This window comes from Castor canadensis, chromosome 2, assembly GCF_047511655.1.
Source record: "Castor canadensis chromosome 2, mCasCan1.hap1v2, whole genome shotgun sequence".
Taxonomy (NCBI): domain Eukaryota; kingdom Metazoa; phylum Chordata; class Mammalia; order Rodentia; family Castoridae; genus Castor; species Castor canadensis.
The window spans coordinates 2,818,532-2,889,654 of NC_133387.1; the positions used below are offsets into that span (position 1 = coordinate 2,818,532).

General features: G+C 48.7%; 1 protein-coding gene and 1 non-coding gene across 2 annotated transcripts; both read left to right on the top strand.

Moving 5' to 3' along the window:
* The first annotated feature begins 11,215 nt into the window (after window positions 1-11,215).
* Cnpy1 (canopy FGF signaling regulator 1) lies at window positions 11,216-46,210 on the top strand. Its single transcript, XM_020187484.2, has 5 exons — window positions 11,216-11,314; window positions 38,108-38,311; window positions 40,084-40,180; window positions 43,895-43,980; window positions 45,832-46,210. The coding sequence occupies exons 1-4, from the start codon at window positions 11,216-11,218 to the stop codon at window positions 43,930-43,932; spliced, it is 438 nt and encodes a 145-aa protein (XP_020043073.2). The 3' UTR covers window positions 43,933-43,980; window positions 45,832-46,210.
* LOC141421047 (U6 spliceosomal RNA) lies at window positions 31,793-31,898 on the top strand. Its single transcript, XR_012445748.1, has one exon. It is a non-coding gene; the product is annotated as a U6 spliceosomal RNA (small nuclear RNA).
* Window positions 46,211-71,123: the final 24,913 nt, after the last annotated feature.

The following is a 71,123-nucleotide window of genomic DNA, read 5'->3' on the forward strand; positions in this document are numbered from 1 at the left end:
CGAACTCACCCTCATTGATCTAGAGGACGTAAAGTCACGTGATGTCTCTCTGCATACATGTGTGGTGTGCTGGCTTCCAAATCTGAGAAACAAAGCCGGAAGACACACCACCATGTGCCTCTAGTCCGACCCGCAGGGGTCAAATCCTCCCTGACTTGGCTGTGTGATTCAAGAGTGACCTTTCAAATGTGACCAGTGAATGTCCACGAGATTACGGGAGTTGATGAGACGATTGCATAAGCCAGGCCCCTTCTGACCTGTTTTCCTGTGCCCTTCCACCTTTTCACACACTCTTGATTTCTTCTTCAACACTGTGCCACTCAGCCATTGCTCATGACAAAACCTCAGGGGTACTCTTCTCCCGAGTCTGTCAGCTGACTGGGGGTCAGTGTCTAGGCTGGGCTCAGCAGCACAGCTCTAAGCTGTCCCTCCTGCAACTTGTCCCTTTGTGAGCCACAGCCCAGAGGGGCATGGTCTTCTCCCAGCCATAGCAGAGGTGCAAGAGGGCAAGTGGAGATCAGGAACACCCCACGAAGCCTGGCCCAGAGCTGGCACATTGTCACTTCCACCACACAGTTGTCCCTGGATATCCACAGGGGGTTTGGATCCAGAATTCTCCATCTTGGATTCTAAAGTCTGCTCAAGTTCCTTCTGTAAATGGCATAGGATTTGCACATAAGCTACACGCACTTTCATATAAGTGTATCTGATATATATTTTTTATTTCCTCATGTAAGTGGATATATGAAATGTATATTTCAGCATTTAAGATTACTTATGATACCATGTAGATGCTGTGTAGATAGTTGTTACTCTCCACTGCTGAAGGAAGGTGACAGGGAAAAACTATTTGACAAGTCCAGATGCAATTTTCCTCAAATACTTTCAGTCTGCTGTTGGCTGAATCTGAGAATATGGAGCCCGTGGGTACGAGGCCCCACGGCGTCAAGTCATAGGACTGAGCCAATGTCAAGCACAAGGCTGGGGCATTCTGCAAACGTACATGGCAAGGGGCCGGAGACAGAGAGGTGAAAAACTGGGGAAAACGGGCTGACAACACGATACGCTGTACCGCTCACCCTCTTTGGTTTGAAATATCCTTCCTGCCTGGGTTGGAATCTCGTCTCTGCTGCAACTCTTGGTCGTCTTCACCTGACAGTTAAACCAGGACCTCTCCAAAAGAGATGGTGTTCTTCCTGCTGTCCCTTCCTCCACACTGCCCTCTCCTGGGAACCCAAGCTTGGTCACTATCTACGTAAAGCCGGGCACAGTGTCTGCAGAGGTCACACCCCTCCAGGGTTAAGGCCAGGGTGGTGTTTGTGTTCTCAAGGTCATCATCAACGGTGCAAACTCAAGCATACCAGTGGTAGTGATTGTGAGGGTCTCCTCTGAGCTCCTGCATGCGATTTTAAAAAGCTAGCCATACAGAAAAGGGCTGCTTTCAAATATTTTTTCTCAGTTCAAATGTTTACTCGGAAGCGTAAATCCGGCCTTTTAGAAATGGTTCAGAAGAATCCCTCCCACGTGACTTTGGCATTGGTGAGGGGCTAGCTCCTAAGGCTGGGGACCTAAGTGGAGTGTTCTGGGAGGGCTGACTTGGGCAGTGCAGCCACAGTGCTGTCCCCACACCCTTCACTCTGCAGTCATCCCCGCTTCCTTCTCTCAGTTGGCCACATTTTCCCAACTGGTCAAGCAAGTCTAGGGGCTGTCCTGGGTTTGGCTTCTACTGTGGCTTTTGGCCAGAAATGCATCTTTTGGTCAAACTCTATGGCCATGGTCTAGGGGTTCTGAACCTCTTCAGCAAGGTCCAGGCGGGAACTGGCCTGGAAGTTATGCAATTCGTCTGAACAGGTAGCAGGCACTTGCTGGTCTTTCTTGCCTGTGTGACTCCAGCAGGACACACTGGATCACAAAGCCCTTGTTAGAGAGCTGGCTGGCCAGGGTGGACAATAGCTTTGGGGCAGTGATGGGTCACCTCCCCTATCCTTTGACAGAGGTTTCTGTCCACAGAGGAAGTCAAGCCATCCTTCTGGAAGGCACTCACATCACTGTTGTGACAATGCTCCCTCTGAGCGAGCCAGCAGTAACTTGCTACCTCACTTCAGATGGGGTTAGGTGATGACACACTGGACCCAGCTCCTCAGCCAAGGGCTCCCCTTTGGGCAGGGAGCCAGGGTCTTGGTTGGAACTGGCTTTGACATCTACTGACACAGTTGGGACCTCTTTTCCTCCTGGGCAGGGCAGGTGTCAGAGCCCACTGGAGCAGGTCAGTCCTTGGATGGGACTGAGGGGCCCAATAATGGTGGAGTCCATTGATGGACACAGGAGGCAAAGCACCTGGATGGTCTCTTCATTAGTTTATCAGAACTCCCACAAGTTGCACATGGTAGAGTCTTGCTACAACCAAACTTTCATTGATGGAAATTATGGACCTGGTGTGTGTTTACAGAACCCAGCATAGGAAGATCTGGCTTTAGGAACATGCTTTCACCTTGTGCTTGGAAGAGACTTCACCCGCCAGCAATCTCCTCACCAGTGGTCTGCTCAAAGCCTGTCTACATAGAAGGGATTGGGGAAGAAAATGGCCATGTTCTGGAGATAGACCAGCTTTTAAATTTTGGGTTCCAGAATATTCTTTTGATTCAACACAAGCACACACTTGGAATGCTGGTAGTGTCTGTGCAGGGTGCATCTGCACCTGCCGTTGCCTCATGTGTCCTTCCAGGTCCCCGGGGTGCACTGGGTAGTACCTATCCAGGTGCCTTGTAATGGCTGCGTTGAACTGACAAGGACCCATGGGACAAGGGCCAACTCTAAAATAGCCCTGCCCCATGCCTTGTGATCAACAACCTGTTTTGTGCTTTTTCCAGATCTTTCTTAATGTTATAAATAGTTCACAGAAGAGAAGTTTAGGACTCCAGAAACTTGGAATCAAAACTTTTATAGCGTCAACAAAGAAGAATTACCTAAATAAAAAGGAGTTAAGAGTGAGCTTTAAATGGTGCATCTGGGCTGACTGGATCTCGGGTTACCTGAAGGCTAACCAGGGACCACCTTTTTTTTTTTAATTAGTCCCAAAAATCTTTCCATATTGATCTGTCCACATTTCTATCAGAGCAAACATTTTCTTGTCATAATTATCCCTCCCCTTAGCAACACAAAGCTGTTATCCTGAACATCAAAGATGACTGTGAGAAACCAGCCGACTCCCTGAAAAACAAACACACCACCAAATTCCAGTGTCGCTCCTCTTTCCTAGAAGAATGTAGGCAACATGTCAACAGACATTCAACGACAACATGTCTGTTGTCTGTGCTCTGGGTAGCCAGGGTTTACCTATTCAACTTTAAAATAGTATTTGTGAGCATTTTTCCTTTTGTCATCCTGGCCTCACAGCCAGGGCATCTTAAAGTTGTGAAAATGAGTTTTTCTTTGCACAGCGACTCCGATTTTAGCCCTGGAAGACATAATTTGGGTTAAAACTCAGTGGGGAGCCCCTCCCTCGCACGGGTTGCCGTGGTGATAGGATGGGGATGCGTGGCCCTGCAGGCGCCTCGGGCTCTGGTTTTGTCCACACCAGCTGGCGGAGCCTCCTCTCTGCAGCCCCCCCACCCCCACCTGCTGCCTCCCTGAATCTCTGCCCAGTGCTCTGACTCCCACCAAGTAAGGCAGGCATGTCCTTGCTTGCAGAGTCCTGATTTGGTTCAGCTAATGAGTGGGCAAGTACTGCCCAGGTCCTTCCTGGCTCTGGAGATGGGTCATGACTGGACTCAAACATCATGACTGTGTCTCTATGCCTGTGGCCGGGTGGGGCCAGGCCACAGGACAGCTCTGGCCAGGACAGGCACCTGGGAACATTTTCCTTATAAATGGAAGCCGACAGCTGAGGAAAGACTGGTTCACATCCCCAGAGGTAGGCACCTAAGGATGACAGCCTGTGGCATGCAGGGAGATCCGTGAGTGTCTGGAAAGCATAGAGCCAGGTTGCTGAGGGGCTGAGGTAAGCAGCGTGTGGACTGATTGTGGACATAAATTTGCCCTCTTATTGCTTCTAATGATCAAACAGCCCCCCCTCCCCACCAAATTCATATGCTAACCCCCTAACCTGTGTCGCATTCAAGTAAATGAGGCTCACTATGGCTGGTGTCCCGATACAGAGAGGAGGTCAGGACACAGACACACACAGCATGATGACCACGTGAGGCCAAAAGAGGCCTTAGGAGGAGCCTGCCCTGCCAGGCTCAGACCGCAGCCTCCAGACCTGTGAGAAAGAAATTGGTCACGTCGCTGGTCCTTGTTAGGACACCCCTAGGAGGACTAATACACTGCTGAAGCCAATCCCACAATCCCTGGTCAAAATGGCTTCAACCCTGGGAGAAAATGGGTTCAACAAATGTATGAAATCAGGAAGTGAAACAGCCTGTGGTAGCTCAGTGACGCCATCAATGCTCCAGCTTCTTCCATCTCCCAACCCTGCTCGCTCGTGAATCTTTGACTACTTCGTGGTTCCAGGATGGCTGTCACACTTGGAGTGAGTCCAGAGGTGTTGAGAGGATCTCTCGTGTCTCTGTTTGGTAAAAGAGAGAAAGCTGTCTGGAAGTCTGCTGATAGCCCTTTCCTCTCATCCATCACCAGGACTCTGATGCCCCCCCATCCCAAACCATCAGTTGGTGAGATGTGAGGAGCTGCTGCTGTGTCTGGGTTGAATTGGGAAGAGACCAGTTTCTCTGACACACTTGGTTACCAGTAACTGCGTATGAGCAGTGCTTTATTGATAGGAGAGAAGAAGGTGGGGCAGCAATGGCGGATGGGGGAATCAGTGGCACGTCCAATCCACACAAATCCACTTGATTTTACTTCCCAAGGAGCTCTTCAGTTGATGACTTCTCTGCATCTCCTCCACCACACCACAACCCAAGCCACAGTGGTCTTTTGCCTGGACCTTTGCAGTAGCCCATCAGCCAGCTTATGTGCACACACCCTGGTCTTCTCTTGTCTGCTGTCCTAAAAGATCTTTGAAAAATGTAAATCCCCTCAGGTTTCACCTTACTTGAAATACTGTAGTGACTTAGACTAAAGGCACACTTCCTTACTTGTCTTGGAGGCTTTCCAAACCTCCCCCCAGCTCCCTGCAGCCTTAGCATGCAATGCTCTTCTTTCTGGGGGCTCTGCACTTCTGTCTTCTTGTCCCTCCGACTCACCTTGCACTTTTCCACTATGGTTCTCCCCACTCTTTACCTGACAGTTCTGAGTCATCCCTCGGGTCTCACCTGTTGCTTCCTTAGGGACCTCTCCTGTTCCCAACAAGGTCCAGCCCACCTCTCCCGTGTAACCTAGACTCAGAGACATCAGGCACCAGCTGACTCCCTCCGTCTGGGATGGGCTGTGTGGGTCTCACCTACGCTCATGCATGCAGCACAGTTGTGGGGTGGCTCACCTGGGCTAGAAGGTCCAAGGCGGCCCGTGCATGGCCAGGGTCTTGGCACTGGCCCTTGCTGACCTCCATTTGCACATGGCCTCTCTCTCTGTAGTTGTCTGGTCTTCCTCCTTGTTTAGCCTTCCAGGAGGGCCACAGTGGAGGACTGGGACTCTGACCCTGCACCTTGCCCACCATAACTCCATCACATGCATCAGTGCAGGTTGCAGGTACAGCCAGACCCAGGACTGGCTGAAGAGTGGCACGTGCTTCCGTCCTGTTTTCTAATCTGCACACCATTCCTGGTGTTCTCAAAGCATGAGAACTGCTCCCTCCTGGAACTCTATGGCTGTTCTCGCTGACCACTGCGTGTCCCTGTATGGAGAAGCCAGCACAAGTGAGATACAGCTATGCCCCAGGTGAACCCCGAAAGGTAGCTATGTTGCGATGCAAATTATGTATCTTTTAAACATCTGAGCCAAACTAGCACGCACATACAGAAGCGCTAAGGAAATCGCAGTATAGCTACCTGATGGGATATTATGCAACAGTTTTTAAAACGTGCCAATTCTACACAATCTGAGAAAGTGCTTATGATAGAAAAGTGAAAATGATACAAAGAGGAGACATGTGGTTTTCTAACAGCGACTTTCCATGGACACCGCCTCCCACCGGCTCACACTGCTTGTCCTGGAAATAGGTCTCTTTCTGCTGCTGGTCCTCAGTTTCAGTTCAGATGTCACCCCTCAGGGAGGCCTTCTCACTCCTGTCACCTCCATTCCTCTTGGTAACACTCGGCTCCCTAGGCTCGTTTGTGTTCTACCAGCTGGACTGAGAACCTGTGAGGGCGGCCGGCTGGTAGTCTTGACATTTCTGTGCCTCTACACCCAGCCCAGTGTGGGCTCAAGCTGAGGAGAGTGGATTAGTGTTCTGTGGCTGCTGAAACAGGTCACCTTACAGAGCCTGGCTTAGAGCAACAGAAACTTATTCTCAGAGTCTGGAAGCCAGAAGTCTATGATGAAGGTGTGAGCCGGGCAGTGCTCCTCGCTCGTTCCTTCCAGCTCTGTGCTGTTGCCAGTCCTCGCTTGCAGAGCACCACTCTGTAGTCACATGGGGTCCTCCCCGTGACTCTCACTTTGCTTCCCTCACCTGTGTCTGCAGCTCTTTTCTTCTTGTAAGGTAACCTGGCATTAAATTGGGGTCACCCTAATCCACTGTGACCTCATCTTATCTCATTTACATTTGCCAAGTTCTTATTTCCAGATAAGGCCATGTTCCCAGACTCTGGGTTTGGGACATTAGCACATCTTGGGGACCTGGGAGGGAGACTGCTCCCCTGGTGATTGTGAGGCCAGGACCAGACTCCAGAAAGGAGGAGTCTGCCTTCACTGAGCCCTGGCAAACCACTGAGTATCCATGGTGGGGGATGGAGGGTCCTGATTTCCATACTGGAAACTCGGGATGCTTCTGGGCAACTGTCCTCAGAGGACTGGGTTCTGCAAGTGGCCAGAGTCAGGCCACTGCTCTCCATTCCCTCCCCCTGTGTGAGGCCACCATCCAGAGCTTCAAAAACACTCTGGCATCAGCCATGCCACACATTTAGCCATTCCTAAAGGAGGGTCCACTGGCAGAGTGGGCATGGGGTTGCCCACGCAGGAGACATATGTGGCTGGCTTTCTGCCTCACTGTGGAGTCAGGGCTTTCTCTGTTTTCCCACAAAGGAGCTCAGGCACGGCCAAGCAGATGGTGAGAATTACACGGGCACTTGAATTGCTATCTCTGTAGTGTTAGGACCTGTCTGGCTCACAGAACACGATTTAGTCTAGAAGTAAACCATGTTCTCCGAGGTGCCAGGGAAAGAGGCCCCTTGTCCTCTCTCCCTATTCAGTGGTGTCTTCTCCAGACAAGTGCACAGAAGGGGACAGGCAGCGCTGCCATCACTAGCTCAGGGCAGAACACTCCCGTGATCTTGGAGCAAACCGAACTCATTGTAGACTGATCCCAGGCCCAGCTCAGACACCAGACTCAGTCTCCAGGTCTGGCACCTGGGGTCTGTATTTTTAGCAGCTCCCTTCCTCTTGGTTCTGTCAGCTAGGCTATGCCCAAAGGGCTGTAGGGAACTCCACAGGGCCTGTGCACTGAATGACCCAGGTATCTTCAATCACCAGCCGGTTAGAGGTGACAGGAACCTAAACATCCTGCAAGGTGACCTTGGCTGCCTTTTGCCACATGGTTCCTCTTCCAGGGGTGAGTTTGCTGATCTCTTCCATGACTTCTTTGCACCTTACTCAGAGCCGTGAAAGCAGCTGGTGTTCAAGCATTGCTGATACCTTATAACGTCTAGCAAGATTCAGCCACGCAGAGCACATGCAGGTGGCCAGCGGGGTTTGCAGGAGCACAGTCTGGTCTACAGTGTTTGCCTATTTCTGTTGTGTAAATACTTCCACCATGCTGGTTTCAGGCTACTTGCATGATGCACCGGCCTCGGGAAGTGACACACACGGTCTGCTCATGCCAGCAGTGAGATATGGCCCATTGCCAGGGTTCAACCAAATCTCCCATCGTTTCTTCCACAGTTCCAAATCTTCCTGTGAGATAAAAAGAGAGGAGGGGAGGGAGAGAGAAGGGGGCTGCGGGATGGAAGAGGTTGGTGGGGCCCAGCTGGGTGGGGGCTTGCCCTCTGGCAGGCAACGTGACCCGCCAGTGCCCCCATGAGGCTCCATTCCTGCTGCTTGCTCTAATAAACTCTAAACTCCAGTGATTTAAGTGAAGATTTCAGATTAACATTTAAATTAATGCCGGACTAGAAATCTGGAGCCCAGGTCGCTGATGTGACTCTCTGTTAACATGTTCTGTGACCTGGGGCAGAAATTTAAAATGATCTTTTCTCTTAGAGCCACCCCTCCATGGGGAGGTCAGGGAGGGCAGGGCTGGAGCCCCTCCATCCTGTCCCAAAGCCCAGTGTCTTCACGAGCGATGGGGCCTCCTTGACCCAAGAAACTCTGCTTGACCCGGGTGCTCAGATTCCAGGCAGCTGGCTCCAAGGACAAAAGAAGTACAGGTGCCGTGGCTATACTTCAGAAGCCCATCACTGCCCCTGCCAGTTTGGGCTTTGTGACTCAGGCCTTGTTGCAGGCCAAATCCCAGAAGGGATCCTGAGAGCCTGAGATAAGCTAGTGAGCAGGACATGCACTAGGAATTGTCTCTGGTCGGTCGGTACCTGTGAAGGGAAGGGGAAGGAGAAAAATCATCCAGGAGATGGACACAGGTCCAGTGACCACCCTGTGGACCTCACAATGACCCACCAGAGTGGTCCCTATAGGCCTGGTTGGGGACTGTTCTGTCCTGTCCTGCCGGCCTAGTCACTAGGTGGGCTGCCCTGAGATGGGTGATCATGAACTTGAGGCCTGTCTGCTGGAAGGATTTCTGAGCACTGGGATAAGTCCTTGAGCAGCATGGCGTGCCAGTCTTTCTCCTGCTTCTTCTTGCTTCCTGTGGACACTGTCCCCTGTTCTCCCATGGGGATGGTGTTCTGGTCCTGCCACCTCTACCCTGACCACTCAGCACATGTGGAGACAGTCAGTGACACAGTAGCAACTTGCAGGAGCACTGTCTTTCCATGCCTGTCCTGGTGCTTCTGAAATGGGGGCTGAGAGGAAGGGAGGTATTAAGTATGAGCCCAGATGGCCCCGGGGCCGTACCTGCCCAGTGGGCTCCTCAACTTTGGCAGGGGAGCCTCAAGAGCCAGGAACACTGGAATTCACCACCACAGGGCAAAAACAGATGCCAAGGGATAGGTGGCCAGGTCACTGCAGGTGTACTGTGCAGATGCAGACAGCAGAGGAATGCCAGGGACAGGGTCAGGCTCGTCATTAGGCCCCACTCAGGGATTCCAAGCAGAGCCCCGAGGGCATGGCAGGGGACAGCAGTGACTGAGTAGCTGTGTGGAGAGGCTCTTAGAGACCCATGCATCCTCACCTACGGAGCAAGAACTCACAGTAACACAGGCTAGATGGAGCCACTCCAGCCCCCAGCAGGATCTAAAGACCGGGGCGGTTGTGTGCTTTCTATTGCACAGGAGGGGACACAGAATATCCCTGGAAGGTCCTGGTCCCCAGGTTCTCCATCCAGCATCTCTCAGTGTGCCCTGCTTTGGGCAGCCCAGGTAGGACTCCAGCCAACATCCTCTTTTCAGGAGTAGTACAGAGAAGGAGCCAAGGGCGAGCTGGCTCTTCAGGAAGGTTCCCAGAACACACAGTTATAGAACCAAATTTCAGGGCCTCACCTAGCTAGAGGGGGCTGGGAAGGCTCTCTGTGGCCTGAGGAACATGGGAACGGCCACACTCAGCCTCTCAGCCTCTGCACGCCACAGTTAGCACTGACAGTGAGCACTGATGGAATCACAGCCTTCTAGGCCTCTGACCGTGGGCTGAGCAGATCTTCCTTCCATCTCCATGGGCCTCAACCTTGAGGCAGAATGCTCTGCCAGAGGCCTCAGGCCCCAGAAGAACTGAGTGCCATGCACCAAATTTACCATTCAGTAACAATCAGTGATCAGTGGCAGCTCACACTGACTGGCAGGGGACAGGGGGGTACCTGGCTATCAGCTGCAGGCTCAGAATAGCAGCCTGGGCTTGTATAACATGGGGTCCTGAGCTCCCAGTCTGTGTGTGGAGTGTGACCTTGGAGCCACTGACCTGGATGTGCACTGGGCAGCAGACACCTGAGGAAGTTGCTGGATCCCTCCCAACCAGGTCTGTGAGGTGGGCAGCCCCACTGTGCCATCCCAGGGCTGAGGAGCACACACCTCTGTAGAGCTGTGGAGGGCACCAGCAGGCACATGACCAGAAGCAGCAAGCACTCTGGCACTGGCTATCCCCAAGACCATGCTCGACCTTTGTCCCCGTCAGTGCAGGCCCTGCCACCTGTGGCCGTGTTCTGGTGCACATCACAGAGTGCCAAATGTAGACTGGATCAACAGTGCCAAAGGCAAATGCCAGACATGCAAGGTTATGCTGCTCCAACAAAGAGACTCCAAGATACAGTGCTTGAGTAAGATAGGAACTGTGTGTCACTCACCATCCAGGCTGATGGCAGCTGTAGCTTCATAGCCATTTGGGACATGGATTCACCCACTGAATTTCTCCAGCATCCCCTCACCCCCACACTGGCTCTATTGTGCTGGCGTCTCATCCACAGGCAAAGACAGGAAAGCCAGTGTGTTTCCAGAACTGCAAATGAAACTTGTATGGAAGCACCATGTGATCCTCTTCACGTGTGAGAACTTGGCCCCATAGCCGCACTTCAGCCGTCTCAAGTTAGCTGGCTGGCTGAGTGCCCGTGAGGAAGGGAAGGGAGCAAATGCAGCCATATAGCCTCTAAAAATGAGGTTCCCTGAGACTTTAAATGCAGCAGAAACCAGACTTTGGGTGCAGTTTTGGACAAGCCTATGATGCCAATGGCACCTGGATCAAACCAAAGGGAACAGAGGGGCTGTGGGATGTCAGGCTCGGAACATGAGCGTCTTCATTCTTTAAAAACAGCATCCTCTATTTGCAAAATGAAACCTGTGGCTTTTCCCAAACACAAGGAGTACAAGAGGGAATATGGTCCAGTTATCTTTGGAAGCTGTGGAGCGTGGTGGTCCTCCCCAGTTCCCAGCGCAGGTCTGCATTGCCATTTCCCTAGCTGGGTGTGTGCGGTGGACATGCCGCCCCCCCCCCCACGCGCCCCGTCCACTCGCTCGGCTCTCCTCTCCTGACCACGCTGTCTGTGTCTTGTTCAGCATGCAGGGCACTGATGGACGAGGTGGAATATGATGTCACCAGGGCTCGGCAGAAGAAGACCAAGGTGGGCTCCTTCCGAATCAAGCCTGACGGGACACAGGAGAGGAGAAAGGTAGCGGAAAGAAATTAAGTGCTGGTGTATAATTGCGGATATGGGCAATTACCAACCATTTAGCCAAACAGCAGTTGGTCTTAATCTTCTAACCTTGCTCTTGTTCGGGGTATCAGCTCTAAATTGCTTCTGAGTCCCCGGGGGACTCAAAGTAATCTTTAAGCTTGAAATTGAAGTATCTCTCTCAGCACCTAAATGTTGTGTCTTGTCAAGTTGGAAGACATTTTGGCACTGTTGTTCATCAGAATGAAAAATAGCGCTTCCGTGGCTCTTGGGCGAGGCCAGCAGGAGGCCCAGCCAGGCGAAGGGGCAGTCGCTCCAGGGCCATGGCCCCACTCTTGAACACTGCACCCCTCCTTGCACTGTGATCTGCAGATTTCCACTGGGGGATGGGATGCAGGATGCAAGACCCACCACTGGGGACAGACTCAGACATGTGGCCCAGGGGAGAGAATAAATGTTCCCACATGAGGACAGCTCACACCAAGAATCTGGTGCGGTGGGGGGCTGCAAGGGAGAAGCCAGGAAGAGACTATAGGTATGGGTCCTGCTGCCTGCACGGTGGGCTCTGGTCTCCTCCATATTTTAGGAGACATCTGCCCTCCAAGCACAGGTGACGCGTATTAGAGCCCACAGGCCATTTCAAAATCATTCTAGGAGAGGTAGTGCTAAAAAAGTTGTTCCTTGATGTCATCCGGTGTTGCAAAGCAGGACAGATGCTGGATTTGGATTTCTTGCTCTTGTGTTCTGTTCTCCCCCACTGCACCCTGTGTTAGGGCAAATGCAGAAAGGTAGCAGACAGCTACTGGTCATTTCTACCTTTCTGGAATGATGTTCCATTCAGAGGGGATGGGAGGATGATGGAGAGATTCTAGGGCCTGCCATGGAGTGCTGAATTGTGTGGAAGGAGCATCTTGTGTTTAAGTTTCCCGAGTTATGAAGGAGGGAGGAATTTTCACCCACAAGTCAGTACCTCCCATGGAGACAGCAGGGTGCAGGCTCTCTCTGCCCATTGACTCCCCCAAAGACACATGCAAAGAGGCATGTCTCTGATGATTTCATCAGAAACCCTGGGGAAGCTGATTCTACTGTTGAGTGGGGCCAGGAAAGGGGTGTGGGGGTGTGTGTGTGTGCACGCACATGCATGCATGCGTGCAATTGTGTGCGCTGGCCAGTAGTGCTTTAAAAATAGACAGTGTCTTTATTTTTGTAATGAGAGTTATTGCATCCATTGTTAGTGTACTTGGACCAGAAGAAAGGAAAAGTGTCTTTTTCAGAAGAGTAAAAGGGCAAAAGGACACCCAAAGACGGTGGCATGGAAGGGACAGGGGAAGGCACAGAGTGTGTGGGGGTGGGTGGGGGTGGGGGTGGGTGTGAAGGGACACCAGGAGGAAAGGGGGAATTCTTTTGGGAGGTTACTGTACACAACCCTTAAAGGATTTCTAATCCTGACAACAACCCTGCAGAATGAATCTTACTCTATGTTCCTGGTGAGAGTGAGGAGCTCTGGTGCAGCGAAGGCCATTGGAGGATTTGGATGGGGCCAGCTGAGCTTTCCCTCCTCCTCACTCTCACCCATCATCCTTCCATGATTTAACCCAGAGCTCTAGGTCTAGGAGTTCTGAGCCTTCCCGAGATGTTTAATCCCAAAAAGGATTGAAATTCACCTGCAGAAATAGGCTACTTTCCCCTACTTGCTGTTGTCGCCAGGATACGTCAGTTTGACACGATTCGGTTGAAATAACTTCCCTGATTTTCCATAAACACTTGGTCTGCAAAATAACCTGAACTCAAGCAAAGCAGGCGTCTGCCGCATGCATCCTGCGACTGGGGCAGTCTCAACGTCACAGTCCCCAGAGCTGGGTGATCCTTCTGTCTGGCCTGCTGCCCTGAGGATGTAGCCTTGCCCAGCTCTGCACAGGCCTCCCCCCTGCTGGGCGCCATGCACCCTGTGGGCATGCAGGTGGTGGCTGTGGCTGCGTTGCAGGGGACGGGTTTGAAGCCCCATCACCTTTCCTGCCTCTGGCTTGCTCACAGCAGAGTGATCCCATCTCTTGGTGCTTTGAAGAACTCCATTGTCTTCCTCAGAAAACGATTGGAAGTTTTTATATTCTCCCTCTCAGCTAATGTCTCCTCCTTGCTGTGATTCAGATTCTGCCATGCTGTTTTCTTCAGCCAGAAGCCACTTGGCCAAACCTGAACTGCGTGGGCCCCTGTGGCGTGAAGCCGGCAGTTAGTGCAGCTCTGCTACCCGCCCCGCTTGGATAGGGGCCAGGCAGCACTGCTGTGCCTATGGCGCCAATGCAGAGGCATCTCTGTCCTTCTGCCCAGCAGCTCAGCCTGGTGCTCAGGAAAGAACAAAAGCAGGCGGATAGTCCTAGGGTTGGGCAGTTTCCCTGCCTAGACCCAGGGCACAGCTGGCCACAGGGCCACCAGGCATGGCTCATGCACTTTTCTTCTTCTCTGAGGATGGAAGGAAACCCTGACCTGTGCTGTCCTAAGGGTGGAGGAAGCAGGAACCCAGGGTCCTTGGAGAGCCTGCTTCTGCCCTGGAGAGGTGAGCAGAGCCCCTGGGTGCCAGAGTTCTTGAGGGGACCCACCAATGCTGTGCAGTGAGCTGGCCTCTTAAGCATGGTGTGGACAATAAACACACAAAATGGCCTGGTATCCATGCAGGGCCACCCACTCCTGTCTGCCCGGTGCTGGGCTGCTCTGGTGAGGAGGGACAGGACTGATGCAGGTGCCAGCTGCCACTTCATTACAAGGGTCAACAGAGATGGTGCTGCCTGCTTGACCTCCAGGGGGCGAAGGAAGGTTGTGCAGGGCCACGGTGGACTGCTCAACAGTCCCAGACGGGGGGCGAGCAGCTGTGCCCATGAGGACCAGAGTGTCCTCTACACTGTGGCCAGCTTGGCTGTCTCACCACTGGAGTCTGGGGTATCCACTCACACGCCTTGCTCACCGGCAGGGACTAGAAGGGTTTCCCCGCCCCTCTCTCACACATCCCTCTCAGCTCCGGCCTCCCTCCACCACACACACCATGTATTTTGCCATGGGCTGCATTTGGGAAATCAGTTTTAAATTGTGACTGTTCCTGACTCTTCCAGGGTCCTGCTAGTGATCCCCAGCAGTGGGTCAGGAAGCCTGGGTGGGCCACAGAGGCTATCAGGGCCATATCCAGGGTGACAAGAATCAGGACCTCTAGATCTTCTCCAATCTCCTGTCCCCATCTTCCTGGACTTTGCATCTGGCCCTCGGCCTTTTGCTCAGATACTCCATTTTCCTCTTTTGGTCTGGGCTGGCTACTTTCAGCCCTTCCTGGTCTTTCTTCCCTGGGGTCCACATGTGCCGAGCATGGCGGTCTCACTGGCTGGAGGGGGCTGCTGAGCACCTGAGGGAGGCAGCCGGCCCTGGGAGCATGCAGCAGGGCTCGAACAGCTCCCTTTCCAGAGCTCCAGTGGCTTCCAGCGCTCAGACCAGACTCTCGTGCCTGCTAGCTTCTCCCACGTAGCAGGAAGGGACACACTCCCTCTGCAGAGCCCCGGGGATGGGTTTTAGGGACAGTTCAGCAGCGACACCTCTGATGCATGTCTTGCATCTGCTTCTAGGGTGCCCCTAGTGGGATTAGCCTCAGTCATCCCAGGAAGCAGCAGCATTAAAGTGCAGCCTCCCCTCCAGCTTTCTAGAACTGTCCACAAGAACATCTCACCCAGGGCAGTGCTAAAAGGTCTCTCAGACTCATGGCCCCTCTGTGGCCTGGCATGGTTCGTGAGTCCTGGTGATCCCCACTGTCCTGTGAGCTGATTATAGGACAAATGGGACCAGGAATGGTGACTGGGAAGCAAGTCCCTACTCCACCTGATTTTACCACTAAGCAAGACCTTGGCAGGAGCTCCACATCCTGTGGACTTCCGGGGGACATCAGGGGCCTCAAGACCAGACTTGGCTGACTTTTTCCTTCCCCACTGCACGGATAGAAGGGCATAAAGGTGGGTCATGTGAAACCGAAATGGAAAATGTCTCATTTGCCTTCATTGACATCGTCCTCTTGACAGCTCACGGGTCTTCAGTGGCGACCATCTTATAGGGCAGCCTGTAACGCAGCTACTCCTACTTATAGGGCAGCTGCTCGTTTAGTAACACGCACTGAACATTGCCCCAGCCCCCAGAGATACGCTGCCTGGCTGTGTTGGAAACACTCTCCTTCGTCAAGACTGTTAGTGCTGTTCTTTGTTTTCAGAAGACGTTAAATTCACACATGGCAGTGTGTTTCTTGGTGTTTTAAGACAGCCAGGCACTTGCCCCCCCACTGGCAAAGTTTCTCTCTACATCAAAGCCGACAGTGAGGAGGTTCTGCAGGGGCCATAAGGTCAGGGTTCAGAGTCTCCTGGCACCTAGGGTTGGTGACAGGTGAGAGGCCACTCCCACTGTTGGCATTAGGAGGGATGTTCCCACTTGACTTTCCCCTACGTTGTTTCCTAACCCACATCTGTTCAGCAAAACACAGCCAGCATTGTAGCATCAAGGCAACTTCTCTAATTTTTTTGGGCACATTGGATTGTGTTGGTAAAGCACGGTACCAATCAAACAGAAGGAAACACAGAGACAATTGCTTCATGTCTGCTCCTCAGCGAGGAGTGTCTGCCTCTTCTGCCGTTTTGAAAGTCAGACACTGGGAATGGGTTGTAGATGGGGACCCACGTTTGAAACCCTGTGTCACTGGACACAGGGCAGTAGTTCTCTGTGCTTGTTGCATAGTGGGGCCTGAAAGCATCTGTCCTGGGGTGTGGGCCGTCGCACAAGACAGGGCATGAAGTGAGAACCAGGCCACGTTCTCTGGGAGACATGGGAAATTCAAAAAAACAAAGTGCCACCCACCAGTACTGGTGGGACGAGAACAGTGTGCTGTTTAGTTGAGTGCTGACGCCTTCTTGTCCCACTTTTGCCTTTAACAGCTAGCTGGCAGGTAAACAGGCTGCTTTAATTGGCTCCATTTTAGAAATGCAGTAGTTAGAGACTTGATTTTGACACACTGGCATTAATTTAATTTGCTGATAAGTCAATTAGACAAACTTCAATGTCATTTGCTATTGACAGAGCTACTGGCCCTGTTATACACTGTGGAACACCAGGCTCCTTTGGCACCCTGAGTTGTGTAGTGTACAACCTGCATGTTTGTACATGGGGCCCTGCTTGCTAACAAAATGAGAGAGGCGGGCTGTTGTCACAGGCCAGTCAGGAGGACAAGGGGATTCAGTCATCAGGAGTTTTGCCATTCACTTATGGGCTATAAAGATCAGTTTCATGGGGTGTAACACCATGAAAAAATGGAAAAGTGTCATCTTACAGAAAGGGATTGTTTCATGACTGCATGCAGTGCATTAATGTAAAGAGTAGGTCATGTCCAAAACTAAAAGCCACCATAGTGGATGACTGTCCCCAGCATCACAAGTAGTTTAAAGATACCTCATTTGGAAAGGTTGTTAATAACTGAGCAATGGTATAGGTGGAGTGACTCAAGTGGTAGAGCACCTGCCTAGCAAGCACGAGGCCCTGAGTTCAACCCTCGTACAACTTAAATAAATAAGTAAATAAATAATATAACCAAATAATGTCACAGCAGTTCCTGACTACAGTGCAAAACACCAGGGCTTGTCTGTGTGCAGACAGATGGCAGCCATGGCTTTGAGTTTAGTGGTGTCACTTTTTATAGATGAGGAGCCCAGGCTGTGGGGTGTCCGTGACCAACCTCACGGACCTGCCACCCTCCAGGTCTGTCCCAGGTAGACAGTCCCTTACTACTCCCAGAAGGGTGACTCTTGAGGTCCCAGGCCTTGCCTCCAGGTCAGAGCAGTCAGCTGCCCCACCCTGAGATGGGAGCAGCAACCCCCCCCACCGCCCATGCTCTGCATAGTGAGGGAAGGCCAGAAATCCCCAGGCAGGCAGCATGGGAGCCAAAATGAGACAGAAGCAAGTGTGTGCACCTAGTGTGTGTGGTGTGCGTGTGCCTCTGTCTACGCATGAGAGCACACATGCATTTGTGCCTGCATATGTGTCTGTGTGTGACTGAATATGTGCATGTATTCACTGCATACATGTGTATCTGTGCACGCATGTATGAATGTGTGCCTGTGTATGCACAAACACAGGAACTCCATTTACCTATCTTAGAGCAGAATATGTATGTGGTCCTTGCATTGTTGGGGAAGGTGTGGCAGTGTGGGCTGGTTGGGGAGCAACGGGGAGCCCTAGGTGGTCGGGAGGCTGTTGGCATCCAGGGGCTGGGGGAAACGGAAAGCGCAATGCCCACCCTGCCTGCTGAGCGGTGCACACACATGGTGGCCCCCCGCCCCGTGCGCGCGCACACACACACACACACACACACACACACACACGTGACATGGGCCTGACGGGGCCAACAAAGGATCTTCCCCTGGGACTTCCCATCCTCCATGGCCACTTCCACAAGGGGTTAACAAGCCCTTCCCCAAGCCACAGAGATTAAAAATTGTGCCATCCCTAGGGGATTTGGGGAAGAAGGGTGGCACCAAACCAAAAAGGGAGGGAGATTACTTTTATCCTCCTGGTGGGAGGTGGGGGAGGGACTTCGCTACCAGAAGCAGGGAATTACAAACCTCAGATTTTCTCCTCTCAATAAGGAAATCGCTCTCATTCCACAGGTGTTGTTTCTTTGGTCAAAGGTGCTCAGATTTCCTGCATGCCTGGCAAGTGGAATTCCAAATTGATAAATCGCCTTTTCCTCTCTGGGGGGTTCAGACCTGACAGGAGGATGCAGCACAGCCACGGTGCCATTGACTCAAGGGGCTCCCACCCACAGCGTGGGTAATGGTGGGCTTGCTATGCACTAGTGCCTGGGTCTCCTCCTCCATGGGTGACCCCTCTCCACCCTGTAGTGAAGTGTTTGACTTCAGAGACCCCCCATGTCCCCTCCCTTGGTCATCTGCTTAAAGTGAACCAACAGTGTCCTGGCTTTGGAGCCATCCTGAAAATGGCCTAAATTTTCTTATCTCCCCTCCCTCTTTGAGAATGGGCACACTGCATGACTGAATATCAGGGCAGCCTCATTTAGCTGTTTCACCAGCTAAAAATGTCAGGTCCTGAATTATGGGGTGCCTGGCTCTTTCCTTCTTCTCACACCCTCTACCCTGTTGATTCCCAGCTGGGGCTTCCTGGGTTGACAGAGCCATTATGGCAGGCAATGCAATGTCATCAGGAGAACCTGCTTCTTCTAAGTTACCTGTGTGCCACATGAAGGTCTTTTCTGTGTAGTTTATTCTTAGTTATTCTACCCACAGTAGAAGAGTCTCTACATGGTGTCCAGACTTTGACCTGTGACTGAGAATCTTGAATAGGTTGAGGGGTTGTTAGTGAGATCAAGGAGAAAGTAGCATTTTCTGGCGATGGGGTGAGGCAGGTGGCACTTGAGGGAATTGATTTTCCTGCTTGACTCATGAGCGACCTTGCTTAAGATGTTTCCCGTGGATTGCATCCCCTACTCCCACCGTCAGCCCAGTGAGCACGCCTGCTGCAGGCTGGGCTCCATTGGCAGGGCAGTGTCTCAGTTTTATGATGTGGGAGGATTTCCTAGAGGTCCTGTGGAATTTTCTTTCTTTTTTTGATGATTCCGGGGATTGAACTCAGGGCCTTGCACTTGCTAGGCAGGTATGCTACTCCTTGAACCACCTCTCCAGCCCATTTTGCTGTAGTTTGTTTTTGATAGAGTCTCCTGCTTTTGCCCAGCTGGCCTCAGACCAAGATCCTCCTAACACTGCCTCCCGAGTAGTTGGTATTGTGTGATTTTCAAAGTCAAAATCTGTTCAGTTGGATTTGATTGGGAAAAAAAATGTCTAGAATATTCTTGAGAAGGAGGTGATAGACACCACAGAATAAAACTACTCGTCAGGAGGTGTCCTGGCTCCAACAAGGGGGAGCCATTCTCCAGGAGCAATTTAAAGGATGACCTAGCGAGAGACACAGAGCCTGCATGGACCACACATATACCAGAGAAAAGTTCCATGCAAGTGGATGGAGCAGGTGAATTTTGTCATAAATCTGCTGCAAGAAATCGTATGGATTTTTGGAACCAATTTTTCTTTCTTTTTTTTTTTCATTTTTCTTTTATTATTCATGTGTGCATACAAGGCTGGGTTCATTTCTCCCCCCTGCCCCCACCCCCTCCCTTACCACCCCCTCCGCCCCCTCCCTCTCTCCCCCCTCAATACCCAGCAGAAACTATTTTGCCCTTATTTCTAATTTTGTTGTAGAGAGAGTATAAGCCATAATAGGAAGGAACAAGGGGTTTCGCTGGTTGAGATAAGGATAGCTATACAGGGTATTGACTCACATTGATTTCCTGTGCGTGGGTGTTACCTTCTAGGTTAATTCTTTTTGATCTAACCTTTTCTCTAGTTCCTGGTCCCCTTTTCCTAATTTTTCTTTCTTGGTGTCGATCGGCTTTACTTGCAGAGCATCTGACTAGACTTTGATCCAGGTGGAATCCGTGATCACATTGGCTGAGTGTGCATTTGTATCCCATTTTATTTGCTCCTGTCCGGCATCTGGGTTGATCCCGTTCCTACCCTTTCACACGAGACGTGTGGTAGTTAGGACCAGCCACGGTGATGCAGACGGCCGTTCTCACAAACTACTCGCTGTTGTGTTTGGACAGCGCAGACTGCAGTGGCCACAAGTACAAGGCTGGCATCCCTGGAGGGAAGTGACAGAGCAAAGCAATGCTTCCCCCACGGTGGGCATTTCCCTGGGTCTGTGCTCACCCTCCTTTCAGACTGTCACCCTTCAGCCTGACATTCTTGCTGGGATTTCCTGTGTGCTGTCTACCCATGTGATAGTGTGCAACTGAAAGCAGCCAGAGTTCCAAAAGGGTCAACTGACCTGCTCTTTGGAAGCAGAAATACAAATAAGGCGTTATCCCCTCTGAATGCTGACTCTGTCCCATTCTGCACCCCCATCGGATGAGGAAGTGCCGACATCCTAAACTCAGACAGAGAGCAAAAAATGGTCTGGATTAAAGCAGCAGATAAAAAACCAGGGCCAGCAGAGAAAGACTCAGCAGTGCACAATATCAGATCACAAGCCTAACTGCATTTGGGCTGAGGTTAGAGGACCTTGTATGCTGCCCAAACATTTTCCTAAATGTCTAAATTTCTTATCTAACTCTGCCAAGTTTAAAAATCACAACTAGTCTAATTGCCTATTTACACAATTTGGGGGACAGGAGTCCATGGATTTAGTTTAGTATCAAGCAATAAAGCCTAGCACAATTCTTTGAATTTTTATTTTAGCAATACAAATATTTAGCATCGAAAGCAGAGAAGATGAACTGTTCAGAATTGTTGCTTAGTATAAGCCTGGTCCCCTCCCCCACCCTTTTAAAGGTCTACAATGAGAACCTTATTAGCAAAGGAGGGAGAGTAAATGGTCCCACAATTGACAGTGGCCAAGGTTGGCAGAGGCCTGCTGAGACACAAGGACACACACCTGAGAGAATTCAGCAGCTCGTGTCTGGTACAGGCAGCTGGGCTCTGGGCTGAGGGTCAAGAATTGCTACCCAGGGCTGGAGGTTTCACTGCTGGAGGGGACAAGGCCAGGTATGCAGGTCAGTGTCCTCCAAAGGTCCAGGGCAGCAGCACCACAGACTTAGCTGACCCCTATTGTCACTAATGCTGAGGGCTGAGAAACCCTAAGCTATGGAAATCAGGGCTTTTCTTCCCCAGATCCAGAGTTGTAGGGCTCAGCAGAAGTTGTGGCTGATGCTCTGTGGAGTGGCTCTGCTGGAGCTGCCACTCCTTGCCTGCATTTGCAAACTTCTGCTGTCCGTTTTGGCCATCAACTGCAGGAGGATCCAGTTTGGAGAGAGTGCAGTATTCATTGCTGGCCCTCTGCTGTTTTCTCACAGGGGGAGAGCATCTTTGTCTATAACCAGGTCTGTAACAAAAGAGGGAAAAATGTAAAAGACCAAGATGGCTTCAAAAGACCGGGGAGCTCCACGATGCTCTGCGAAGTAAGACAGAGGTTCCTCTGTGTGGTGCAGGGCAGCTGCCTTTGCCTGTGTGCAGGGAGTGCCACCCTCCCCTCCACACCCTCTTTCCGGTGAGAACTGGGAAGTGGCTCCTTGTGGCAGCAGCCAGTTTCCTTTGGTGATCCCCCACGGGGTAGGAAGGGTGACGGGGAAGGAAGGGTGACTCGTGGCCAAGAGCAGCGCTGTTTTGGCTGGGTGAACCCAGCCGGCCAAGACTGTGAATCTGGGCTGGGACCTGGGCTCTGGGCAGTGTCCTCCGGGTCCAATAAGACAAATTTAAAGCAATTAAAAGATGTTAGTGTGGACTGGACTCCAATGGAGAGATTTAAAAATTTATATTAAAAAGGGTCTTTTTCTCCTGCCCATTGCTTAAGTCAAGTGAAAAAATAATTAGGCTCTTTGGGCCTTTCTCATGCTCTTTTTCCTGAACTTTCTGAAAACTTCAGAGGAAAGGAGGCCTCTAGCCACCCGGAACTATTGAGTTCAGGCATTCTGGAGAGTTCGGCTCTCCCTTCTCTATGAAAACACAGTGAGGGTCATCTCTAATATTTTGGAAGGTTACTGGGTTCCACTAATAAGGTCGCCTACTTAGCAAGACAGCTCTCAGGCTGTCCTGACGCTTCAAGGAAGGACCAGAGCTCTTGACAGAGGTGATCAAGGCTGGGTCTGGAGAGGCTGGGTCATTGTTATGATTTGGATAAGTGTCCCCAAAGGCCCATGTGCTGAAGCCTGTTGGGAGATGGTGGAACTTCCAGGAGTTGAGACCTAGTGGAAGTAGGTTAAGTTAGGCCTTTGGAGGTGAGCCCTTGAAAGGGATATTGGAAACCTGCTCTCTCTCTCTCTCTCTCTCTGGCCGCCCATGGACTGAACCCTCTGAAATCATGAGTCAAAGTAAACCTTTCTTCCTATTAAGTTGTTAATCATGGGTACTCTGCCACAGTGATGGAAACCTGACTATCACAGTCTCCCTGGGCTCGGCCAGGGACCCTAGATTGGCCCTGAGAAGAATCTGGGTTGTACACCGATTGGGCTAGAAGAACACTCTCGTGTCTAATGACTCTTCAACTGACAAGTCAACCAAGGTCTGAAAAAAGTAAATGGTAAATTCCAGTACAGAATCCGGGAGAAGCACTTCAGGACACAGTGTAAAGATGGAACTTTGTGCCTAAGGTTTATAATGTGAGAAAAACTCAGAAAGCTCTCATGTTCAAATATTGATGTTTGGCCAGTCTTGATAATCATTTGGACAGGGTGTTCATCTGAATGTTTAGCCTGTGTGGACTCAAAATTACAAGGAGTTATCTTACAAGCGTTCTTATAAAGTCTATGATTTTCAAAGTTCTTCCAAACAAAAAGTAATTTCTGCTTACTTTTTGTTTTTGGCAACGGGTTCCAGGCGTGGAACCCATCGCTGTCCTGCTTCTGCATCTTGAGTGTTGGGATGACAGGTGCTGCATCCTCAGCCCCACAGACTTCTGCTCGCTCTTTGTATTCTTGTTTGCTTCTTGTTTATGATTCTTGAACTCGGGGCCTTGTGCTCACGAGGCAGGCCTTGCACCACTTGAGCCATTACCCAGCCCTTTTGCTTTAGTTATTTTGGGGATAGGATCTTGCATTTATGCCTGGGATGGTCTGGGCTGTGATTCTCCTATTTGTGCCTCCTCGATAGCTGGCATGGCAGGTACACACCATCACACCCAGCTTTTATTGGTGGAGATGGGGTCTCAAGAAGTTTTTGCCTGATCTTCCTGATCTCTGCGTCCTGAGTAGCTAGGATTACAGGCTTGAGCCACTGTACCCAGCCATACTCTATATTCTTCATTATGATGATTTAGCAAAGATAGTGTCATAATTTTGGAATTTTCCTTCTCAAACATCTTAAAAGTCAAAAACTAATTTTTGACTTTTAACTTAAAGGTCTGTAAGTGCAGGAGAAAGCATAGTGTATCTAGGCTCTGGATTATCCTCAGTTTCAGGCATGCATTTGGGGTCCTGGAACATACCGCCTTCAAATGAGGGGACCACTGGGGGTAGAGGAAAGGTCTGTGAGCAGCTCTGCCCTGGCCTCCCCATCCCGGCCTCCCAGGCCAGCCACACCTTTCCCAGGTACTCAGATACACCTTTAGTATTTAAATAGCGGTGTTAAATGGTAGTGGAATCCTACAGTATATATTTTCCTCGGAAGAATGTGGACATGTTAAATAAGTTTAATGTTAAGTATAAACTCTGTCCTCATGGGATGGGCCGAATCGTGTCAACCCAAAGTCATATGATGAAGCCCACTCTCTGTGTGACACAGGGCTTTTAAACTGATTTCCATTAGAACAGACTCCTCCAAGGGCCTGGCTCAAAAGATGTACACATTTAAATTGAATCTGTGTTGCTGGATTACTCCCCAAGGCCACACCATTTTCCATTCCTACTGTCAATGTACTTGAGAACTTGCTTTCTTGCATTTCTGCTTGCAAGGAATAATATAATTTGTCTACCTTTTGGTAATATGATAAGCAAAAAAGTGGTATTTCATTATTGTCTTAATTTCCATTTCATGGCTCGCAGTAAAGTTAAGCATATTTTTACAAGTGTGTTGTTCAGTTAGATTTCCTGTCTCAAGTTGCTTATTTGTTGAGCCAGGCATGGTGGTTCACACCTGTAATCCCAGCACTAGGGAGGCTGAGGCAGGAGGATCTCAAGTTCAAGGCCAGCCTGGGCTACATAGTGAGGCCCTGTCTCAAATAAGTTGCTGATCTATAACCTTTACCTATTTTGCTATTGGTTTGTCTGTATTTTCTGTTAGTATTATTATTATTATTATTATTTTGAAAGGCATTTGTGGGGACAGTGACTCTGTCTGGTGTAACTGCTGAGTGTGCTTCCTGGGCTGTGATTTCTCTGTGGCTTAGCTCCTCCCCTTTCATGAGTTAGTAGTTCCTGGACAAGTCACCCCAAAAGTGGCTTTGTGGTCTGAGAACCCTGTTTGTCCTAAAAGGAGAATCATGGCACGACCAGTCCTGCTGAGCTAGTGGGTGGGCTCGAGAAGGACCCTGGTGTCCCACCCTGCACTGTGCATTTCCACACGCTAGTTTAGTGGGACTGGCTGGAGGAACTTAAAACCTGGGGCTAATCCGTATGACACAGCAGAGGCATGACGTTCTCATTAAGCAAACACGCTGGTGAAGAGACAGAACCTCACAGTTACCACTGGGGCTTGTAGAAAGACCAGTGCTCCACCACCCTCAGGGAGAAGCAAAGCAGATGATTCAATACTCCTGAACAGATAAAAATAATAATTATCAGAGGACTCAAAGTGGTGAGAAAGAATGAAAGATTATGGTGGCTTAGCACAGAATTAGGGTTAATTACTGAATGCTGGCACTGAAGACGGTTCATTTTGTAAGCACAAACAAAAGATGGGATTGAGTACGTCTGCACGCCAGCAGCCGCACGGGTGCTAGTAACTGACCTGAATCTTCCCTTAGGCCCGGGAGAGGATGGAAACCCCTTCTTTGTCACCTGAGTCTTGGAGGGTAAATGAGTCTGCTCCCCACACAAGCGGCTTTGCAGTGCCTGGGTGCCCAGCTCCACCTGGGGCCCTGCGTGGAGGACGTGGGTCCATTCACTGGGTCTTCATTTCTAAAGCAGACTGTCTCCGAGAGCTACGTAAGAATGCACTGCAAAGTAACAGTAATAAATGACATACATCCCCTTCATCAAAGCAAGAACGACGACGATGCTGAAAATAAAATATTTCACAGGGAAAATCTACCCCAAACCAGCTTCTGGCCATGGGTCCAGCCCCCGATGTTCCCTGCCTCGGAGATTCTGCCTACAGTCTCTGCTTCCTTGGGTGTGCGTGTGTGGTACTGGGGTTTGAACTCAGGGCCTACACCTTGAGCCACTCCACCAGCCCTTTTTTGTGAGGGGTTTTTTGAGATAGGGTCTCTTGAACTATTTGCCCAGGCTGGCTTCTAACCACGGTCCTCCTGATATCTGCTTCCCGAGTGGCTGGGATTACTGGTGTGAGCCTCCAGTGCAGTCTCTGCTTCTGAGGTCGCATAACTGACTTCCTTTGTGTGTCTTTGTCTCTTCTGTTTTTGTAAGAGCATCCGTCATATTGGAGTAAAGCCACCCTAACACAGGACCTCTTCATAACAAATGGCATCTGCCCAGACCCTTTGTCCAAACGAGGGCACATGCCCAGGTGTGAAGTCCAGGACTTGTCCATGTCTTTGGGGAACACGATGCCATCACTACAGGCTTTAGAGCTGGACAACCCTGGGGGCCACTCTGCTTCCACGGGACTGAGTGGACTCACCTCTCCAGCTTTCCTGAGGAGTGTACTCAGAGGACAGGGGTTGGAAGGGGACGAACCCAGGTCCCACTGCCCCTCACATCCTTTTGTGGCCTCCTTGTGTTCTGATGCTGCTAAGCAGCTGCAGGGTGAGAGCCACCGAGCCTCGGGGGGACTGGCACCTTCCACCTTCCCACATACCCGGTGGCCCAGATCCATAATGAAGATGTTATGGGAACAAACCTAACATTGACCTTGATGGCCCCTGGTGAAACGCCACTCCCTTCCCCCTGCCATCGCTGACCCCATCTGGGTGCAAGCTGAATGTCACGTACTTTTGTCTCTGATCTTCGAGTCAGTTACCGTTCTCATCCAAGCTGGCTCAGGCTGTTTGGCAGGAATAATTTCACAAGCCTGGTATGAAATTCTGCACAAAGTCTAAATACACAATACAGCTACCTCAGATTTTGTAATTCTGTCACACTCAAAACAAGCTGTCAAGACTGTCTGGCATGACTTATCCTTAATAAATCCCTAGTCCTGTTAATTGCTCCTTATTGCACTGAATGAGAATTGTTGGAATCCACAAATCGGGTGAAGAATGGAGCATAATGGGGATGCGTTTAGAGGATTGCTACTGTTGTCCCTCAGGACAAAAGGAGCCGTAAGGCACAGTGGGCGCTGCCATGCGGCTCACGTCCAGGGAGGCTGGATTCGACGTGCTCTGGCTTTGCAAACGGTTCTTTCCATAGAACCTTTGGCAGGAAAGCGATGCGTGGACTGTCTTGGAGGAAGATCTCTGAGAGGGGAGGCTGAGTCCCATGACACTGATTGTTCTAGAATTGTGACTTTGGCTGGCTGGGCCTGGCTTGCTGGGAAGCAGCCCAGGACACAGGGCAGCTCCACATACTTCAGAGGTTCCTGCGTACCTCCACCAACTCACAGAGGTGCCCGCTTCCCTTCCTCTGGTCCCTGACAGTCAGAGAGGATCTTAGCATCTCTGACTGATTAGAAATGATTTGTCTTCTGGCTTCAGCAAACTAGTTTTGAGACCTTGGGCAAGAGACCTCCCTCTGAAAGGCTGTTTGAACAAGCAAGATGAAGGCCCAACCGGTGCAACTGACCTTGCTGTCACACCCCACCTTGGGCCCAAGACAGAGCCAGGGATTTCAACAAGGGAGGGACTCTGGGGAAGGGAATGAAATCAAATCATGGAGTCCAACTGAGTGTCCACTGGGGGGACTTGGGTAGGAGCAGGCCTGGGCAGTCAGTCAAATCCCAGCCTCTGTGCATGGCCTCCCTTTCTGGCCCAGAACAGCAGCAGCGATGCCCATGTTCCCAGTTGCTGTGTGGACTGGCCAATCGTGTGTGCAAAGGCCCATTCCTGGGGCCTGGCTGCCAAGTGTCCTTAGGTAGCGGCAGTAGGCAGAAAACGCAGCTCTCTTGTCATTCCTGTATGCACGTGTGTGTTCCATACATCAGAGGAGTAGGGGCGACACCTCTGACATCATCCAGGACGACAGTGATATTTGTGTCCAGAGAAGAGGCATGAGGAGCTGTCAAGGTGAGCAGCTGCAGGCATGGTGACATCACACAGGGGCGGGGCGGCTCTGAGGTGCAGAATGTAGTCCACAGCCCAAGATCACCTGCAGCTGGGTAGGCAGGCCTGATCAGTAAAGGGCTGGCACATCTGTAATCCCAGCTACTGAGGAGGATGAGATAGGAGGATCTCAGTCTGAGGTCCACACCGGGGCAAAAAGTGTGAGACTCTATCTGAAAAAAAACTAAAAGCAAAAGAACTGGGGGCATGGCTCAAGTAGTAGAGCATTTACCTAGCAAGTATGAGGCTCTGTTCTCAAACCCCATCTATATCAACAGAAGAACAGTAAACTTTTCCCCTTTACCTCTAAACATATCCCAGATGTTTACTCTAAAATGGATACATTTAACTTGAACATGATCATTTCTCAGATTTCTGTTGAACTGTTGTGCATTTGTAAAATTATCCTGAAATCACAAATACTTGGACTTAAGTGAAATTTTGTCTTTTTTTCTCCTTTTTTTCAAAATCTTACAACTACAAAACAACCTTCTTTATAGAAGGGTTAGTATATCTGATTCCTTTGAATTAATTGTATTTTTAACAAAGAAGAAATAATAACTCTTTCTACTTCTAGTACCTATACCTCAAATCCTTGTCAAAGACCTTCATCTGCTTGTATACATTGATGTTCCCATAAAATTGTAATGAAACGAAAAATTCTTATTGTCTAATGAAGTCGTACCCACTATAAGGTCATAATGCAGTCATAACTCACATCTTTGTAGTGATGCCATGTAAACAAGTCTATAGCAGTGGTAGTCACATAAAAGTACAGTATATACAATTATGGATAGTACATAATACTTGGTAATAATAATACATGACTTTGTTACTAGCTTGCATATTTACTATACTACACCTATAGTATATACTATATTATAAAAAAAAAAAAAAAAGAAAGAAAAAATAGCTGTGGGTATCACAGTTCCAGGACCTGACCACGAGCAATCTGGGGGTGAAAAGAACTTTATTCACAGACCAGAAATCTGGACTTCATATCATTTTCCCAGATCAAGAAGCAGTACTTTAGTGTTTTTCCCCCTTTACAAATGTAAAATCAATCTCAGCTCAGGACTGTACATATACAAGCAGTGGAACCTCATAGCAAAAGGGGGTCACTCCCTGTGTGATTTCAAACAGTGGTGTAGTGGTGGATTTCGTTGCTTAGGTCCAGGACTTGTATTAGACTCTACTCCAGACCACATCTCTACCCATCCTTCTTTTGTCTCCTGCACGGGAAGAAACCCGGTCTTGCCCACAGGAACATACCAGTGTTTTTTGTCTCCATCATCCCTAGCACAGAGGTCCTGACTGTGGCTTATCCCATACACTTGGCCTTTTCAATCACAGCACCCCATCGGTAATGTCCCTGGGCAACTCATTCCACCCACAGTGAGGTTTTCACACGCAGATCATGCACTAAGAATTTCTGTATTCTGGAGCTTTCTGGGAGTGGCACTCTTCCAAGGCCTAAGTGGCAGAATGATAACATTTGTTCAAATGTTGTGTCAAATAACAGATTTAATGTTACCTCTTGGATTAAGATTATTAAATCTTAAGTAATGAAAAAATAGTTTAAGCAGAACAAAATTATTTCACATCTATTGACTTAAAAAAAAATAGCAGGGACGAAGTGGTAACAAGTACATGAAGGATAAAGGAGACTCTGTGCTGCTGCCCAGAGGTGCTAAGACAGGCCTTGAGCTGGTGGCTCCTCCCCACCAGCACTGTGCCTCTGCACTCTGGATCTTTCCTGTCAGCTCTTGGCTCCAAGGGATGGGAGGAACGACCACCGGAGGCTTCTGAGGGCCAGTTAGTAAGCTGCCCCGTGCTGGCCGTTCTCTCCAGGATGGGAGAAGCCAGCAGGAAAGTCCCACTGGGCTTTTGTTTATGTATGTTTTACAGATGTCTCTCTGTTAGCTGGGCTCTGTTTCATGCCTCGACCAGAAATATGAACATATAAAAAAACCACATGTAGAAATGCCCCTAGGGACCCTACCGCCAGCCCTATGTCCTGTGAAAATAATCAGTATAAAAACCTCAGAGCAGAGGTATTGATAATTTTTCAATGTTGTCAATATCTTAAATCCTTTGTGTGTGTTTGTGGTACTGAGGTTTAAACTCAGGGCCTCACATTTGCTAGACAGGCACTCTACCACTTGAGCCATTCTGCCAGTCATCTTTTTTTTGGTGGTACTGGGGTGTGAACTCAGGGTCTTGCACCTCTAGGCAGGTGCTGTAGCACATGAGCTACGCCCCCAACCCTCTTTTGCTTTATTTTTCAGATAGGGTCTCACATTTTTTGTAAACCACAGATATTTTCCTGGTACTCCATAGTCTGCATGTATATATTTAATGGCAGCAGATTGCTCCTTAAGAATTCATAATTCTTGGGGCCAGGTAGTGCTTAATTTAATCCCAGCTACGGGAGGTGAAGACAGGGACGATCACAGCTCAAGGCAACCATGGGGAAAAAGTTAGTAAGATCCCACCTGAACGAATAAGCCAGGTTCAAGGCCAGCCCCAGACAAACATGTGGGATAAGGTGTTCAAATGGGAATTACAGGTAGATGAAGACTGGGAAGGAACACAGTTTGTTCTGCCGAGATGCTAAGACTTCCCGTAGAGTTTTTCCCCTCATATTGTTTGAATTCTATGGCTGGAGTAAAAAAATCAAATTTTATTGAACACTTAGCTTGTGAACATAATGAGTTATGGAGACTGCCGGTGACTAATGGCTCTAAATGAGATTTTTAAAAAACACGATTTCATTTAATAAGGACAGAACTGATTCATTAATACAGTAGTCTCTTTCTTTGCCACAGCTATGGGTTGATTTTGGTCCCGCAAGTTGTTCATGGTTCATGCTCAATCTTTCCAAGCTACAGGTGAGAATACAGAGCTGGGGCCCTGGAGACACTCCAGGAAATGACGTGAAACGGAAATGACGCGAGAGAAGCACGGAAATAACGTGAACGGAAATGACGCGAGAGAAGTGCGGAAATGACGTGGCTCGGTCACAGTGGCGTCAGAAGGATAGAAATGATGTGAGAACACGGAAATGGCGTAGACGACGACAACAGAAGCCACGTGAAATGACAGACTTGGTCTAGAGAATGACAGAAACAATGTTGAGGAAATGTTCAGCCCTGTAATGTCGTAAAAGGTCTCACGGCAGGTGCCGGGAACCGCTGAGCCGCCCATCCTGCATCCTGCTCTGCCTAGCTCAGCTCTCTGAGCATGGGTGAAAGGTCTCCACCCTTGTTTGTTTTTGTGGGGCTGGGGATGGAACCAGGGCCTCGAGCATGCCAGGCCCGCACTCTACCACTGAGCGCTGTCATCGCATGGGCACCATGGTGGCTCACGGGAGTCAGCGCTCATCAGGTGCCCGGATGTCTAGTCCCCTAGAGGGGTCCAAAGCTGAAGCATCTTTTTTTTTTTTGACTTATCCCTGTTTGTGTGTCAGTATCTCTAGGTTCTAAATGACCCTTCCTTCAGGCTCTTCTGGCCCGCTCTTTATAGAGAAAGCACAAAAACAGAAAATGAAAAGGTCACTGCAAGTCACCCAGACTTGACCGTGCACACAGGTCACCAGGGGACCTTGCAGGTTGGATGGTGCTGGGATCTCCAGGGGAAGCCAGTGCTGCTGGTCCGTAGACCACTCTTGGAACACAATGATTCAATACACATCCTGGTAGCTCTCAGATCCTGAGAAGATGGAAGGGAGAAGAGGTCCACAGTGACCTGGAGCTGCCCTGAAGCCTTGATCCTCAGCGTGTGAAGGACTGGTGCTCCTTAAATGTGTAAAACCTAAGACAGTATGGTCCATCAGGAAAAATAATGATGGCACTTCACCTTTATTTATTGTGGCAAACTCTTGGCAGGATTTCCCATCAATCACACAGAGTAGCATTATTATTGCCCCAGAAGAGGATGCTGGAAGACAGAAGGCCACTGACCATCCCAGTCCACCATCAGTTAAGTGAAGTCAGACTAGAATCTGAGGGTTTTGGCTGACTCCAAACCCACTGTCCCCTTCTCCCAGGCTTCTCTGAGGAATGTGGTGATCAGCCCTTACACAGGTGCACAGGCACAGACCAGACTGTGTCTTCCTGATGTTGGGCATTCATTTGGGGCTGTCCTCACCAGCCATCTCTTAAGTGTCAGACTTTTTGGAAGCCAGCAGTCATCCATTCCTTGTGGTTGCTCTGCAATACTGGACACAGACTGTAGCCAGAGACCGGAGGTTGAACCACTTCATGGTCTGACTGTGTGTTAGTTAGGTGGCCCCCTTTAGCACACACTGGGCACTGTAAACACCAGTTCTGAAGACTGAAATCAGAGATCAAGATGTTGCACGACTGATTCCTCTAAGACCTCTCTCCTTGGCTGGTAGTGTCTTGACCTGTGTCCCTCTGTGTGCATCTACGTCCTCATCTCTTCTCTTAAGGACAATATTGGAAAAGAGCCCATCCCAATGACCTCATCTAACTGTAACTACCTCTTTAAAGACCCTATCTCTGTGTGCTTGCTTGTTTTAGCAGCACATATACTAAAACTGAAATAATGAAGGTTAGCACGGTCCCTGTGTAAAGATGATATGCTAATTTGTTAAACATTCCACAATTAAAAATAAATAAAAGTAAAAAAGAAAACTGTATCTCCAGATGCACCCCCTTCTGAGGTCTTGGGAGTTAAGACTTTAATGTGTGAATTTTGAGGAACATAATTCAGCTCTTACTGGTACCCCACCCTGCCATTTGGACAAGCAGCAGCTGCTGCTGGAGTTGGTTAAAAAATAGAGCAGTTCACAGACCAGTGGGCCACGTCTCAGTGCTGCAGGCAAGGGAGACAGGCCACCTCTGGGTGGCAGAGCCTCTGGCCTCAAGGAAGCCAATCACCATTATCAATAGCTATTGCTGTTGACCCTGGATGTAAAGCCCATGGTGGCTCTGTCCATGAGCTTCTGCAAAAGTGTTGAGGTTCCAGGAGAGCAAAGCATACGGAGCAGCTCTAGGGAGGCCACGGAACTGCCAGGTCCTCATCCTGGGATTAGAAACTTCCTGGAGGTAGACACCGAGTTGGAGGCCTAAGGAAAGGGAACTGCTTGGCAAAGGTCACACTTGCTCCAGTAGAGTTTCAGCACATTCTAGAGGCATCAAATGAGCTCCAGGCTGGGGTCAAGGATCAGCTCTGCTGAGTTCCCATCTGGCTCTGTCTAGGACACTTTCTCACTGTGCCTCACTCTCCCCATCTGGAAAGCAAGAGGTTTATTATGGTGTCTCCAAGGTTCTATCAGCAAATACATCTGTGTTGTTTGGGGGAGGGGGTGGAAATGTGAAGAGAACAGCCATGTGATATAATGGTCATTGGAGGAGGAAGCTGGTCAGTTAGAACAACCACGCCATCTGAGAAACCCTGTGACACCCAGGGTCTTCATCTGGACAGTGGGACTGAAAATGTTTGTCCCATCTCACTTAAAGCTACTGTTTGAGACAAAGTCCCAAAACAAAATGAGATGCTATTTTCTCAGCATCTGTTATCTTCAGTGAATTGTACTGAGGTCTCTGGCCTCACCTAGAAGTGCACACCTAGAAGTGCTTGTCACCTCTGAGGTAGCTGGCACCTTCTGCATAATCCATGTGAGTATGTGTGGGTTCGCGGATGTGTGTGCATGTGAGTGTGTGTGTGGGTATGTGGCTGTACATGTGTGTGTACCTATGGGTGTGTATGTGTGTGTGTGTACTTTCACTTCTGTGGAGGTGAAACAGTTTCTTAATGCATCATTCAATTCATTGTCCCTTTTCCTCTTAGACTTGTGATGCTTTTCTAGGAAATCCTTCCACTTCCTTGTCACTTACCTACAGCATGAGGAAGACAACATTGGGAAATGCCATGTCAGGTTCCCAAGTATGCCTTGCACCATTTCTATACTAGGAACAGAGATGGTCATGTGTCTACCATGATGTTTTCAGTCACAAGATGACAAAAGACAAGATCGCGTTGGGCCAAACTGTAAGACAAGGCAACAGATACAGCATTTAGATCATCTTTACCTCAGTTGGTAGGCAAGGAGTCATTGTTAGCCTCAGTGTTTACTTTGCTGGACCTCCACTGGACACATGTTCTATTTCAATAATTTTATTTGAGTTTTCATTCAGAATCATGGAAGTCTTCTTGTAAAAAGTCTGAATTTGAGATGAGTACTTGTGTGACATGTCCATGGGGTTCAGTAATTATCTGTTGAATGAATCATTGAATTCATATCGTACTCCAGTGTTGTGATCTTGGTGCCAATGCCCTTGTAGGCGCTCTCACTGTCCCCTACGAGGTGTTTTGTTGAAACCAGCAAAATCCTCTGAGCTGTGCCAGCCACAGGACAAAGCCAGATGCACAGTGTGAAACAGGCGTCCACGGCCTCTTTGAGGACTGTTCGCAGAGCTTGAGAAATGGTAGCATTTTCAGGCGGATAGTGGAAATTCTTTTCATTTTTGAAATTTAATAGGTTTCTTTTTGAAAGCTAGTAGAACACTTTTTAAAGTGGAAACCAAGTTGCAGAGCTACTTTTGTATTTAATAACGAAAAGAAGGTTTGTTTGTTTTTTTCACTTTAGGAACAAGTCAAATTGAGTCAGGTGACTCCCATCTGGAGAACATTAGAGCAGATCCTTTGCACAATGTTTTTCTACTTTATCACTGTTGAGTTCAAAACAGCCTCCAGAATAAAGAAAAAAAAAAGGATTGATTTTTCTGAGAAAATGTTTCCCTCAAATCACATTGTTCTCATTTCGTTAGTGTTGCTAACATGAGCATTATGTTATTGACATGAGTAAGAAAACCAGGAAACACTAGCAGAATATTTTATTTTAAATAAGAATGACTTATTTCCATTATTCAAATTGTAGGAGCAAAATGAGACACTATTTTCTTACCATCTGTTATGTGTTTCCCTCCAAGGCTTTATGGGTGGCAGACTCACCTGCTCCAATACAGACTTCATGGTAACCTGCAGCTCATGGCAGCTGCTTTTGCTTTTTGAATAAAGGCTACCTAAAAATCTCTCTTAATGAGTATGTGCAGATGCAACCCATTTTTCTGATATACAGAAAACACTGGAAATTCATCTACCTTTATTATTCCTCATCAAAATGAACTCCTTTTCTAATTAAATTATCTAATAAAACTAAACAGTCAATTCAATGCTATTTGCATATTATATGAAGTGTCATATATGAAGAAGTGTCACAACAAACTCATAGCAGTCAATTAACATAAAAGCTATTATATATCTCATCAGCTTACAAGAGTTTCTGAATTCATGCTTCTGTTGTAGCCTAAAGCAAAGAGCTTTGAGTTTTCACTTCTAAATATTGACTTTTAACTAATATCAGCAGTGATTCCATTTTTATGGATGAAAAGTTAGTGATTAAACTAGATGCAATATTTGCTATAATGCAATTAAAATTTCCACATTAACTAACCCTCTAGAAAGAAAATCTTTGCAACAATGTGAAATTAATTATCATCACCCGGCAGGTTAAGTGCTGGTTTCATATCTGAAGGAAACTCCAAAATAAGGCTAAAGCTGAGTGAAATTCACTGGCGATGCCCGGCTGTAATAGCAGACAGACACCAGGAGGACAGTTTTCACGTCCAATTGTGCACTGGTAACATAATTGTATTCCTGCCTGATTGTGACAGCTATCAAGCAAGAAATTTACTACAAGATTAACAGAGACACAGTAATGAAAAAACATGGCAAGCATCCTGTAATTGACTGTTACGAAAGCCTTGTCCTAGTGATCGGTAATAAACTCCCGAGTGCGGTTTTATAGAGAAACCGAGCCAGAACTTTCAACCACTTTTCTTCCATTTCAAAGTTGGGTTATGGGCACCCCACCCCCATCCTATCCCTCATTTAACAAGTGCATGGTCAGAAGATGCTTGCCTGTACTATGTGTGATTTAGAGCTTTGGGCAGTTTCTGTATCCGAAGAAGTTGGGATTGACTTCGACCTGGGTACTGCAAGACAACAATGAGATGACACGGATCACTTTTACATTTCTGACTGGAACCCAAGGAGTCCACGTGTAACAGCCATCACAGATAAGAAAACTGCGTGCCTGTGAGCCGGTTCTCTCCTGACACAACCTAGGCGAGGGGGTTCTCTCCATTCATATTTTAATGAGGTTAGTATCTCTGAGACCCTCCTTGGAGGGCGGAGGCAAGGCTCCAGCAGGAGCACAATGGGAGTTGCTTTATTGACAAGGCCCATTCAGAATCTTCACAGTACAAAAAGAAAGACTTAGTCTTATTCCACTTGTCCCAGTACTTACTGCACTTAGAGCTGAAACAATTTGAGGGGGCAAAGGCTCAATTCTTCTATGAACAGTCTCAAATTTACTGAAGGTGGTTTTGCTAAGTAGAATCATTTAAAACTCTAATTGCGTACATTCTAATAAATGTATAAAGAACTGCAATGATATCTTTTTTAAAAAGTGTTTTCTCAAAAAAAATCTAATGCTTTGGGATTTTAAGATCAAAATATTTGTAAACTTGGGTTCCTCCTTCCATTTTAGTGGATACTGTGAGATCGGGTCCTCTAATGTCTGCCAGCAGCCGTTTCCTGTATTTAAAGAATCTGTACTCCAAAGAGCTAGTTAATTACACCAAAAAGCCAGGCAGCCTTCACAGACTTAGAAAATTGTAAGAATTCACACGTTAGAATGAACATATTACAGTTAAAACAAGACATTATACCTCTATATTCAAACATGCAAAATCACTTTCCAAATAAGAAAAACGACCCCACTGTTAAGGGGAAGTTTTAACGGGGAGGGCCGTTTTTCAAAAAGCGCAGTCTAGGAGAGAAAGAAATGGCTCTCAAAAGTGAGTCGGGAAGGCCTTTCACCGATCGTGTCCAAAACTTAGCGGGCTCGGCAATCTTTGCGCACAGCTCAGAACGTCAGGTCATCATCACAAAATAGTTTCTCGGTGGCGAGATGGAATGCTGTGTCGGTGAGGACACTTCTTGGTGTTCTAAATAACTCGAGGGCTAAGCATCTCGGAGCCTCTGTCCCCAGACCCTCGCCCTCCTGCGCGCGCCCCCAACCCCCGCAATGAGCTGTTTACGTTTCCAATGGGGGGAGGAAGGGGAGAATGACTTTCTTGAGTACGCTAGATTTTTCAAAAGTGAAATAGTCCACTCATCGCTTTCAAGTAAAATCCTGCTTTGTTGATATTTAGTAACTACTATGGATATATTTTATAAGAAAATAAACTTAAAATACATAGATACACATAAAAATTCTGTTAATTGTCCGCCTTGATTGGTCGCAATTTAAGAATTTACCTCTGCATCTTTTAACTTTTCCCATGACTAACTGCGTGCTGAACCCTTAGTTCCTAGCGGTTAGATTTTCAGATTTGTTTGTTAACCCATGGATTTCTTTTTACAACTCACAAAGCTCGAAGGACAGAATCCAGGCATGAATGTGCACCTGGAGCCACTTAGTTTTTGACTGTAGACACTTTAAAAATTAAAAATCGGTGAGTTTTTAAAAACTTAGCATTTGAGAGACTAAACAAGCGCCGTGGCGTATTCTAGTCCAATAAACTGACTGCACAGCTGCAGGAGGGGGTCAAAACCGGCCTGAGCCAGGCTCGGGGAAGGGGAGGTTACCTGTGCACGGCGCAGGTGCAGCTGGGGTTAGCAGTGGCGCTTTCCTCTCCCTTCTCTTCCTAGGCTCCCTTTAAAATGTTTGCACAGACTCGATTCCTTGTGGAAACCGGGGGTGACGGTGGTGACACTGGGGTGGCTTAGAGCCCCCCTCCCCCCCAGGCACACAAACCCCGCCGCCCGCGCTTTCATGTTAATTCCGCCGCGCTGGCGGATCAGATTTGCGGCCAGATGGCGGTGAAGCGCGGAGACCCTTTGTGCGCCCCGAGCGCGCCTGAGAATGTCGCGCGGTCGCTGGCACCGGAAGGGTTCACACTGCGTGTGAAAGGGGACAAAGGGGCTGGATATATCAACACTGCAGAAACCGAGTTCATTTGCGATGCAGCCCCTTTCACTGCAGTTGTCATGCAAACTTCCTACTTTGATCAGCGGAGGGTGGAGAGGGAGAAAGCCCGCAAAGCCCGGGGCCGCCGGGCCGCGCGCCCTTGGCGGCTCCACGCCCCCTTCCGGAAGGAGCCGCGGGGACGCAGCCTCCTGCACCTTGACCCGTCTAGACGGCCCACGAGTTTTTGTCTCCGTTTCCAAGGGCGCGGGGTGCTCTTTGACCCGCGCCCGGGGCAGAGGTGGTGGCAAGGGGCCCGCCGCGTCCTCGCCGGATCCTGGAGGGAGAGGGGCGCCCGGGACGCGCGCCAGCTGTTCCCAAAGAAAGCCCCGGAGTGGACCCCCGCGTCCCCCTGCCCACGGCCGCTGCCCCGGAGTGCACCGAAGGCAAAGAGGGGAGCCATGGGGAGGCCAAAACTTTTGGGGTTTCCCGGCAAACCGATGGAGAGTCAGGGTCTCGCTCTCTCTCTTTCTCTCTCTCTCTTTCTCGTGCTTTATTCTGCCCGCTCAATGACTTTCAAACGTGCTCATATGTAGAAGTACAGCTTCTAAGTTGGTTGTAAGTTTTTCTCTGTCCACCTTCAAATAGATGCACTTTTTCTTGCTAGCGTTTAAGCTGACCTTAAATTGTGTAAGTGGTGTAGCTGACATGCTAAATTAGAAGCGCATTCGTGATCGCACCAGCAGGATTGTGTGTTCCCATACGGACTGGCTGCATCGTCTTGGCCGGCTATGAAGGGGAGTTAACATGAAGGCAAGTGTCCTGTCTTTTTCCCATAGGTCCCCCTGGCCCAGTCCGAGGCTTTCCTGACCGACCTTTTGGATAAAGTATGTGAGCGAATGAACGATTACCAGCTCGAGGAACACCCAGAGACTAAGGAGAAATTTTTCAAGAGATATGCCCCAAGAAAAGGAGACAAAATATACAAGGAATATAAAAAGTTCTTTTTTTATTCTGATGCCTACAGACCTTTGAAATTCGCGGTAAGCTCTCTTCTTCCAAGAGCAATCAGGATCCCTAAGCCTGTGTGGGGTCTTCTTTTCCATCATTTTCTACTCTGGGCATTGTTGAGTTTCAAGACCCTGAACAGAAAAATACGCGTCCTAGTGCCCTCCTCTGCTGTGTGGTCCTGTTGCTAGTTACCTGTTAACCAACCGTGCAGTTGGTAACTCTCCTTTTGCAGCACCTCAGGGGCTACGGTGTCTCACAGTGATCAATGCAGAGACTGAAGCGCTATCCCCAAATCTTGGTGACTCCAAGATGGTTTGAATAGTGTTTGTTCAGACCATTCTGCTGTGGTGTGGGGACTTCAGTCTGCCCTGGTGTCAAGGGAGGTCTCACAGGTTTCCACCTAAGGGAGGTCTCACAGGTTTCCACTCTGGCTCCTAGGTACAAATTCAGATTAAAATGGATGTCATTTTCAAATATTTAGAAATTCACATATTTAGAGGGATGTGATGTGGTCATCTCCCTCCCCCCAAAGGCTTTCACAGAAGAGAGAATTTTTTCCCGAGTTAATTCACATTTTCTAGCACAAACTAAGTTAAACAAAGGCTTAAGTCTGATAGTTGGAGTAATGCCAAGTTTCCCTTCCACATAATGTTTATTTTACATAAATGCTGGCCTCTGGCTTGCTAGAATGTGCCTGGCAAAATATATTGCAGTGTAGTTCACTTTACTTAATGCTGTTGAATCGCACACAGTGACGGGCAGGCCTGTTTAAAAAATGTATTAAGTTCACGAATTAACCAAAATGTCAGCCGTGCTGGAGTTCCAAAACAAGGGCTGGAGCTGACATTTGGAGATTTCATTTTAATTAAAAAGCAAGGACGATAATTCAGGGTTAAAAGTCCCATGGAACAGGAATGGCAGTGTTGGTGTTTGTAGTTCACAGGTTTTAAATAAACACATTACAGTGGAATTTAAGTATTTTAAACACCATTTGAAAATGTTAGAGTCTTGCTTAATGAACTCAAAATGAATTACAAGTCTCTGGTGGTGAATGGCCCCTCAGTAACCTCACAGTTCCAGAAGTGTCACCTGGCCGGCCACTCTTTAATAAAGAAACATCCTCTGGTTGGAATTTAAGACTTTCGGATTCAGGGGCAAATTTGAGTGTCCTCCTCTGTGAAATGTTAGATTGTTTTTTAACTTCTCATTTTTAGGGAAGTGAAGTGAGATTTTTGGCTGGCTCTCTAGATGGAAACCAAGGAGCACTTTCTCCTCAGTGAAAGTGAAGTTGGGACTGTTTTGATTGCTGAGGCTTAATTGTTTCCTCTTTGAAACCACAAAAGGGTTTCAATGGTTTTCATATTATGCTAAGTTGGAAGGAAACCTCTGTTTCCAGGAGCTGTGTCTTTAAGATTTTGAAGAAAATGAAAAACAAGACTTTTCCGCTCTTTAAATTGGAGACCCATTTCTTCCTATGGCATGCATTTCGATTTTAGGAAGAGAAACAATTACAGAAAGCCATTCTCCTTCCTTCTCCCCCTCCCCCACTCTCCATCTTTCAACAGGACTAATGGTTTACTTAAGTTCCTCCAAAAAGATGCAATTAACATTCTGGGAAGAGGGCTAATCCAATGCAATGGTGTGTTAAGCCAAATGGGACACCTTGTTACATGGTTTCCTATGTTTTGCTAAAAACAAAAAATGTTGCTAAGTCCTTCCTAACCCAGCACCCTGGGAGCAGGAGCAGGAGCAGGAGCTCGAGAACATCTATGTGTACACATCTGTTGTCGTTGTGTTTCTGCAGTGTGAGGCTATAATAGAACAGTATGAAGAGGAAATATTCTCACTTATCGCCCAGGAGGCACGCTATCTAGCTGACAAGCTGTGCAGCGAAAAATCAGGTACTGTGTCTGATGTAACATGTGCTCCAGCCTCGCTCCCCTCTCTCTTTCTCTCTCTCTCTCACCCAGCCTTGCTCATCTTGTTTGCAGACCGAGCCTGGCTGCCTCGTTGCAAGCCGTGGCTGTGACACAGGGTGCTGGGGCTTGGCTGAGTCAGACAGGACACCCTGCAAGAGAAATCAGCTGCAGAAGCAGCACAGGGGCTATCTCTGGCCCTTCCTTCCCGGCATTCGCATTTGAACACCTTGATTTCCAACTGCTAGGAAGGCCATTCTGGGTCAGAATTAGGTGTCTCCAAAGCACTGGCTTTCTTTTAAACTTGTCAACATTGGCTTTTGCATCCTGGCCAGGAAAGGAGACTCTTTATGATCTAAATATTTGCTCTACCAGCAGAAGGAGGGGGTTTTTTATTTTGTAAGAAAAAATAATTGTACTGGATTTTTTTTTCAGGTACCTTTCCCAGATTTTCTCCATCTTTTAAAGTTTTTTTTTTCTGACCCAGAGGCCAGAATATACTACTGCCTCGCATTCGTACACACACATACAGACACACACATGCACACTCCAAAGCTAGGGAAATGAGAAAGGTGTTTACTTCACAGCAAGGTGAAGCCTGTTACCTCAGCCCTCTCCTGGGTCTGGGTGAGCGCACATCTAGTCCTGTGGTCTTGATGCATGCTTCATGCCTAGATACTTTTGGGAAGAAAATGAATGGAGGTATATGCGTGTAGAAGGAGGCAATGATTTAAATCCAATGTAGATCTTTATAAGCCATGTGGAAGCTTGAGGTAGTTAGCATTACCAGGTTTTTCTAAGAAAGGAAAGTAGATACAGATATCCACTAGCAAGTTTAATGCCAAAATCCTAAAAATAATAGTCACTGAATATTTGTAGATAAATATTGATGTTAGACAGGTCACATCCCCCACTGAACATAACAATTCAAGTTTTCTTACTCTGGATAGACAACTGGGTTGTTTTCTTTTGAAAATCCAGTTTCAATGGGAGTTTGTGGGAATATGCAGTGAAATTCCATGGTAGATATTATTCAGCAGTTTGAGATTTTTTTTGTTGATATATAACATAGAAATTTGTGAAATTCACATAAATTCACAGATACACCTCACAAATAAAGTATTTTTGAGGTTTTTAAATAATTTGGTGACTGATGTAGGTATATATTAAGACATGAACATAAATGCTATGAGCAATATTTGAAATATTTAATTCCTATTTTTTTTTTCCTTATGAAGAGTTTGACCTGGCCGTAATCACCTGTGATAAATAAACATAATTCGCTACATGAACACTAACTCACTAACTCAGATGTTCCAAAAAGACTTTGGAGAGCTCCCCCACTGTTTCTGGTAGTTATCACCCCTAAATTAGGATTCTGGGAGAAAGCCCTGCTTCCAAGTTCAGCAGCTTGACTCAGTTTCAGTAACTTTAATGACCTCTCTGCACTCCTTCCACATAGTTACAACTGAAATGGAAAATTAACATTAGCCCTGAGAAAATATAAGCTTAGAGAGTAATCCTAAAATCCTAAATATTAGTAGTGTGAAATGAAACCCCAGATAATTCTTAGTTAGCATTTGCTTTTTTAAGAATTATACCAGAAGCAGAACTATTGAGAGTCAAAGGTAATCACTCAATAAAGCAGACTGCTGGTGCTGCTGCATGGTGAAGAGGACTGACTTCTCCCACGTTGGTTCTTCATGAGACAAGCTGTGCATGGTGCAAACCATTTCTAAGTTAACAGCTGAGAGTAAATTATCTTAAAAAAGAGACTACACTGCCCCTCCAGCCTACTATTGAAGTAAGTTAACACCACAGTAGCAAGGCAGAGAGATTTTTCAGACTTAAAAATTGTTGCCAGGAAAAAAAAAAAAAAAAAAAAACTAAAGTAGCACCCAGTGATAAAAATTCCAGGAATGACTGTAGCCAAAACAAAGAAGCAATGTAACACATTGGGATGGTTTCCACCTTTGTGTAAAAGGGAGACTCCCACGTCACAGGAGAACCCCAGGTGCCCGGAAACATAACCTAAGACACAGCAGAGCAGGACAGTCCTGCTCTGTTTCAAAAGAGCTCTCTTGGACTACACAACAGCTCTGCCATGACACAATCTCTGAAGTTGCAATGATGTTTTAAAGACGTGACTGTGTGTGTGGGGTGTGTGTATGTGTGTGCTAGAAACTGTGAATGAAACTGTGAATTCACCAACTATTCACTGGTGTATACTGCGTGCCAGGTACTATGCTAAGAGCTGAAAAAAATGTTCACTTACTGCCTCTAGGAAGAAAATTATTTGCAAAATAGATATTTCTAGAACTAGAGATTTAATTGGAAGTCTGCTCTGTGTACTTAATATGTGCTCTGTGTGTGTATATATGAATTTTTCTTCTTTCTACTTAATATAGGTTGTTTGACTTTATCTGTAATAGAGTAGTGAGAACACGTTCACAGACCCTTCAAAATATTAAATCTTCACATTCACCCACGTGTAGAAAATTCAGTGGGAAACAATGGTGAAGACATAGCTTATGTGAAAGTTAAGAGGACCAGGTTAGAATTAAGGAGTGCCAAAACAGTGAGGTTTTCACCCACACTGCATGTCATCGTTCAGTGTCAAAAGATCTCAGTGAAGGACTGAAGAGGATTTTGTCTGCACTGTGTTTATCTCAGGCGTGGATTGTTTTGAAAGCTCTCAGTGAAGGGTCTGTGGTGTCCAGTATGGTGCAGTAAGAGTTACGGAGCCAACTCTGCTGGGGTGAGGCGAGGGGTGGGGGCCTCTCCTCACATTAATCTCTCTTCTTCCTAGGCAAAAAAAATAAAGGTAAATTCATCAGATTTCCTGGTAGAATGTCTGTAGCTTAGAAGCCAGGCTTCTCCAGAGTGTCATTTTGATGTCTTCAACTCAGAATGTTTAAATCTAACATAATACAGAGTGTGACTCAAAGGACAGCTATATTCTGTGCTACTGTAAGTTGCAAATGAATGGCTACGCTCATGTTGGAGGCATAAGCAGAAATATATGAAAATATTCTGCACCTATTACTTCTGTTCCCACATCAGATCCTAACATTTAAAATGATCATGACTGAAGAATTTGCCACATCCCCATTTTACTGCAATATTTGGAGTAAGGTAGCAAGGATCTGGAAGCAGTTCTCCTACACGGAACGTACAAGCATGGTCACCTTTCTGCCTAGACTTCCCAACCCAAATGGGAAAACGTAAATTATAATACATAAAATAATTACTTTCAAAGGCCAGCATATTTAAACTAAATTGTGTAGGTAAAATAATCCATAGCCTTTCTAAACAGACCTGGCACTCCTGCTTTCAACTGGAGAAGCGGTGTGAATCAGAACATCCAGCTGCCTCTTGGATTAAAGGCCGAGTGTGCTGGGCCCCTTCAAGCTGAGAAACAGCTCTGGGTTGGATCTTCTTTAAGACCCCCACACCCGTGGGTGAAATGACACAGTACCTGGCCTTGTTTTAAAATACTCCAGCCTAAAAGGACTACGATAGCAGAGTGTTGGCCATTGTAGAAGCTGGGCTCTGGGCCTTTCTCTTTAGCATTGTGTATATTTGAGATTTTCTGTCATCAGAGTTTTAAAATGTGCTTCCTGCAGCATGTCCTTTTAGTGGAATGTGGATGGCTGACATGTGACTCACAGTGATGCTATCTATTTTTTTTTTTTCCAGATCTGTGTGGTACTTCTGCTAATCATACTGAACTATAGGAGTGACATGGGACTGTTGTAGAAAGGAACAGAGTCACAGCCCCGAAGGTCAATGTCTGCATTTACGTTTGTGTATCTTTTATGATAAGAAATTTTGTCTGTACTGTATTTGTCTTGTGCATGGTATTGCTTTGAAAATCTGTGGTTTGGCGTTACGGCAAAACTCAGCTCTTCCTGTAGGTGAAACCGAGGCGTTCATAAAACTGAAATTTCCCCCGCAGATTTGGATAGATACAGATTTGAAAGTAAAGCATTAAGTTTGGTTGGGGGACATAGTGAAGCCGTTTCTAAGCTCAATAGGAATTTAATACTGCATTCTGTATATTTCGTCGCAAATGAACACGACAGCCTCAAATGCAGTGTGCTGCTTGATGAAAACATGGTTTGATTTCTCAAATGTGACCACAAATTTAGAGAAATCTATTGCAACTGGTTCCAAATTCAGTCCTCTGTAGGAGGACTGTATGTATGAACAAAAAGAACAAACCCACTTTGTATCAGGAATGAGATTTAAATTTCTAGAAACTCTCAAGTTTTAAAACTTTGCCTCTAAAACAGAATAGGTAGCATAATGGATGTTTTTTACAGTGAACAATCATTGCGATGGTCTTTCTTAAAGATGCGTTCTTAATACAGATAATTTGGAAAGTCGGTTTGTGATTACATCATGGATTAAAAGATAAGAGCAGTGAATGTGGTTTGTTTTGCTTCAGACTCTCCTGGATTTTTGTCCTAAAGATTTCTGGTTAACATTTAGTGTGTAGATTTTACTGCTGAATAATCTATCATTCTTCTGCAGGGTGTTTTCGGAGGCATGGAGATAGAAGGGGAGCCAGGACATGGTGGCAAATTTCTTTCTGAACACATAACATAATACAAAGTGTAGTAACAGTTACTCCTGGATAGCTCATTGTCTGTTAAATTTGCATTCAGTGGACTCTGGCTTTAATTACTTAGCAGGTTAGAGTGCAGTTTGTACCTGTTTTAATAAAGAAACTCTCATTATTGTCAATAAGAACTGAGAAAGTAGTACAGTTCAAATTCTGCACCAAAAAATCTAAAACTGATTTATTGTTATATAATTGTCTAGAAACAATACTATTTAACCATTCAATTGACTTTTCAGCAGGAAACAGTTCTTAAATTTGGGAAATTTTATCAAAACTAATGAGAAGAGATTTCCTTTTTCTCCCTACCCTGAGATTCCCAAGTTAGTATCACTTATTTATTTGGGAATCTGAGAAAGTGTGTGCTTTTGGGGTGTGTCTGTGGCTGGCTAAGTGTTGCCGGCCTTCTGTAACCCCACGATCCTCACTCCAATTGACAAAAGAAGGAAATAAAATTTAGGGGAAGGTAGTGCTGCTTTCTGGCAGGGTAGTAAACACAGTCCCTGTATCTTCTTTTAAATTTTACTCTTTAAGATTAATTTGGCATTTGAGCTAGGAAAGCCATGAACATTTTCCTACTTGGGCTCTCTTGGCAAGTGCGTAACACCAAGGTGGGGACCTGGCCCTGAGGAAAGACGCCCCCGTGGAACACGTAACAGTTGTCATCATAGAAGTGCCACCGCTCTTGTTTTCAGAGTCTCATCAGTAGTCATTAAAATTCTCAAATATAGGTGATGCGAGTTGTCTACGGAAGTTAAGGCAAGTAAGATGGCGTGTCCCAGCTAAGTGAACGTGGAGAGGAGCCATCTATTCCCTGCTTGGTCTTTGCGAGGATGTTGTGATTTCTGCTTCAAACAGACAGAACTAGGCATCTTGACGCTCATAGTGAACATCCAGATTTTGCCAAATATGGCTTCCAGTGTTTTTCTCGGATTTTCATACAAAAATGGTTTTGGATCTTACAATATATTTTTTTTAATATCTCATGACTTGCTTATTTTTTTCTTCCCAGAACTCTTTTTTCCAGATCAAACTTGTCAAGCTCCTGTGAATGTTGTAGCTTGCTGAGTGACCGATTAAAACTAGGTTTGCGTGAAAACACGAAGCCCGAGGTGCCATGTGTGCAGTGTCCTCCTGCCTCCCCCTGGGTGACTGCGCCGTCTCCCTGCTTTGCTAATGAGCAGGAAGGAGGGAGAGTAGCTGTGCGCCCTCGCTTCCCTCCTGACCACTTTTAAATGACACTTATGGACCAAAACCAAAGACAGTGAGCCGGGGGAGGGAATCCCCCACCAAGGAAACCAAAAGAAACAAATCAATGTCTAGGCCATGAGAAGAAAGTTGCTTACAGTTGATGAAAATCAACTTAATTCTATGTAAAAAATCAATAAAGTTCCTGGGAAGAAAAAGGGAGTTGATGTTTATTAAAATAAAGAGACAAGGAAAGCCAGCTGGGGTGGGGCTTCCGGTTGCACTTTTGTGAGGTGGCTTGTGTGGGTGTTGGTGGAAGACTCCCATGAGCCCATCAGAACCCACAGACCAAAGGAGCCAAGACAAAACATTATACCTTTGTTTTGTGGATTACTGTCTGCTAAGAATAAACCAAGACCAAGGAGTCCATTTTACTGAAGAGTGTGGAGTGGAATTGAGTTGAAGTCCCCAACGGGAAAGATCAATACTTTACTTACTAAGACAAAGCCCTAAAAAAATAAGAGTCCATACAATATTTTGTATACTTATTCCTCAGCTTATGTTGATGCTTATATATGCAATAGCTTTATCTAAATAGAAAAGTTTAAGCTAAGTCTCAGTCTCAAAATTCAAATTGTAGTGGGATATGAGTAAAAGCCATTCTCCCTGTGTGATTTTTGTGATCTGTGTTTAAACTTGATAAAATTTGGGAGCTAATCTTAGATGTGTTGAAAGCCTCTCAGTAGCATTTGGCACAGTTTGGTACCAAGATGCAATTAACAAGGATATTAAATCATTACAATAAAAAATACCCATCAGATAGATAGCGGTAAGTGTTTATTATTTATGACTCACCACCTACAATTTAATTTCCCTTCGTAAGTTTCTTAAATTCTTCAGGTTATTTGCTTTAGAGAATGATCTAAGTGGATAAAAAGATCAAATGCAATCAGTGAAATTGAAATATGGAAATCATAGAAATTCCTTGCCCTTAAATCACCTAGGAAAACATGGTAAATGGTTTTGCTCCTTCTAGAGTTTCACTTGCTGTCCTGTCCTCTACGCCTGGGCTTGCTGAGGAGGATGGGGTCACTGTCATCCATTCTCATGATTGACTCTGAGCAAAGGAGGTGGTGATGGCATTTGGCATCTTCTTGGCTCATTTACCAGTAGAGTAGTCACCAGAAGAACCGAGTTTACTACAGAACGACAGTGTGTGGCAGTGGAGTTCAAAGCTTCAGACAAGGCTCTCTATCCTTCTGGGTTCTCCAAGAAAGTGGGTAGATAGATGGATGGGAGAGATGGCTGGATGGGTGGATGGGTGGGCGGATAGATGGGTGGATACATAGGTGGAAAGAAACCTAGATACATAGATGCGTGCATACAGACACACACATCAGTAAATAAAATTGGAATATGAGACTTCATCCAGAACTCTTATTGCTCCAGGAGGTAGACCTGGAAATTCCTTGTCCCAGGAAAGGGTTTGGAAATTTAGTTCCTTAAAGAAAGTACATCATTCTTGAAGTATTATCTCAAGATTTTCATGGAAGAAAAAAGAATAAATTATAGCAGACAGAAAATACTGTATGCCACAGCATCAAGATCATTACATGATATAATACTCTATTCAGAAGTTTCTGGAAGGCAAAGATGCTATGTGGTACAGCAGAAACACATTAGAATCTTAGGTGTCATTGTTATGGAACATGGGTTTCAAGAATCAGATCAGGTTGTCACCCTCCAAACATAATAGCACAAAGCATAAGCCTGAACAAGAAAGCAATTGATTAATTAAATTGATGGACCTGCTCCCTTGAACCCAGACATGGAAAAGGCCCCAGACGTATGCTTGGTTACTCTGTGATCGACTCATTGTGCATGGATTCTGGAACTCCCTCTCCGAGTTGTTCATACGTGGACATCTAAGAAACGCAGGCTTCATACCAGAGCATCAGTTGCCCAATGTAAGCTAATTAAGCATGGCTGGCACTCAGAAAGATCCTATGAGCCATACGTTAAAATATTCAGACCAATTTCAAAGTTTACGGATAGCCAGGTTGGCACCTGAAGTCTCTGAATGTGCTTCTGACACTGTGTGTTAAGGGGTGGCCTCAAAGCAGCTTTCTGAACAAGTGGGAATCTTTCTGTAGCCTATTGTCTGAAATTGGCTGGTAAAGGGCATCTATAATTGCGAGGTGACACTGCTGTAACAGAGAGGATATTTCAATCAGGTGATTTTCATTGTCTGATAGGCTCTGCTGTCCTTCATCAAAGGCATTGATGGGGCACCTCCATGCCCGCTGGTTTACGGGAGAAAGCCAAGCAGTGAAAAACAGACTATTTGGTCCCTATTAAAAAATAGGGCCTATTTAAAGCATTGCTGTATTAAAACAGAGGGAATCAAATACAAATATGGGTCTCGTAAGTGTTATCAAATTTTTACCCTTGAACTGCCTTCATATGCAGTCAAAGCCCAGATTAATTATTAATGCCCTACAATTAAAGAGCCATGGGGGTGAATTTTTGCTGTTTTAAAAAGTAACCCCCAAATGGTGGGGAAAAGGCATTGCATGTCTTCTCTCTCTAGCATGCTGTGGAGGCTGGCACCAGACCACAAGGCCCCTCTTGGTTGCAGTGGGGCAGCCGTGCCTGGGCGGCTCACACTGATGAGGGCCATGGTGCTTCGCTCTCAGCAAAGTCTGGCTACTTGGCCTGTCGTGGGCATCCACTGGTGCCACTGCGAGGTCCTTCTGCAGAAGAAAGGGCTGGGAGCAGCCTGAGTGCTGAAACCCAGGTCCATGAGCCCCGCACTCCATGCGGGTGGGGCAGCATCGGGAGGCTTCAGAAGCAACATGTTTGGATTTTGTTTTTAGGAACTGTTTTTCCTTCTTGGTGACGAGTGAATCTCACCTCCAGGAAAACCTTCATTCTTCATCTGGTTCTTCCTTTCTAGGTACTGGTGATTTACACCCAGCCAGCAGGAGTGTCCTCTGGTGGACCAGCACAGCGTTAAACCCTCTAACAGCTGCCCCTGGTCTCAGGGAAGGAAGCAGGGGAACCACGGTGCCCTGTCACAGCTCTGCCTGCAATATGACGGAGCTGAGGCTGGTGGCTGGCAGTGGGCAGGGAGAGATGCCAATGGAGATCCCTTTGCTGTCTGTGTCATCCCGTTCCCTGGCTGCCCCTCGCCCCCCTCTGAACTGCCTGTGCCCTTGAGCAGGGGCTGTCTTTACCAGTCAATATGGGTCCCAAAGGGACAAGCACTGCATTAGGCTCAGACAAAGCCTTATCTAGAGAGGAGTGATGAGCTGGCGAGGCTCCTTCCCGTTTATCTGCACATCGATTTGACCTCCAAAAGCCCCAAGCATCGCTCTGGGCACTTCTCGTAGGCTGGTTGCTAAATCTGGGCTTCACATTAAGATCTGAGTTATCAGTGCGCCCCAACCCGAGAAAGGTGTCTCCCAGAGGTCATGCTCAGACCTGAGAGAAACGATGGGAATGGTCCCGCCCATCCAATCCAGCACCTTGGGGTGGAGGGCAGCTCAAATGGGCTGCAGCTGCTCTGGTTGGGACCTCATGGGTGGTGTTAGGTGCAACCAATTGCTTTAGAATAACTGTCCCTCCCCTCTAAGATCCTACACACACACACATCTTAAGTGCCTGCCACCTAAGAATCTGAAATTCGCACTGTTCTAATGTGTGTGTTCACAAAACATCTGGGATCCAAGGCCAGGAAGGAGTGAAGAACCACAGAGGGGACAAGAGGTCTTTGCCAGGCAGCCACCTCCTGGCCAGCCTAGGAGAAGTGCATGGGAAGGGGGGTGGTGGAAAGAGACAGGCCAGGATTTTAACGTGAAGAAGGGCACGCCCCTCATGTTGGACTCTAGTGCTGGCTGTGCGTCTGGCTCCTGCTTTAGATCCCACAGTCGGAGCAGGGGAGAGCAGAGGCCAGGAAAGGTTCCGCTGTTGGCAGTAAGATGCTAACAACCGTGAGGTGAGAATCTGGGGAAGGAAGCTGTGATCTGTGGTCAGGGCTGTTTGTAAGAATGAGAGACACCAGGCTGAGCACTGTAACACAGGGACAAGATGGAGCCCTCGAGGCCTGGTTTTGAGGATGATGGAGCCACATGGAAAGACAAGGAGCTGCAGGAGGACAGAGGAGGGATTGCTCCCTCCACCTCTGCTGTGACCTTGCGCAGGGCTTCTTCCCTGTTTGGCTTCGTCCTAGGCAAGAAACTAAGGTCTCTGGCCCTGGGCTCTGTGTGACGGCTCTCCCTACCCCAGCTCAGTGTCTCTGTGGGAGGACTAAGAGGGTTGGGTCCCTAGGTCCCTCCCGGGAGCCATAGTGGCCACCTTGTGGAGCCACCTATCCCTCAAGCAGTGCCTCTGCTCACCTTGGGGTGTGGAATGGGTGTGGCTCAAGTTCCAGGCTAAGCTGAGCTCTGCTTATTGTCAGCAGGGTAGAAACCATTCATTTTCTCATCAGACCCTCCCAGAGCTGGGGTGATGGGTGGCACAGGAGATCGAACTCCTTGACCAGTTTGCTGGTGTTACATAGCTGTGTTTGACTCAGGACCTGTGGCTACTAATTCTGAGCCTTCTCACCACCTTACTCAGGGTCCCACAGTCTCCTCCTCCCGGCTGGGGACACGCAACACTGGATTCTCTCAAAGGCCTTTCACCGGCCCCTTCCAGGAAGTAGAGGCCTGTGTGGACCTGGCCTTGGGGGCCTTGGTCTTCTGAGTATTTTGGAGGTTCTGTTCAGATCAGAGCAGGCTCAGGCCTGAATGGAGCAGGTGACCCTTGGCCACTTTTCTTGTCCCCATTAGAAAGGGGACAGTCTTGTTAGCTTGGGTTTCTTTTCTTAAATCTAGACCAAATGCCAGGCTGTGGTAGCACAAGTCTAGAAACCCAGCACTCAGGCGATGGAGGCAAAAGGATTGAAAGTTCAAGGCCACCCCAGACTGCATAGACAGACCTGACCTCCCCCCCCAAAAAAAAAGAAAAAAAGAAGAAATAAAAAATTTAAAAATAAAAGCAGAGCAAACAAAATGAAAAATGCAAAACAAAACAAAATCCAATATTTTTCTTACAAATAAAAAGAAATACACATTTCAGGCTGAGGGTGTGTTTCAAGTGGTAGAGACCTGCCTAGCACTCTGAGTCAAAAGCCGGTGCTACCAAAAGAAAAAAGAAATATGCGCATTTAGAAAATGAAGATTGAAAAAACAAATCAGAAAGAACAATTATTCACATCAGAGATGGGATGAGGATACACACGTGGGAGTGCATAAATTGGATTGTGTCTTATCTCCCTGACTTTTCACTAAATGTATTGTGAGTTTATTCTCCATGTCTTTCTACAATCTAAACTGTAATTGCCCCCAAATTTTTATTTCATGTCTTATATGTCATGTGTTAAAAACTGATCTCCTGCGTTAGGATATTTAAATTATTTTCTTTTTTTTTTTATCCTTAAGAACAGTGAAGAAGTAACTTTTATAGCTGAGTCTTTAGTGACTTCCGGAAATGCCCTTCTGATGCTGCTGCAGAGGTGGAGGCTCTGAGAAGGACTCGGGTGGTGGTGACCAGTGGCAGTGGGAAGTGGCCAGTGTGTGGCAGGTGTCTGCAAGCAAGGTTCCTGGCAGCTCAGCATCTAACTGTTTTAGGAAGGTCTTAGGGAAACTTGGACCCACGTTCATGATGACTCTGCCAGAGTCCTTGAAGGTGACCTGGCACCCCAGTAAGTAAGAGTCAGACAAGTCCTACTTTTTGTGGGACACTTCCCTGTCCTGGCCAAGGACGAAGGAGGCTGTCTGCCCCAACCTCTGCTCAGCAGTGAGCCAAGCCACCCACTGCTCCCATGAGCCCTGGGGATTTGATGTCATCATAATGGTGATAGACATTAGCACAACCCTTCACACCTTCTAAACCCCTCCCAGGATTACCATTCACTTCACCCCAGGACGACCTTGTGCAGAAACACCATAATCACAATCATCTCCACCTTGTCAATGCAGAGTCTGGGGTCTGGAGCCATGGAGGTGACCAAGGTCAAAAGTCAGGCCTCTTGACGGCAGCACCAGCCACCTCCCTGGGTGCCCCTCTCTGCTGGAGAGACCCAGGCCTGGAATTCTTCCTTCCCTGCCTCCAGGACCCAGCACTGAGTGCAGCTGCAATCAGACAGTCCTGGGGCCCCAGATCAAACAGAGAAGCAAGATGCCAGGAGCCCTAAGCCCAGAGGTAGTGGGGCAGGGCATCGCCCTGGAGTAGTTCCTTAAGAGCACCAGGACGTCCAGCAGTGTGGCTGATGCTCATTAAGACAGGTCGAACATGGGCTTGTCCACAGTGTCGTCTCTCTTGAAGATGGTGACATGAACCTGTATGTCAACCAGAGAGAGCAAAGCCAGCAGGGACAGGTATTACGTAGGTGGATGGGGGGTTAAATGCTGTGTTGTGGCCGCAGATAGACCACAGGGGCAGTGCCACTTGCATCCCTCTGTGGCTGGCAGGGTGGAGCAATTGGGGGTCACTGAGGTCCAATGTGGCAGACACCGTGCCATACTTTCCAACTGAGCCAGAGAGGAGGCCAGGAACCAGTGGCCCAAAGTCACCCTCACAGGCACTGACTACCCTGAAAGGCAGGGTGACTGATCAAAATTTTAACCCTCACAGCACAGCATGTGATTGCTTGCTCCACGTTGAATTAACAGTGCCTCTCTGACCACCTCCTGTCCCTCCTCTGCCCGAGAGAGAGAGCCTCGGTCCTTTTAGCATGTGCTCCTTTTGCCTTTCAGCATTTCCTTAAACTCAAGCTTCTTAATGTGTGGCTTTTTTGTTTTGTTTTGTTTTGTTTTAATACAGAGGATCTTTTTGGCAGCCTTGGGAAGACGATGTGCCGCCCTTCTTGGATGGATATATTTAAAAGTGTACAAAATAAAATATGCAAGGAAACCAGTCAGGTACAAATGGCTACAAAGTACATTCTCTTTGTGATGTGTCTTTTTCCCCCCAGCAGTCTGTGCGCACATTTTCAAGTGGTGAGGAGCAGAAGTGGTATTCTGAGATGTCTGATGGGATACCTGTGGTTAAATTGGCCACAGTGTCACAAGCATTTCTGAGTCCTGAGGCCTGATATCTATTTCATAAAAAAGAGCTGGTGGATTTCCACAAGAGATAGATTAGCGAAGATGAGGATGAATTTTTCCATGCGAGTTCTCAATTTAATCTGAGTAATCCCGTGTAGCAAGCTGAGCACAGAGAAGCCAACTGTATGGTCCAAAGCAACACAGCCGAGCAAAGCTTGTGTTTATACACGGCTGCTTGGACTTTCTCCTCTGAGCTCTCTGCCTTAAAGTGAATGCTAGTCCAGATGTGCTATCCCCAAAAGCCCCTTAAAAAGACTAATTGTTTACACTTACTATTCTGACAAAGACAGTTGGTAAAATGCCAACTTCCAAAAACCCTTTTAAGGAAGCATCATTGATAATATAAAATCCAGACCACATAACAGAATTGTCCAATTAGCAAGATTTAAAGATTCAGTTTATCAGAGGAAGTCATAATTCAGTCCCAGGGCTCATTGTGATAGCATTATAAAGTGAGCAACAAGACTGCTGGGGAAATCCTTCAGAGCAGAGAGTAAAGAAAAGAGACATTTGTAAGCAAGCGGGATGTGGGTTCCACCTGTCAGTGTTGATGACCCTTGGGCTTGGTGTGGCCAAAGTTCTTTACAAAAGAAAGAATTTGGGGGAAGTAGACCTTGAAAATACAATAGATGAAGTCCGTACACTTCTAGAAATGTCTGCCAGGAAGAATGGGTGTTTGCAGGTATTTCCTCATTAACAAATAACCTATGTGGAAAAGTGAGCAACTGATAAATCCAACATGGACTTGAGCTCAGGATTTCCTTTCCAGCACTTCCTCTGGAGTCTTTGTGATCTAGGGTTCCTAAGATGAGTGTGGAGCCCTCTTCCCAGCAGAGATGTCCTGATCCCCTCTGAGGGTGCTTTCCTGGGAGGAGGTGACACTCCCAGTCCCTGCCTGCCCATTCCTTTCCACCTCAGTCTGCCTCGGTGGTGTGACATGAGACTGTGCAGAGGGTGTGTGAGCCTGCAGTGAGACCTGTGCCTTGGACGATGGCAGTCTAGCCTTCTCCATCCACACCTCTAGCCTGGCTCTGCCCTGGCTGCCTTGGTCCCAGCTCGGTCCTCCCCACTATCCCCACACTGCTCCTTCTCCCTCCATGCTTTGTTTTCCCACTACTTAAGTCCACCTGGGGGACCCGGAGCGGACTGGGCTGCAGAAGCCTGGCATCAGGCCAGCCTGATGTTCCTTCTCTGAAATCTCGTATTTGTAAATTGTGGTCACCCATTGTCCTTCACTCTCCACTCGCCTGTCTCTCTGCCTGTGTCCTAGACGTCCTGTCCACCTATCTGCCCCCAGCCACCCCTCCCCATCCCTCTGCAGTGCTCACATCCTGACCCAGGAGCCCCTTCAAGATGCTCTTTAGGGTGCCCTCCCCCGCCTGCTGCTTCCTTGTCACTGCCTGTCCCCTGCCCCTCCAGTCCTGCTGCTGAATCTTATCACCATCCCCGGCTCTGCCAGCCTTTGAAGGAGAGTCTGCATTTCCCCCTTTTGTTTCTGTGCAGTTCCCTAAGCTGTTTGCTCATTTAGAAAAACCTCTGGCTTCCACCTCACCCCATTCTGTCCTCCACATCGAGCCCCACAGCCGCATTTCCTTCGAGAGGCAGATGCCTGAAGCCAGCCATGGCAACGGCATGGAGGCTCAGCAATTGCAGCTTAGCCTCTGCCTCAGCTTCCCCTCCACATGGAGAAAGGGGACAAAGGAAGAACATTCCGGATACCAAGCAGTGTCCCCGGTCCTGAGGCTTCCCTGGAAGGGCAGGCCCTCCAGGCAACACGAGAGAGCCTTGGGTTCATGATGAAACAGCTCCTTGCTCCCTAATAACATTTGGCACAAAAAATTAGCAGGGAATGGAGAGTGTGTGCAGAGAACACCTGACACCAGCGTCTAAGCAGAAGAGCACCCAGTGCTCCCCGTGTGGAGGAGGAGTGTTGGCCTCTGCCTTCACCACAATCCACCATTCGTGGTCAGGAGTTTTCCTGGCCTTTTACTTGGCAAAGCCCAACCTGACATCCTAGACCTTCCCTGCCCTGGAACCGTTGTCCTGAGCCTCACTGTCCCCACCAACGAGGCCAGGGAGGACAGTCCAGCCCCGTTCCTGATTATAAATGTAAAAGTCACCCCTGAGAGCGGATGCAACCACTTCCTAAGATGGCCTTCCCTTTCTCTGTGGGCAGTGGCGTGTCCTCTGTTGAAGACACAGGGCACACAGAAGACGCAGCCATGCATGCAGCCTGTGGCCATTCAGCCCTGGCCCCTTCCCATGGCTCTGTGCAGTCATCTGGGGGCAGCCGTTGTGCACCTCTTCCTCTGGGGGGGCTTCTGAGCCATGAATCCTGGCAGTGATGTGCAGGACAATTCTGCTCCAAGGGCCTCCAGGAGCCTGGCTGTGCTCCTGGACTTTTGTTCTCTGTCCCCAAGGATTCCAGCCACCTATCTCACTCCTGAGCTGCCCAGGGCCGAGGCTGGGAAGAGCCTGCTTACATTAGGCATGAACGCCAGTGACACAGAGCACAAAATGCTGTCCTGTGCTCACTGCTGGGAACCCCGACATCTGAGTACTGCTCCCCAGCATTGAGAATGAGTGCCTGGATGTGGTTCTCTCCCACTGCCTTAGGAGCAGGACACAGCCCAGAGAGAACAGCCGAAAGGCCTCCAAGGAGCCAGCCAAACTGGCGGCCACCTAGCCTTGCTCTGCCCACCACCCTCGGTGTCCTTGCACTCAGCCAAGATGCCTGGTGCCAGTGTGGGCCCTGGCTCTCTCTTCCTAACCTCCTACAGTGGCCACCTCTCAGCCATCCCTCCTTCCATTCGTTGCTGAGGCCCCTTTGATTCCAGTACCCTGAAATGCTCACAGTGGCTCTGAATGTCACCAAAATAAGTTGTCCTGGGAAGCCACCAGACACAGTGGGGCACCTGTAGGAAGTGAGCTTGTAAATAGTGACGACTCTGAAATGGTAATAACAGTGATGTTTCTTGAGCCTTTTGTCCTAAGGTTTTCATGAAGATAACCTTCTCCAGACTTCTAAAGTAGTGTCACTCTCCATCCTCTACACACAAGGAAACTGAGGCATGGTGGGGTGACCTGTCCAAGGTCACATGTTGGGGCTGCCAGCTGAACTCTGCTGGGACTGGGCTTTAAGCTTGTGTCCACTGCTCAGTGAAATAAGCCAGAAATAAAGGATGACATTGTGACTGTCCTCACATGAAGGCTCTTGAGTGACAACAGGCAGAGACAGAAGGGGAGGATGGCGGGTGCCAGGTCAGCAGACAGAGTACTCCACTTTCAGTGGCCTTCGGATGCTGGGCTTGTCCTCTTCTCTCACCCAGTCAAGTTGAGTCTAGACAGGGAGGCACCTGGTCATGTGGCCCCAAGGATGGAGAAGAACCACTCTGCCCAACACAATGGCCATGAGCCCCATGTGGCTAAAATGAACTAAAATTAAAATGCAGCTCCTCAGTTGCATGAGCCACACTGCAGATGTCCCCAGTGACCACACTGGACAGCAGTGGGCAGCAATGACCACGTCAGCCAGTCCTACAGACCACACGCTCATGGCCATGGACAGAGCAATTGGACTTCGTTCAGGAGGAACCTGGGTTTCTAGGTGACTCCTAGTTACAGAGCTTCCCACAGCTGGGGCCCACGAACAACTGGAGTAGGTCATGAGAGGAAAGGAAAGTTCTATGTTCAAGTCACCACATCCGCGGACACTTTGTAACAGCCTGCAGGCTTTGTGAGGGGACGTATGTGTGCATACATACATTAGGACTCGAATATATGTGGCTGCTTTGTGACCCATAAAACGCAAAGCCATTTAAAAGCCCTGTGGGCCTCAAGGTTGCTTCTTGTCTATAAATGTTTTCTTGGAAAGTCTTGAGAACATGACTGCCCTCAACTATAGCTCTCAAAGATGATCTTGGGATGGTGAAAACATCTTTTTACCAGGAAAGGCAAGAATCATGGAGCCAGCCAAGATCCATGCGTGGATCTGCAAGAGAGAAAGTGGAGAACTCCCAGGTGAGAGCCGAGACCAGCATCTCTGGTTTGTAGTCATGGCTGGGATCTGACCCTGATCTAAAGCGGCAGGTCTCAGCCTGGCTCTAGAGGCCATCCAAGCAGGCAAGCGAACAAGAGTCTGGCTCTAGGGAGCAGGCAACTTGATGACAGATGGAAAAACAGGCACAGATAGGGCAAGGAACAGGCCCAGGTTCTCACAGCTGCTCTCCAGATTCAAATCCAGGCACTCTGACCCTAACACCCCCTTGGCCTCCCTAGTGGCAGAGTGGAGGCTTCTAGGGACCCCACTAGGGAGAGTGTCCCTTTATCCCAGGTACCCAACCTTTCCCCAGTGGCCTTTGCTCAGCTGCCACACACAGGCAATTGTGGTCTTCATTCTGTCTGATGGGTGAACACTCCCCTGGGAATTCACGACAACCAAGAAATTCATTTTGTATAGGTCACCAAGCACCTTTTGCTAAGTGATGATAATTTGCTGTCCATGGGCCTCCATGACAGGCATGTCTGTCCACGGGGATCTTGTCCACGTTCTGTCTGTGTATCACCTCCTGGAGTCCTTTAACCCCAGCAGCCAGTGTCTAGGTCAAGCATCTGGTGAGGGGCCTCTGACCCCAGAATTCTCTGCCATGAAGGACACTCTGACTCCCTTTTTGGAATTCCATCTAGCTTGATGGAAGCCACAGCAGGGCAGTGTGGTTGGTGACCTGTGACCCCTGATGGGATGACAGGACTGCTATGGGGAAAGAGGCGCCAGTCTCTTCCCTGGCTGCCAAGTCCAGAGTGTTAGAGGAACACGCAAACTCTTCCTAGTAATTGTGACCTTAGGTGGACCAAAGAACTCAGTGGTGTTGGGAATGTGGGTGAGTTAGTGAAAATGGTAGGGACTTTCAGAGAGTAGGCCAGCCTGCAGTAAACCCCAGACCCCAGCACCAGAGGTGAGCTTGGAAGAACCCAGGATGTGCAGAGGGGCGGAGCCAGCTTCAGGGGACAGTCACAGACCTGCTGGCTCCCCAAAGCCAAGGGAAATCCCTGACTCAGCCACCAAGGGTGAGGCACTGCTCTGATAAATTTCACAGGTTGGCTAATTTTCATTAAATGTGAGCCCTAACACAGGTGTGAGATGGGTGGTAGAGGGGCCTTTCTCCTCCTGGGATGAAATTGAGGTTCCAGGGACCAGACAGAATGACACAGGAGACTCTGACAGTTCTAGATGGCCACCGGGGCCATGTGTCATTGGCTCAGCAAAAGCATGTGACCCCATGTAAGCCAATGAGACAGTGAGAAATGTTCACTGGAGGAGCTGATGATACTTTGTGGGTGGGTTCTTCTCCCTCTGTGTGTGAACCAGGAAGCCCATAGCCCCACCTTTGCCAAAGGCCAACCTGTATCCACGTAGAGAGGAAGGCTCAGGATGAGGGCCGAGGGAGAAGATCCAAAGAAACCAGCCCCCCCGCCGTGACATCAGGGAGCCTTGCCCAGCCTTGCCCAGAGCTCAGCTTACACTGGTCTTTGGGGTTTGTGGCCCAGTCACACCCTTCCTTGTCCACACCATTTGCAATGGTCTTTCCTGTCACTTGTGATCAAAGCATTCTGACTGAGAGCTGTAAATGCATTTCCTAAAGTAAAGTTCTGCCCTTGAGCTGGTAAATGTAGGCCTCCTGCAGAGACAGCAGTGCAAGGCTTAGGTGTGGAGTGACCACTGCACACAAAGCATCTTGAACTCCTCACCTGGGTGCTCAGCACCCACTCCTCAGTGACCAGGTGATGGCCCCCAGCTGCTCTTGTGTCGTTGCCCTCACTTTCAGGGTGGTTAAAGGGCCTCCTTCTGGTGGTGGAATTCAGCCAGATCAAGAAAGGCAACTGAAATTTGTGTAGCAGAGAAGAGAGCTTATTAGTCTTGTTTTTCAAGATTATTTCCAAATTTATCTCTCACACCCTCAAAGTTGGGGGCTCCATGGACAAGGCTGGGTGGTCTGAGGATTGTGTTACAGGCCCCATCCAGCTAGTGTGAGCTAAGGGTTCCCAAGACACTGCTCAATCCAGATGTCTGACCCCTGTGCTCATCCTGGGCCCCCTTACCTCAGCTTTACTAGTTATGGGGTCACTCAGGCCCTTAAGGTACTGGAAACTGAGACCCCCCAGCATCCTGCCAGCAGCAGGGAAACCAAGCTCAGGTGGTCTGAGTGTGTGTGTGTGTGGGGGGGGGTGCAATAGTCCCCAAAACACTAATGGAAAAATGAGGTGTTTCTCTTTTCTACTACAAAATGGGTTGGTTTCAGATCTCACAGCAATTAGCATTTGGTAGCAAACACAGAAACAGACATTCCCCTTACAGACTCACATGCACACAGTCACATGCCCCTGGGTGAGCTGTGACCCACAGAAATGATGGTTCCCAGCCCCAAAATTAGAGAATGTTTACCTAAAACCGGTGTTCTCTGTTCCTGCTCCTTGCTGAACCCCAGAAAGGTGTCCCCATAGACCTCCCCATCCTCATCCTGGACAACCTACTCCCAGTCTGAGAGGTGGAGCACTGAGGCTATGTAGTCTGGCTTAGTGGCACACCATGGCCCTTGCTTCTTGGCCTGGGTGCAGCTTGTGGGCCTCAGGACAGCCTCATGGCCCAAAGTCACCCCATAGAGCCACCTGAACCCCATTTACCTGCCTCCCATCACTAGGAATCTCAGTCCTGGTTGCCATCCTCTGGTCTGGGGCTTTCTGTGTCCCCAGCACTCCTCCTGATCTTTCCCCCATGCCTCACACTGCGAGGCCATCCCAAATCTGCCTGTTTACTTGCAAATGTACACTAGCCCCATGCCTAGTGTAGATCCCTGTGTGAATCCTCAGCCTGCGGGTGACCAGGTCCCTGGGAGCAACAACGAGGCCAGTTGACCCGAGACCTTGTCTCTCTCTTGTCACCCTGGCTTTGAACAGCAGCTTCTAGCACAGCCCCTGATATGCGGCCGGGCCCTTTACAGCAAATACAAAGCTCAGTGTGTAGTCACTCACTTTGCGTGAGTGCCCACGCAGAACACCCTCTGTGTATCCTCCTCTTCCACTGGGGGTGAGGCCAGCACTGGGTCAAGTGTTCCAGGCATTGCACTGTGGGTACAATTAAATGGAGCACCATTTATATTAGACACTGAACTTCTTTGTCAGGTCTGATCCTAATTGAACAGAGAGCGCAAATGCAAGGCAACAGAGCAAAGTACCCCCACAACCCCTGCGCTAGCTCCTTGTAGCTTTGCCAGTACCCAGTTCCACCATTAGCCTCTGTCACAGGAAAGAAGACATTAGGTCCATGCAGTCATTGTTGGAGGATAAAAGAAAACTCATACTCCACAGAAGAGTGTGATGCCATGGGGTGTGCAGAGCAAGGAAAGATGGAGAGACTGAGGCCCTGGCTAGAAGGGTTCTGTCTGGGACTGGAGCTGCCATAAAAAGAAGCCAGAAGGAAAAGTCACCCTGTATTTTGGGCCTGGGCTTCAAAGAAATGAAGGAAATGCATGGACTCAAGGTGGTGCATATAGGACAAAGAACTCCTTTCTGCCTTGGGGTGACACCACCCACCTCACCCCATGTAAGTGATCCCAAATGACCCTCTCCTGGCCCTTCTTGGGACATGAGCCCCCTCATGCTGAGGTGTCACTGATGTCTCACCCTGCACCTCAAGGGCTGAGGCCACTGTGGTGCCCAGCTTGCTTGGCACCAAAAGAATGTTCAGAGAGATCACACTGGGGTTAGCAGGAAGGGAGCAGGAGGAACACAGTGGTGAGCTCTGTCATGGCAAGCAGAGCTGGTCAGATTTACTGGGGGCTGTGAATGAACACTGTCAATGTCATCAAGAATGGAGAGCCAGGAGTTTAAGGAGAAATCAGAATATTTGAGCTGACAAAGAGAATACAGGCTGGGTTTTAACTAACCACCAGGGCAGGCTGTTCTGTGCAGTGAACAGCCTGCTCAACTGTATGTGCAGTACACCCTTCCACCCTGTACTAAAAATAACATGATCTATGCGAGGTGGCAAGGTAGCGTATGCCTGTAATCCCAGCACCCTAGAGGCTGAAGGAAGAGGATCATGAGTGGAGGCCAGCCTGGGTTAGGTTGCAAGAGTCTATCAACAAACAAACAAAACAAAAGAAAAAGGAAGAAGGAAGGAAGGAAGAAGGGATGGAGGGAAGGAAACAAGGAAGGGAGGGAGAGAGGGAGATAAGGTGGAAGAGAAGGAGGGAGCAAACAAGGAAGGAAGAAAGGAAGGAAGGATGGGGAAACGAGCCTCCAAATGTCAGTCAGTGGATAATGAGGTCCAAAAAATGAGAAAAACAAAACACAAACCCCCAAATCTCACTGCCTCTGGTACTCAGTAAGGTCCAAAGAGTTTACAATTTGTGAGGAAGGGTCGTGCAAGGTCACTCACATATATGTTTTCTCCTACTAAATCAGTGAAGATGAAAATTCATTTATTTGAATTCGACAAATGTTACCAGACCCAGCAGTCTCCACGGGCAGAGGGCAGTATAGGAACAGGTCTGACCACGTTAGCCTTGAATTTTCACTATTCCAGGAGATTACAGGATGGGGCTGATAACACTGGCAGAACCCCCAGGGGCGGAAGGGTGTGCGACGTCACTCAGTGGGCCCTGGAAAGAGCAGCAGACACATCTGGGGAAGATGTGCTGTCAATCCCTAGCTCCTCCTCAACTAACTTTACAGTCTTAGCCCTAAAGGAAAGCTTCAGATACCCCCGTGGCCCTTTGGTGATTAAATGGTAAGCGCTATATGAGTGGAAAGGGGTCCTCTGTCACACCAGGAGCGAGCTTCCCCTTCAGCCCAGGTGTAGACACAGAAGCGGAGGCGGGGGACAGGAGACCCTCTCTTCTCTCGGGGCAGGGCTGGTCCTGGAGTCCCGGGAGATGGGTGTTGTCAGGGTGGGGCTCTGCAGAGGGCCCCAGGGGGTCATGCGTGGTCAGGGTGAACCTTTCTGCTCCATCTCACAGATTAGCTGTTTATGTGGCCGAAGTGATTTGGAGACGGTCTGTAACCAGGCCATGCGAGCCTCATTATTCTGTACCCTGTCTAACTTAGGGCATTCAGGACAGTGAGGACAGAAAGAATTCAGACAGAAAGGAAGAGTTTGGAGAACCCACATTGCTCTTGGTGGGTCGTTTTGCTCCCAGACCATTCATCAGTAGTAACCCAGTGTCCCCAGAGAAGCTGGAGAACATGCAGGTGCACAAAGGACTCTATTCCCCCTGACCCCAACTGCATATGTGTCCTTGTGGGCTGGTACCCCGTTTCCACAAGACAGCATCACCTCTGCCCTGTGACTCTTCCAAGTGCAGTCGCCCCTGAGGGCTGGGCCAGGTGGCTCATGTATGTGATCCTAGTAACTTGGGAGGCAGAGATTAGGGGAATCATGGGACAAGGCCAGACTGGGCAAAAAGTTAATGCGAGCCTATCTCAACCAAAAAAAAAGCAGGGGGTGGGGGGAGCGGGGGTGCACAGTGGCACCTGTCATTCCAGCTAAGAGGGAGGCTAGCAGTCTACCTGAAAATAAAGGACCTGGCAGTGTGGCTCAAGCGGTAGAGCACCTGCCTACTGCAAGACTCTGAGTTCAAATCCCAGTACCACCACCATGAAAAAAAACATGCAGTCCTTTCTGGGGAGATCAACCTCATGTCCACCCCTGACTGCTCTGGACTTTGAAAGGCTGCTTGTCCCCTCAGTGCCCCACAGGTCCTGTACCAATCACAGGACTGGCCTCCAAAGCCAGGCATGCTGGCACACACCTGTCATCCCAGCTCCAGTAGACGGAAGCAGAGAATTGCAAGTTTGTGGCCAGATTGGGCTACACAGCAAGACCCTCCCTCAAAAAAAGCAAGTGCTGGGTGTAGTTCAAGTTGTAGAGCACTAACTTGTCAGGCCCAAGGGCCCCACCACCGGAGGAAAAAAAAGGCTCGAGAACCCCAAAAGAGGGAGGTCCTTTCCACTGGAGGAGGAGGCTCCACCTTAAGCTTTCCCCCACAAGTTTCGCCCTCTGTCCTCTGCCTGGAACAACACAGAGTTGAATTTGGTGACTCATTTCACACAGGGGCATCTGACAACCTCTGGTTGGAGCCTCGGCTCTGGGCTGCTGATTTGCTCTGTGTGCACTAGGTACCCTTCCAGAGGAAGGCCTTGGAGCAGGATTAGTGACAGTAACAGCAGTGACTATACTACTGACAATGTCCTTAGTGCCTACTGAGTTCTCCTAACCGGGCACCGTACCACCCTCAGCCTGAGGCCGCACGACGTGGTACAAGAGGGTCAGAATTGAAGCCTGTCTCAGCCTTTTGCTGAGAGCATCTTCCATGCCAAGCTTGCTCTATGTGTAATCTCAACAACCCTGAGTCAGCCATACTCTGCCGTTTCTGCATGGAGGAAAACAAGGCATGAGAGGTTAAGGAGCTTTGAGGAGTTAAGCTCCTGACCAGGAGTAGCTTCTGACCAGGTCAGGCTATTCCTGCGGTCCACATCCCATCCCACAGCAATGTGAAGAGCAGAAGGAATCTAGGACTTATACAAAACTGAAGCGAGAGTTTATAATTCAGCATTTTTCCAGTTAGAACACACCAGCTAATACTGGCAACCTTGGGTACTGATGGTTGCTCATGTTTCCTGGGGCTCAGTGCCCCATGCCTATGTGTACCCACTCACGTGATCCTTACCACAAACTCACTTGGCAAGAGCTATTATGTTCTTCAGCTACAGATGAAGAAACTGAGGCACAGAAGGAAAAGTAGCAACATCAGGTTTGACAGCAGCACACTGCATTTGCACAGGCCTTGCACACGGTGAAGTAGTTCATGTACATTAGCCCCCTGGAGTACCAAGTCTGGCCAGGCCCAAACCAAGTTGGAGTTATGTCACTGATGATATAACACCCTCCTAGAAGCTGAGAGTGATGTCACATGGTGATCAAGAGGTCACATGGGCTTCCAAGCGGTTGGGGGCCAGACAGCTTCATTCCTCTGAGCCTCATTGTCCTTACAGAATAGTACCAGGGTGTTTTGTGAGAGGTTCAGCATTGATTGTCCTAAATTGAATAGTGTCCCCTACCTCCAAATTCATGCCCATTGGAACATGTAAATATGACTTTATTTGGAAGTAGGTTTGCTGCATATGTAATGAAACTAAGAGGAGGTCATACTGAATTAGGGTGGACCCTAAATCCAGTATAACTGGTGTCTTTTTTATTTTTCGTGTGCTACTCTGGTTTGAACTCAGGGCCTACACCTTGAGCCACTTCACCAACACTTTTTTGTGATTTTTTTTTTTTTTTGATATAGGGTCTGGCAAACTACTTGATTGGGCTGGCTTTGAACCACCATCCTCCTGATGTCTGCTTCCTGAGTAGCCAGGTGTGAGTCACTGGCACCCAACAATAATGACTGGTTGTCCTTATAATCTCCCCTTGATTATAGTAATTAATGGGTGTGCTCCATACACAGTTGGGATCAAGCAGCAGTGGACTTTCCTGGAAACCAGGAGCAGTAGGGATGAGGTCTGCCTCAGTGCAGAAGTACAGGAGAGAACCACGTGGCCATAGTAGGCAGAAACAGCAGTGATGGGTGTCTAAGCCAAGGACAGCAAGGGCTGCCAGCAACAGGGGAAGATAAGGAAGAAAGGCTGGACTTCCAGCCTCCAGACCTGAGGGACTACATTTCTGGTGTTTAAGCCACCAGTCTGCAGTACCTCCGATGGTAGTGGTGCCATCGAACCACTACCCCGGCACAGTTGGCACTGGGTAAATGCTAGGGACTATTACTATGTAAGACAGACAAAGAGCTGGGGTGGAGCTCAGGGGTGGAGCGGTTGCCTAGGATGTGTGAGGCCCTGGGTTCCATCCCCAGCACTGCAAGAAATAAAAATAATAAATAAAACAAAGCAACCAGAAAGACTTAGCCAAATGTCTGGCAAAGGGAAGGAAGTGCTGGAGTGCCTCCGAGGTGACAGAACAGTGAGAAGCCAGCAGAGAGGGGATGCAGAGACCCTTCCTGTCCAGTTTGGCTGCTGCCTGAGCTTCCTTGGCTTCACTTCCTAGGCGTTTACACTCAGCCTTGATTACAGTAATCACGGGTGTGCTCCATACACAGAGGGATCAAGTAGCAGTGGGCTTTCCTGGAAACCAGGGGCAGTGGAGGCGAGGCCGGCCTCCGAGCGTGGGGGCCCTGCCGCCTGCTTGGCTTCTGGGGACCCCGGATGGTGGCTTCAGCCTGGACCTGCCCTCCTGCTGGGGACCGGGCGGGGCTGCGGAATGCAGAGGACGCGCTTTAGTGGAAGCCGGGTTTCTGCCCGAGGCGCACGGAATTCTAACACAGCCTGGAGCAGAGAGACAGAAATTGCCTTTTAGACGGCTGCCATCAGCAATATTCCGCGAGCAGGTTCTGCAGCGCAGTTTAACCTTCCGTGACCTCGCAGCCAGGCGGGGGGCTCCCTCCCTCCGCACACTCGCTCAGCTGTTCAGACACATCTGTGACTCCTCCAGCCTTTCACCCCACGGTGTTATTTCCCGGGGAGCGCTACCGCCTGACGCTCTCTCTTCTTCGCGCCGTGCCCGATTATGTCACCGGCGCGCGCGCACGCACGCGCGCACGCGCACCTAACTGGAGCGCAAAGGAGAACCCGAGCGCGTCTTGAGAATCAGAGCAATGCCGCATGTACAGTTGGAGCTCAGCAAATAATTAAGAGTAATGAAAATTGACATTGTAAAAATTAAAGTGAGAGGGCTGATGGAAAGAAATTGGTCTGGTTGTCAAAGCCCGGGCCTAAAGGGAAGCATTGCTTTGGAGAATCTTTTAATTAATTTTCGAGTTTGTTTCGCCTCCGCCAAATGAGCTGAGCCACGAGGATCCTCTGCAGAAAGACCAGCGAGGGATGAGCAGCGTCGGGTCGGGGACAGTCCCATCCCGGGCTTCCGGAGTCCCCGCCTCCTCCCCCAGCCAGGAAAGCTTAAGGTGGGGGTGACGCCACGCAAAGAGGGGTTCGTTTTGTAAATTTACTTTTATTACCGATGAATAAACCAAAAGGTCTACCTCATTCGTAGCTAAAATAAAACTGAGTCTCTGCTGCCTGACCAAGTTCAGCCTCTGCGCTGCAGCATTAACTTGTATTCTAACAAGATTAAAATATATTTGTCCGGGGATTAGCATACTTAAGTCTCCTTTTGCCTTTTTAGCAGTGGCAGGGCACTTTGATCTGCCTTGCGTGGCAAGAGCGCCGCTTGGGCCCGGCTATCCGACTGCCAAGTGTGAAATCGGCCTGATGTCATCCTCCTTCTTCATCTTTTACATCTTTCACCAGCTTAATTGTATTTCCGCCACAAAGCTCGAGTGCCTCATTGCGTATTCAAGTTTGACTAGGAAGCGTTTTTTTTAAAAAAGTGCGCATGAAATACCCCTGTGGGGGGAAGGGAGGAGGTTGGGCAGGGGGCTGCGAGTCTTCCTGGAGCAAAAGCAAAGGCTGACACTTGCTTTGGCCCCAACAGGCCTTTCTACCTTCGTGGAAATGGGCGCGAGTTCTGTGATTCTGCATCAAGTAGAGGGCGTCGTGGGCCCGTTAGACAGGGGGCTGTTTTGGTCTGAGACTCCAGTGCTTCTGAATTACCTTTTTCCTCTGACGTGCTGGTTTTGTTTCTCTGGGTCTTGAAGTCCACAGAGTGCCCCTGGTCTCTGCATAAAAGGTATCTTTCTCCCTCCACACTGATGAGCCTCTACTGGGCTCCTCCACTCGGAGGTGGTGCACACTCCTAAGATAAATTCTGGGATCTGGCTGGTCTTTGACCACCTAAAAAAACCCAGAACATTTCACCTCCCTCCCTGGTATTCTGGCTGTCCAACCCATTACAAACCCCACCAACTGCTTGGAAGGACCAGCCTATCATTTGAGTAGGCCTTAAGTCAGGCCGAGTGTGGCACCTGCTTATAGTCACCTGCCTCCAATGCTACCAAAAGCCTGTTCTTGCAGGGCTTGAGGGATGGAAGCAGCAGGGAGGGAAGGGAAGGAGGGAGGACTTCAACAGGGAATGGCCTGTCAGGTCCAGTCATTCCAGCTGTGTGGGTCACCCTTTCCAGGCACACCAGTATTTGGGACAGGAAATGAGCCACCTGTAGGGGTGGCTGCACTTTGACCTTCACCCCAAGCTCTGGGTGTCAGACTCCATTCACACTCTGCTTGAGAGCCTCTAAGAGTAGCATTCTCCCGAGGGGGGGAGGGCTCACATGTGGAACTCTGGTTACTTCCACATACAAGCCGCACAGAGCAGAAATGCAGCCAAGTGTCTTTAGCATTTGAGAGGAGCAGGTCAGCACTGGGAAATCTCTCCTCAGATGGCTCCCTTTGTCCTGGCTTTCCCAGTCTTGCCCATTTCTGGTGGGGTACACACAGATAGCTGCCGGCTCACTGTCAGCCACTTGAGGAAAACCACTCCATGAGGTCTTTTAAAAGGTGCAGATTTGTAACTGTTTTTATTTTGAATCACCACTCTTGTTAGAATTGGAGGTTAACACACATTGCTTCTTAAATTGAATGATATAATTATAAAATTATCTCCACATAATTAACTCAGGATTATGTTTCATTCTAGTTAGCATGTAATCAAAGCCTGTTATGCTTTTAGCTATAGGAAGAGCAATTAATTCTAAAGGGTTACTTAGACCCTTTGCTATTTAGACACAATAGCTCATCACACCATGAGAACGCCCATTCGTTCCTGGAGGAAGCACTACAAGGTGGAGTGGCCTGATTCGAGGGGTGTGTCCAGACTCCCAAACGTGCTCATAAGGGCTTGGATGACCTTCAGCCGCACTGCCTGGGTTTGGGGCCTGGTGATTGGAGCCAAGTCTGTCTCTTCAGTCACTGCTCAGGTGGCAATTATCATTTGGAACAGAAAACAGGTTGTGTGAAGAGTAAGTGGGCTTCTCTAGAAACCCAAGACAAAAGGCCTTGTTTATTCTGAGGTCAAGAACAATGTGTGTGTGGGGGGGGGAGACCTGAAATAAGGCTGGGGGTGTGCCCAGTGGTTAGAGGTGCACTTGGCATGCAGAGGCTCTGGGTTCAATCTCTAGCACCCTCCAAGAAATCCTGAATGAAGACAGATGCACGTTTGTATCCCCACCATTATACAGCACACAAATAGCAAGTTCAGAATGAGTAGAGGGCAGCATTTCTGGAAAGTGTTACAAAGTCCTGGGCCTCTTGTTTTCCACTCTCCCTCAGCTCCTTCTCTACCATGTGGATATTACCTCTCTACTTTCACTGAACAACTGCACAGATGCCTTGCTGGTTAGCAGGGGCCAGTGAGGTGTGGGTGCTGAGGCTAGGGCTCAGTGCTGGGAGGGGGCAAGCCCACATGCTCACCTGCAGAGGAGCCAAAGCCCGGCTCACTGGTCCAGCCTAATCAGCACCAGGCGCTCTGTGTTATTAACTCACAAAAAGCCCTTGTGGGAAACCTATTAGGTGGATGTTCTTTCTGTTTGAGAAAGAATGGACCCATCCCAGGGAGTCCATAACACACTAACTGGTCAGTGAGCAGTGGAGCTGTGATTTGAATGCAGGGCTGTCTACTGTCAGAACTCTGTATAGTAGGCTGGGGGTGTAACTGTCGCAGAGCAAGGCCCTGGGCTTGATCTCCAGCACCAAAAGTAAAGTAAAGTGAAAAAGAATCACAGTAAAACAACAAAACTCTGTACTTTCCATGGAACCATCCTTCTTTCAGTGCTAAGGGACATTGTAGAAGTCTTTGCACAAAAACCATGGAACTGGAACTGCCCTGGAGTTTGCTGTGTGAGGAGCTATCCTCTGGGTGTCTGAGAATCAACACGTGCCAGTTCTCCAATTGCAGGCTCCAATATTTCCCCAATCGTGCCAGGAAGGGAGCACATCCCTCATTCATTTGGGAGACTGGGAGGTCCCCAATTTTCATCTGGAGGTTAAGCTCTGGAAGTCACAATGAGATTGAGCTGTGATGAAAGTGTGTTTACTGGGGACCCTTCCTTGTAGTAAGAAAGAAATAGTCTGAGGATTACTTGGGCAGTCAAAATCAGAAGGATGGAGAGCAGGAGGGTGGTTGCTAGTCTTTATGGGGACAGAATTTCAGTTGTAGAGATGGACGGTGGTGGTGGCTATAGAGCATTATAGGTGTATTTAAAATTCACACAACATGGCGGGCAGAGTGGCTCAAGAGGTAGAGCGCAAGCATGAGGCCCTGAGTTCAAACTCCAGTTCCGCCAAGATATAAAAAATAAAATACACATAACAAAATTTCCCATCTTAACCATTTTTTCACTGTACACTTTCGTGGTACTGTATGATTTTTAAACAATGCGGCGGTTGGGGGGGCGGCGTACAGTAGCAATCGTGAGATAGTTGGCAGGAGCAGAATTCCGCAAAGGGCGCGTAATACTGTGATTCCTTTTAACGCCTGAGTCTGAAGAAACGCCAGCGTGCAGAATGCAGTGCTGTCGGGAGTGGGAGAGCAAAGCTATCAAAGAAAGAAAGTTTGGGCCTAAAGGGAAAACGCAGAAGCAGCATCTTGGGGCCCACTAAGGGAAGCCCAGAGCAGGAGCCAGGGAAGTCCCGCGCGCCGCCCCTGGGAGGGGCGACACCCGCACAAATAGGGCAGCAACTCCTTGCAGCCTCTGGCAGCTGGAGCCTGTGATTACCCATCCAAGGAAAGAAAAGAGAAAGGCAGAAAGGAAAGTTAGTGGAGGGGGTAGAGGTTGGGGAAAGGAGGAGGGCAACCCCCGATGACAGAGCCTGACAGTCCCCTTCTAGACAAAGAACTTGGCGGGAGGCGAGAACCCCGAACGCGCCGGCTCAAAGGAGCGAGGCGTCCCCTTCCGCAGGCAGCGCGCGCCGGGACCGCGCGGCCAAGTTTCGCGTCTGGACAGATGGGTCAAGCGGCGGCCCGCCCCGGTCTCTTCCTGACGGTCTGTGCAACAGTGATCCTCACCATCGGTCCCACGGACGACTCAAGGCTGGGGCAGGGTCCCTCCCGCCTGTGTTCCCCACCGAGCCCCCTCCACGGTGGAGAAAGAACTGCGGGCCAGGACCGACAGGGGCAGTCGCGCAGGCCCACTACGCCCTTGGCTCTTCCCTCCGGGGTCTTCAGAGGGGCTGGGGGTGGGAGCCTCTCTGGGACGCCTTCCAGGCAGAGGGGGTGAAAAGGCAGCCCGGGAGGCAGATCTTGACCACTCTTTGTCTCTGCTCCCGGCAATGTGCAGGGCTCAGTCCTGGAGGGGATGGGACAGCCGATGGGGCGGGTCCCGGGGCCTGGACCCAGAGTTTCGCCTTCTCAGAAAGTCTCCCTAGCGTCCGTTGGGAACACAGAGGGCCCCAGGGCCTGGGGAAAAGCCTACTCTCCACCATCTTGTACACCGCTAGGCCTGGTGCGGGAGAAGGGCCGTAGGCCCTCCCGGGACACCCGCCCTCATGGTGGGACTCCCCCCAAAGCCATCGGAGGGAACTGGGCTCAAGCTGAAAAGCTGGCTGTCATCCTAGCGGCTAGCACGAGGCCAGCACCGACAATAACAATAATAATAACGCCATCATCGTCTTCCTTTCGGGCGAGAGCTCCCACGCTCGATTAAATCACATAATTAGGAACTACTTTAATGAGTGTTATTACGTTTCGGGCGATTTCAAGAATGGCCTTTTCTTTTCCAGGGGCGGGTAGCGTAAGTGTAATGAGGTATTTGAGATTATTAATACAAACATGAATTAGGGTTGGCCTGGCGCATCAGCGAGGCGCACGGGCATGGCTCACAAACGTACAGTGGCGGGCTCCCCCCGCCAGCCGGAGCCGGCCAACCCCAAGTTCCAGGGTCCAAAACTGTGTCCTCCATGGCTACCGCCCCCTTCGCTTCCTACTTGGAGGCCTAGAGAGGTCCTAGCCATCCGCCGAGAT

What these genes read in the sequence shown, in the direction of transcription:
- Cnpy1 (XM_020187484.2), top strand. Translation starts at nt 11,216, where the DNA reads ATGGACGAGGTGGAATATGATGTCACCAGGGCTCGGCAGAAGAAGACC. An exon ending in ACAGACCTTTGAAATTCGCG is followed by an intron (nt 38,312 to 40,083) that starts GTAAGCTCTCTT and finishes GTGTTTCTGCAG; the next exon opens with TGTGAGGCTATAATAGAACA. An exon ending in GCTGTGCAGCGAAAAATCAG is followed by an intron (nt 40,181 to 43,894) that starts GTACTGTGTCTG and finishes TTTTTTTTCCAG; the next exon opens with ATCTGTGTGGTACTTCTGCT.